At 35.8% G+C, this 68,604-nt stretch overlaps 3 protein-coding genes and 1 long non-coding RNA gene across 6 annotated transcripts in view; all 4 read right to left on the bottom strand.

Annotated features, from left to right (window-relative positions):
• Nucleotides 1–5,351, bottom strand: part of LOC125656204 (heat shock 70 kDa protein 12A-like) — a 19,933-nt gene extending 14,582 nt beyond the window's left edge. For both annotated transcript variants that reach the window (XM_048886798.2, XM_048886800.2), the window contains exons 1-3: nt 5,279–5,351; nt 668–1,010; nt 335–553 (exon numbers count right to left, since the gene is read on the bottom strand). In XM_048886798.2, coding sequence (XP_048742755.2) covers nt 335–553; nt 668–982 — 534 coding nt within the window. In that variant the 5' untranslated portion in view covers nt 983–1,010; nt 5,279–5,351. The remainder of the gene's footprint in view (nt 1–334; nt 554–667; nt 1,011–5,278) is intronic.
• An 11,456-nt stretch (nt 5,352–16,807) lies between these two features.
• LOC125656943 (heat shock 70 kDa protein 12A-like) lies at nt 16,808–26,291 on the bottom strand. Of its 2 annotated transcripts, none has more exons than XM_048887560.2 (5): nt 26,233–26,291; nt 20,837–21,178; nt 20,499–20,717; nt 20,040–20,199; nt 16,808–19,038 (listed from the first exon to the last, which is right to left on the bottom strand). In XM_048887560.2, the coding sequence occupies exons 2-5, from the start codon at nt 21,158–21,160 to the stop codon at nt 17,975–17,977; spliced, it is 1,767 nt and encodes a 588-aa protein (XP_048743517.2). In that variant the 5' UTR covers nt 21,161–21,178; nt 26,233–26,291; the 3' UTR covers nt 16,808–17,974. The 2 variants fall into 2 exon arrangements, with proteins under 2 accessions (XP_048743517.2, XP_048743516.2); XM_048887559.2 differs by having other exon boundaries at nt 20,837–21,219; nt 26,233–26,290.
• A 2,133-nt stretch (nt 26,292–28,424) lies between these two features.
• LOC125656174 (neuronal acetylcholine receptor subunit alpha-7-like) lies at nt 28,425–41,008 on the bottom strand. The gene is made up of 6 exons (XM_056145708.1): nt 40,981–41,008; nt 40,377–40,513; nt 40,018–40,062; nt 39,757–39,863; nt 38,287–38,813; nt 28,425–28,939 (listed from the first exon to the last, which is right to left on the bottom strand). The coding sequence occupies exons 1-6, from the start codon at nt 41,006–41,008 to the stop codon at nt 28,620–28,622; spliced, it is 1,164 nt and encodes a 387-aa protein (XP_056001683.1). The 3' UTR covers nt 28,425–28,619.
• Nucleotides 41,009–44,484: 3,476 nt separating this feature from the next.
• On the bottom strand, nt 44,485–47,068 carry LOC130048181 (uncharacterized). Its single transcript, XR_008797024.1, has 3 exons — nt 46,697–47,068; nt 46,419–46,545; nt 44,485–45,402 (listed from the first exon to the last, which is right to left on the bottom strand). It is a non-coding gene; the product is annotated as an uncharacterized LOC130048181 (long non-coding RNA).
• Nucleotides 47,069–68,604: the final 21,536 nt, after the last annotated feature.

Raw genomic sequence — 68,604 nt, 5'->3', positions numbered from 1 at the left:
CAATTCCCCAAGTGAAAATATATTTCATAATGAAACAGCGAAAAGGTTTTGTTTGTTAATCAATATTAATATGATGATAAAAATGAATTAAATATCATTCATTTGTGCATATCTCTAATATTTTAAACCAATTTTATGGAGTTTGAAAATGCGGCATAAATCGGCCAAAAATGTACTTTGTTGTTATCCGTAGATACACTGTTTTCAAAATCTCTGAAATCGTGTACTGAAACACTGAGAGTATGCATTTTAAAATGAATACACATATCATTTTAAGGACGATTTTCATATTTCTAAATAATTTCATTCATACGGAATACAATGCAAAATATACCTCAGTTGCAGCTAACCGCATGAATGATTTTTCTGGGTCAGACGATATGACAGGAACAGTGATAACCCATTTTACATCATTTAGTTTGACATCTGTGTTCTGTGCCCGACATTCTTCAAGTAGGGAATCCTTCAGATATCTAATTGACTCCGAGAAGACAGTCAGAACTGTCATCGGTTTACCATTTTCATCCTCCATGACCACATCAGCATCGCTGGACTAAAATTTAAGTAGACCAAACAACACTGACTTATCTGCGATCTATAAAGAAACATTGATACATTTTAATATAAAATGTTCATATCTTTTTCAGGTATAACAAATAACACATACCGTGAGGGCGTAGAAACTCGTTTTGAATCTTTTAAAAAGGAACCATTCTTTATGTTCGTTGGTATTCATCAGTTCAGCGTATTTCACTTCGGCTTCGAAACCGAAATGTCTGAATTCCTTTTCTTTAGTAAATAGAATGCATGTAGGCGTCCTCTTGGACATCTTTCCACTGGAATGATTTAACCATTCTTTTGAATAAGCATTTGTTGGATTTCTAACGAAATCGTCTTTGGATGAGAAAGAACATTCAGAGTATGATGTTCCAAATCCTATTGCAGCAACGAAGAGGTAGCTGTCTTTCTCGCTCGATGTCATATTTAAGAGAATGGTCTCATATTCATATCTGCATGGATGAATATAAAGAAATTTACGTCTATGGCACATGTATATGAAAGTTGAAGATAACGAAGTGATCAATGTCATAACTCCTATAAGCAATGGAGTATAGATAGTTGGGCAAACACGGGTCCCTGTGCACACCAGAGGTGACATCAGGTGCCTAGGAGGAGTAAGTATTTCTTGTCGACTGGTCACACCCGGCATGAGCCTTATTTCCTGATCAAGTAAATGGAGTTATCCGCAGTGAAAATCAGTGTGCCAAGAACGGCCTAACAATCGGTATGAAACATGTCAGACAGCATTTGACCCAGTGATAGGTTGTATTGACAAACTAGATCGTTATAACGACCATAGAATTTGCGAAATGCTGACTTCAATCGAGACTGTTGAAACCGCATTATCATCAACTTGTCTCAATTTCAAAACTAACCGTAAGCAGAATAACCGCTAGCGTATCGAATCAGTTGAGAGATATAAACACCATATGCAGGTGATAATGTAATATTGCTACATATCTCTGAAGCCAATAAGCCTGTTTGTAAATGCAATGTACTTGCAATAAGCTTAAACATAAACAGTTTTATTCCAATACAGACGTACAGAACATTGAATAAATCACAATATACCGAAGAGACATTATTTGTCGAAATGCGCATCTGGTGGATCAAAATTGGTACCGTATAAGTTTTACATATAAGGAGATCGGGAGACGATGGTGTACTATTATCTTACATGTATATATAATTCCGGCTTCTCCTTAGATCAATATTGCAAACAGGCGTAATCAAATCGTGAATAAATTGAGAAATTGGAATGGCTGTGTAAGATTAAGACATTTTAGGTAGGCACGTTGCAGGGCGATTATATAGGAGTTGCTTTTATAATGTTGTGGTACTGTTTTGTCAGTAGAGAGCTGAAGGAGGTAAGGAGATGTTGCATCCGATAAAAGTATTTAAAAACAAGAGGCCCATGGGCCACATCGCTCACCTGAGAAAATAGTATTTATGTTTTAAACCCAACATGACAGGTATGACCAGAAAATCAATAGGGGGTCATACACGTTGTAAATATGTGCATTAAGTGTGTAATTATAACAATTGAATGCCCTTCAGTCAAAGATTTTTGGTGCCAAGATTAATGATATTCACCAAGTTGTTCAAAAGGAATCGACGGCGAGTTTTCTTCTTAATTTATAAATGAAGACAAAAATGAAATTATATCACTAGATTTATTTGGATGCAAAATTAACAAGAGCAGAAAAAATTGAAAATTTATCTACATTTACAAACATGTAGGTCAAAATTGTTTTTATAAAGTTATCTGATGGAACAGGTGAGCCTTTGAGTTTACAAGTGTATATAGATAGTTGTGATCAGTCCACAGGCTTACAACTGAAAAAATATTTGTTTTTTAATTTTTGGAAGTTTACCCAGTATATTTGAATGAAAAATGGAGATCAACAAAATTCAGTACATAGATGCTTTGAATAGAAATGATAATCATAAACAAGAAATTGTTTTGAAAATAAAAAATGAGCATAAATGGATTTAAGTGTATTATCCTTAAGTTTGTATCTTAACATAGAGGGTACCTTGGACATTAATATTTTTAATCAAGTGGTTGTGCATGAGCTTACAAGTATTCCAGTAAAAATTACGTGGGTGGGGTATATTGCTGGGTTTTTTTCTGTGGGTGGGGTTTTGTTTATATTTTTGTTGTAGAGGGTGGGGTTAGATGATTTAATGTTTTACTGTTAGTAAAAGGTTCCAGTGTGAAGCCCAAATGAAATTATAATGAAGTTTAATAAAATATGTATCTTCATGAAATAGAGAGTCTGATTTTTAATACTTTGTTGTTTTTCTTCAAAAAACATTAGGTGTTGATGTTATCATGGAAGTGAGAGAGTTATCTTCCAAGAAGCTGTTTAAATTAAATATTTCAATGTCAAACTTTGAACCCCTATTGTGGCCCCTCCTTACCCCCTGGGGGTATGACTTGAACAAACTTGAATTTACACTATCTGAAGATGCTTCCATATAAATATGATTAATCACAGCTTTGCTATTCTTGAGAAGAAGATTTTTAAAGATTTCCCCTATATAATTGTGTGTAAAACTTTGATCCCCACTTGGGGGCCCATCTTATCCCCGGGGGCCATGATTTGAACAAACCTGCATCTGCACTATGTCAGAAAGTTTTCATGTAAAAATCAGCTTTTCTGGATCAGTGGTTCTTGAGAAGAAGATTTTTAAAGATTTTTCCTATATATTTGTATGTAAAACTTTGATCCCCTATTGTGGCCCCATCCAACCCCCGGGACCCATGATTTGAACAAACTTGAATCTGCATTATGTCAAGAAGTTTTCATGTAAATCTCAGCTTTTCTGGCTCAGTGGTTCTTGAGAGGAAGATTTTTAAAGATTTTTCCTATATATTTGTATGTAAAACTTTGACCCCCTATTGTGGCCCCATCCAACCCCCGGAGCCCATGATTTGAACAAACTTGAATTTGCATTATGTCAGGAAGCTTTCATGTAAATCTCAGCTTTTCTGGCTCAATGGTTCTTGAGGAGAAGATTTTTAAAGATTTTTCCTATATATTTGTATGTAAAACTTTGATCCCCTATTGTGGCCCCCATCCAACCCCCGGGGGCCATGATTTGAACAAACTTGAATCTGCATTATGGCAGGAAGCTTTCATGTAAATCTCAGCTTTTCTGGGTTAGTGGTTCTTGAGAAGAAGATTTTTAAAGTTTTTCCCTATATATTTGTATGTAAAACTTTGATCCCCCCTTGTGGCCCCATCCTACCACCGGGGGCCATGATTTGAACAAACTTGAATTTGCAATATGTCAGGAAGCTTTCAGGTAAATTTCAGCTCTTCTGGCTCAGTGGTTCTTGAGAAGAAGATTTTTAAATGACCCCACCCTATTTTTGCATTTTTGTGATTATCTCCCCTTTGAAAGGGACATGGCCCTTCATTTGAACAAACTTGAAAGCCCTTCACCCAAGGATGCTTTTGGCTAAGTTAGGTTGAAATTGGCCCAGTGGTTCTGGAGAAGAAGTCGAAAATGTGAAAAGTTTATGGACAGACAGACAGACAGACGGACGCCGGACAAAATGTGATCAGAATAGCTCACTTGAACCTTCGGTTCAGGTGAGCTAAAAACTCGAAGAAGCGAAACCATAAACTCTCAGATATGTCTGTGAAGTACACGTCACACTGATGTCGTAATTATAGTTTGGGAAATCATAATGTAAATGAAGATAGATAGGTTGGTTGGTTGCATATTGTTAAACGTCCCGTTTTACTGCTGATGACCGTGGTAGTGAGAGGTCTTAACGTACCAACGCCTGTTTACGGTCCGATATATCCGTGACTGTCACTTGTAGATGCTGAGAGTTTGGCAAAGGAGCAATCACTACCTATGTTTACATCTTGGGTTTTACGTAAAACAACAGAAGCAAACCAATTATAAATGGTGAAGTGGATGACTACATGATGGATTGAAAAGATAAGTCTTGATAACATTGCCACTGTCATGAGTCTAAGTCTAGAAGTCGATAGAATAAAAGAGAGGTCGATTTTTCTATCATTGAAAATTGTTGAAAAACGTTTCCATCCATTCTGGTCAGTAATGCTTGAAATAGAAATTTACTATTTTAGACAGGTGCATGCCTCTAAGGCATTTTCAAATATTCCTTTCTATTTAATACATGTACAATGGAATATGTATCTGCATTAATTTAGTCACTTAGAGAGGCAGTGAAAAACACTAATAACATTGAACCACGTATCAAATTTTTGTTGATTTTAAGTTGTATATATACATGTTATCTAGAACAAACATCTGCGCTGACATCTCTCTACCTATCTATAGTTTTCATGATCACAGTTATTTCACAAAACTATTACTGCTCTTTTTCCATCTTGCATTCAGCAATATTCAAATGATTGCAGAATGCTTAAAAGAAATGAAATAAAGTAGGTCACCAAGTTGTCATGAACATTCGAAATCTTTTAAAACAATAAAAATGACTCAACAACAGTGAAGAAATTTAATTACAGTATGGAGATAAATCCAGCTGAATATTTGTTACATGTACAACTGCGGTGTAATATCTCAATTGTTCAGCGTATCTAATTTCTACTTGATTTTTTAAAAGATGTTAACATTGAAATTAAGGAAAAGAAATGGGAAGAAAATAACTTTCAGTTTTAATCTTAGGAATCATTGATCTAATGAAATAATCAATAAATGCTTTACATACCAGTATTAACGTGTCCTTTTTACTGCATAGCAGAAAGGTTTTAAAGAATCGAAAACAATCTAGTCAGTCAATTGAACCCTCTTATCAATTATTATCAGCCCAAAATTATCAACCCAATATTTTATCTACTAATGTTAACTTAATACTTCGTCAATGTCAACTTACAAAGAGAAATATGATACTTTGCACCGGCGAACAATTCGTCATGGCTACAATCTTCCGTCAAAAGTGTTTTTAAATGAAAAAATTCGCCAGATAAACCCAAATACAAATTCTAAAAATACGATAAGATCTTTCGTCCATCCGTCAAATATAAATCTTCCGGAATTATCTAAACTTATTACGTGTTGTTTCTACATCATGAAGCACGTCACATCCATGCCGTCTGTAAATTTAGGTAAACGTTCATGTGAACAAAGATGGGTCGAAAGGAAAACAATAATCAAACGACCGGAAAACACACATTTCTGCGCTTTATGGTGCATATATTGTTAAACACAAACAGTTTAAGATTGTCGTGTATGAAGCAAAGTGTTGTATGAAAAGGCGAATATAATGAACAATGATATATCACATACATTGTAACTCCTATAAGTAATACAAAATATAGAGTTGGGCAAACACGGACCCCTGGATAAATCATAGGTGGGACCAGGTGCCTTGGCAGATAAAACATCCCTGTCGATCGGTGAGACCCTCCATGGGCCCTATATCATGATCAGGTTAACGAGGTAATCAGCAGTCATAATAAGTGTGCCAAGAATGGTCTTACAGTTGAAATGAAACAATTCAGATAACATTGGACCCAATAACAGGTTGTATTGGCAAACAACATCGTTATAACGACCATGGAATTTCCAAAATGCTGCCTTTAAGCGATACTTTTGAAACTCTTGTATCATCAAGTCGTTTGTCAATACCTTTCTTGATTTGAAAACTGATCATAGGCAGAACAAGCTCTTGAAGATTGAATCAGTTGATATATATAAACACCATATGCCGTTGATAATGACACTTTGCTTAATAAATATGGGAAGTTGACAATGGAGAAGCTGAAATCATCCCATTTTTCATAAAGTTGAGTTGTTAGTTTGTCGTTAAAACCTATTTTAAATAAAAATATCTAAGTACGAAATTGATGTGGAACACAGTTTGTAGACAGTTTTCTAAAACACAATGAGGAAATTCTATACACACTGAGGAAATTAAGGAAACTTACCACGATCATAGCGACCAAATGAGTTGGTGTTTGTGATGCTAGGACACAACCGTGGACAGTAAAGCAAAACAGAATGAAAATATATTTTATGAAATTAAGAGCAAAAATACATGAAAATGGATACAAGAAACGGGGAGTGAAGAAGGCGATAAAAATTCATTAAAATGTTAATGGGCATAGGTGGAATAGTCATCTTCAGTTATGAAAGTAAGGTGATTTTCCGACAAGCTACCTGTGTCAGAGTCTGGTGAAAATAAGAGAAGAGTATCTGCAGGTCTGCATTTGGCAGCCATCAAAAGGTAAATATAATAATAAAGCAAAATTATCCGAAGAACCAGATATGTCTGAAACTCACTAGAACCCAAAACTCTTAATGAAGCATTTGGTCAATTGCATGCAAATCAAAACTAATTAAGAGTGTTTTGGCGGTATTAATATCACATGTCATTTAGATTGCGTGGTTAGGCCCGCCTCATTAGGGATGAACCTTTTTCCAGATGAGTCTTGAAATCGTAAGAAATAATTTTGATTACATCTTGATCACTAGTATTCCTCAGATGACTAGTACATTCTTCTTTGATTAAACTCTTGAAAACTGACAGGTTGTGAGGACTCTGTATATGTAGGTATTGGAAGCTGTTAGTAGGCGAATGTTTAATCACTGGCTATCTTTGTGAATAGTAGTGTCCAGGAATTGACACTGGTGTGATATACTTTTATAGACCAATTTCAAATATTTGTGACCAGAGTTCCCTATGTCGAAAAAATCCTTAATTTCATTTCGACTTTCATTAGATAAAATAGCACTGTCATTTATAAATCTGCCGTAATAATTAAAATTGCCGGCATATTGACTCAAAAAGGCTCTAAAACTAGAAATTCTCACATACACTTTGCATGTTTGTAAATGTTCCGGACACTGCTTATGTCATTTAGGCAAAACTTTCTCATAATTCAACTTTCTAATTCATGGGGGTATGGATTGCCTTTCTTAAATACCTTTATAACATTTTAATAGTTAAGCGTAAACAGGATAGTTCCAGATGGAATATGAAGAAACAAACCCTCTCTTGCCCCCACACCACGTTGTTATGCTACGCATTGTATCTATTTCATATTTCAATATATTTTTCTTGATAATGATGGTCGCTTGACGGGTTTTATTCAAATTACTTCAACTTAAACTTAAAACCTCCATCCTACCCTACCGACAATGTTGCATGATTATCACATTGACGATAAAACATAATTGAAATAGTTATGGTTTACATAATTTCCGTACACATGATTAATAATGTATAGATCTAAAACGAAAGACTTGCAGATTATGTGTATATCCAATCTAATTAGAACAAGAGGTATGGTGAGCAATGCTCACTAAGAATACCCCCCGCTTACCCCAATCTCCCAAAGGGTGTTGTTAATAGGTATACATTACCTCTTTCCTGAGTGTAAAAATATGGTAAGCCTTTGTAGAAAAAATGGAAGATATAGTCCGAACACAAATCCATGGTATAAACCTATAATTTTGACCTTGAGATCAAAGGTGAAGATCATAAAGAGGTCATGAATGTACATGACACATAGTCTATGTCTTATGGTATGAATATGTAAAAACCCTATAATCAATTTTGACCTTTAGGTCAAAGTTCAAGGCCATATAGAGGTCATTAAGGTACCCGACACATCGTCGCATGGTGATACACTCATGTGTCAAATATGGTATGCATATGTCAAAGAACAAAGAAGTCATGGCCCTGGCAAGAATCGATTGTAAAAACCTTTAATTTGGACATCGAGGTCAAGGTCATATGGAGCTTTTGATGTCAAAGATCAAGGTCATATAAAGGTCATGAAGGTACTCGGCACATCGTTTCATTGTGATCCACCTGTGTGCCAAATATGGTATGCCTATGTCAAAGAACAAAGAAGTTATGGCCCGGACAAGAATCTGCACAGACGGACAGACAGAGTCATTCCTATATACCCTTATATACCCCCAGAACTTCGTTCGGGGGTATAATTAGACCGGTACATCCTTTCTTCTACGATACGCTTCAATACAAGATCTAACAACTCCCCGTACGAGGTCATCTCAGTATTATCAGAGCGTCGCTTAGAAAAATTTTGGTACGCTCTCGTTCTATCGGAACTAAGCACCTTTCCTGAAGCGTCACGATAAATACGATGAAACAAATAAAACATGGTCAATGGCTATCTAGCCTGCAGTTGATCGAGTAATGATTTACCTAAACCAGTCAGTAACACTGCCATGTAAACCTTACTATCAATGATACTCTGCAAAATGTCCAGCTGTTGAGGCTTCTATTGTATGTTTAGCGAATCCGTAGCCTTCACAATGAGCACAGCCATTTTTGAATGCCGTCCGACAATCAAATATCATACACCTTCTCATTGATCGATCCGTGATGTCATTGGCTAATATATTTCGAGTGAGGGCCATGCTGATATGACCTCATACGGAAAGTTGTTACATGTAGATCGTTTATTGAAGCTTATCGTAGAGGAGCGGATTTACAAGTCTAATTTTAATTAGATAAATATTCACGCCCTTCTACTTTCGACCTGTTCTTAGAGGTTGAAGTTAAGACTGAGCGATACTTTGTATTGGCGAATTTAAAACGGAGCGAAACCGTCTGCAAGTGTAGAAAGGCGAACATAACGTGGAACGGAAATATCCCTGGCTTATGTATCAATAGTCCTAAAACACACACTGTATGGACCGGCTCTAAAAATACCGTAAAGACGTTTTATTACCCAACAATAATGTAATCTCCATTGAGGGAATACTAAATTCACCCTGTTAGATATATGTTTTAAATGTTGAATTGCATAATGCCTAAGGTAGATTATGATCCAAAATTAGTAAAGATTAAATCCATTCTAAATCAATGGGGGAAAAGACATTTGACCCCTATTTGCAAGAGTACAGCTATTAAAATATAAGTTCTATTCCTGTTGAATAATAGCTTGATGTCTATTCCCAACCTGTCTGTGTTAAATTTTAAAGAATTAGAAATACTGTTCTTTTCAATGGTTTGGGATGGTTCAACTCATAGAGTAAAACGGACATCCTTATTAAGAAATATGATAATGGAGGTCTAAAGATGATTAATCTAAAATCTTTCTTAGCATCAATAATATTACTTCGGATACGGCATCTTATTTCTACAAACAGGAGATTGTATAACTTAATACCTGGCTTTGAAGGGAATAGGTTCATATCTTTTGAGATTGACTCTGTCAAATTTCTCTTGAAATCCTTAAAAATAACTTTTGGATAGATGTATTCAAATCCTGGGATGAACTACGAAATGTTTGAACATAATCAAATGCCACTGCATATACACCTTTATTTTATAATCCTATGATTCATATAAATATAGGTGGGTTCCCATGGTTATAATAGGTCCTCAGTACCCCTTGCTTGTCGTAAGAGGCGACTAAATGGGGCGGTTTTTCGGATAAGACCACAAAACCGAGGTCCCGTGTCACAGCAGGTATGACACGATAGAGAACCCTCCCTACTCAATAGCCATAAGCGCCGAGCATAGACCTAACTTTTGCAGCCCTTCACAGGCAGTGGTGACGTTTCCATGTGAATGAAATATTCTCGAGAGGGACGTAAAACAATATTATATCGATCAATCAATCTTCAGATACTGAACGCAAGGCGGTGTATACCTGAACTGCCGCTGTCCTCACAAAAGATGTTGCCGGGTCTGACCATATGGCAGGTTCAGTGGTAATACATTTGGCATCATCTACTTTGATGTATGTGTTCAGTCCCCGACAATCGCAAGTAGAGAATCCTTCAGATATCTAATTGACGCAGAAAAGAGAGCTGGCATCGATTTTCCTGTTTCAACCGCAATGACCAGCTGGACTAAAATATAGCATGGACCATATCTTTCACCTGAGGCATTTTATCCCTGCTCTTCTTTAGCTGTTGTGATCTTTAAAAGAGTGGAGTTTTAATCTTTTTCCTTAGGTAAATTTTGATCCCATGCAGTAGTTTCAATTATGATTAAGGGTTACTCTTATAGGGAATACAAAGTTAAGACTTAGGCTAACACTGACCCCTAGATATACTAGGGGTGGAATCAGTTGCCTGGGAGGAGTAAGCATCATTGTTGATTCCGTAATCAAAATCAGTGTGTAAAGAACGGCCTGTCAATTGATATGAATCACATCAGACACGCTCTCGTATTTCAATTCAGTTGAGAGAAATAAACACTATATGCAAGTGATATGATGCAAGTGATAATGGAATATTGATACATATATATAGGAAGTCGACGATGAAGAAGCTGACATTTTCTTCCCATTTGTCATAAAGTTGAGTTGTTATTTTACCTCTAACATATAGTTTCAAAATTATGTAAGTGTGAAGCAAATGTGGAAAACTTTGTGGTGTCATTATTTCGAATTCACTGGCATATAAATGACAATACATATAGAATTTTGCTTTCTGAGCCTGAAGAGGTTTGGCCCAATCTGACATCATTTTGTATACTGAAATATATAGAGAGAAACAACTTTTTCTGCCTTAGACCATGTACGCTGGCGTGGAGCATCTTAACTTAAATACATGTTTTAAAAATTTCAAATGTATACGTTCAATGTCGTCAAGGTTTTCATGTACCCGTATTTCAAAACCTTATACATGTAGTAAAACTGGTACTACAACTTTATCAAAATGATCAAAATCGCAGTCACCCGGTAACGTAATTTGTCTAATTGGCCTAATGATTCCATACATGGCTTTTTATTTCAGAAAAAGGAATATATGTCAAAAAATACAATGCCTAAATGTTTGAATTCTTTAACATTTTGCTTAACTTATTATTGTTATAAGATTGTGTTTTAACATAGAAACCTAGGGAAATATTGGGATTTTTGTTTTGTCAACATTCACTCTCAATTTCTATTGTGAACAAATATCTGAAATTCACTCAGTGCATGATGTATTTCATCAGCAAATTCAACCATAATAAAAGTATCATCTGCATCAAGAAGAACTAGGAGTACATTAGTAATTCATTCTCAATGGTACTAGTAATACTTTGTAAACCTGCTACATTCTTATCCAATATTTCTTCTAGATCATTTATATATATGGACAATAACAATTTTATGTAACATTTTCTCCCTAACTTACTCCAAAATTACAGCTGACAAGATCTATCGACATGCCATGCATTTTTAACCTTAACTTACTATCTTTGTACTTATCAAAGATGTATCAGTCTCACCACCATTGTCTTTTTCAGAATAAAACACGATGTAAATGTATGGGTTTATTGTATGGAATATATTGGCCACAGTGGTCAAGAAACAACAACTGTGGGGTTGCCGAACAACAGGGATCACCCCAACAACAACATATTATTCGTCGACAGAAAGGGCAAGTAACATGCTGGATTGATCTGAATCATGCTACCGACACATACACCACACAAGTGTTCAACTCTTAATTATTTTCTTAAAATGAAATTAAACTGTCAAATCAACATTCAACCATCATCAACAGTCAACATATATTTTCACAACCAACTTGAAGGTGACGATTTGGCCTCACACCGCTCATTGACGACCACTAAATTCATACCACTATGACTATGTGAAATGCATGGATGCTATCAATAATGCTGTACCTGAAAAGATAAAAGGCTAGCAGCAGAAAACCTGAACTCAAACTCTTTTGAAAAAGGGGAGTGGCTTGGGTGGGTATTTAAAAAAAATATTCCCCAAATTTTGACCGACCGTCTTCGTTGGATGCTGAATGGAGAAGAAAGAATTTGGGATGCGTAATTGTCGAATGATGAGTTATAATTCCGGAACAAAGTTTCCGGATTGAAACATAACAGATATAGGCTTACTATTATTATATATATACAAAAATAAATCATACGTTGATTCAAATACTATCGCAAATAATGCTTAGATAAAGACACATATTTACAGACAAGCTGAAATATGTGTTAATATTTTGAGTAATTGAAAACATTTTCCGCTTATTATATTTTTGTGCAATTCAGTCCATTGACCATTTTGCCATACAGTATGAAATGTTGTTTTTTTTTAAATCAACGAAGGCACATATATGTTTCTTCCTTTGCGGTTCGCCCTGCATGCGGAAGGCCGGGATTCGAATCCCTGCCGCGACAGACCCAAGTCGTTAAAACAGGTAGTGACAGTTCCATCACCAAACGTTCGGTATTAGGTGTGAATGTCACGGGTCCTCGGAAATGACCTTAAAAACGGATGTCCCGTGTCACAGCAGGTGTGGCACGCTAAAGAACCCTCACTGCTCAATGACCGTAAGCGCCGAGCATAGGCCTAGCTTTGAAACCCTTCACCGGTCTTGGTTACGTCTCTATATGAGTTGAAATTTCTCGAGCAAGACATTAAGCAAGATGCAATCAATCAATCAATCAATCCTTTGCATCAGTGCCTTTTATAGAAAATGCAATGTCAGCATGTTATCTAGTTTAGAATATTTTAGCCCGCTTGATTCTATTTAGGTAAATTAATATCATTTGCAAAAGCTTCCAATCTGTTATTTAAAAGGCAATTGAACACTTTCCCTAAACAAACTGGTAGTATTATTGGACAGTAATTCTAGGGCATCATGGCATCGCCTTTATTTTTCTACATGGGATCAACTGAACCAATCAACCATTCTTCAGGGACAAATCAACGTTCATATATAATGTTAATGATTTTAAAAGTAAGCTGACATGGGAAAATATATAACGTTGATAAGATACATGTAGGTTCATTCAGGAAACTATCTTATCTAGGGGATTTGCATTGTTCAATTTTTCTTGCAGCTTTTAAGTATTATATCATGAAAATTGATCACTCTTCGTTATCTTCACATTTTCATCATCCTCACGAATTACATGATTCAAAAACTCGTCAGATATTCTAATGACCTCACTAATGACGGATGCCAAGTAATTATTACTTTGATAGTGTGACTCTACAAGGTCTATGTCATCAATATCGTTAATAAAATTGTAGATACCATAGATATCAATAGCACATTTTTTATCTTTGCTAGAGGCCAAATAGTGTGTACCCATCGTTGCTCAAAGCGTTCCGTTGTCAATCTGAACTGTTGCGTTCTCGCCGAACACGATATGTTCAAACTGTTCAGTGTTCGTTTTCTATAATCAAAACCGCCTGTTTCCAAACCATTTAGGATTATTAGTGTAGTAGTACGTTTCAAGGTCTGTAATTGTACAGGAACATTATAGTGATTACATACCTTCAGAGCATACTAACACATTTGGAATCTTCTGAAAAAGTACCATTCTTTATATTTTTCTGCCTCATCAATTCAAGGTAATTTGCTTCAGCATTTAAGCCAAAGTTGCTAAAACATGTTCCCTCGGTAAAGAGAACGCATGTGGACGTCTTGTTGGACAGCATTAAGATCCCTGGATATACCACAGGTGGGATCAGATGCCTAAGAGGAGTAAGCATCGCCTGTCGACCGGTCACACCTGCCTTGCGTCCTTTATCTTGATCAGGTAAACGGAGTAATCCGTACTCAAAATCAGTGTGTAAAGAACAGTCTAACAATTGGTATAAAACACGTCAGAACATATTTGATCCAATGACAGATTGTATTGGTAAACTAAATCGTTATAACTACCATAGAATTTCCGAAATGGTGATTTTTAACGAGACTGTTGAAGCTCCTGTAACATCAACTTGTTTGTCAGTAACCTGTCTCGATTTTTTAAAAAAACATGATCATACGCAACGTATTGTAAAAATGTAATGTAAAAGTAACGACTCTTCCTTCACAAAGTATAGGTCCTGTATAAGATAAAAACTACGATTTCTCTGAAGATATTGTCATTTATTCAATTCAACAGTCTGTTTTTGGCTATATTTAGATCCAAAACGTCATAGTAATTTCGGATTTCAAACATTTCGGTTGAGCACCACTGAAGAGACATTATTTGTCGAAATGAGCATCTGGTGCATCAAAATTGGTACCGTATAAGTTTTACACGAAGAGGCTTACTTTTACAGTCGCCGGCTGATTTTACAATTTAAACGGATCAACTCCAACTACAGAAATTAGACCGAAATGAATATACAGACTGCTTCAGTAAAAACACAAAAACCGAAAATTATGTTTATTACAAGAGTATTGTAAACTCTTTAGCAACTCTTATTTTTTCTACATTTGTTCGACACTTTCACAATGCACTACTCGTTTTAACATTTCATTAAGTTAAATTCATCGATACTCAAATATACATTTAATTTATTAACTGCGAATGACGAGCTGAGAAATGCATGAAGGGACCCAGAAAATTGCCATAAAAAGAAAGAGTGGTTTTAAGTTGTACTGTATATCATAAGTATTACACAGCGCGCACAATGTAAGTAGACGACCTCAAGTTATCCTGACATTTCTAAATAATGTGTCATCAGCCCTGAAAGATTAAACGTTCTCTATACTTCACATCTTTGGATTCTGGCTCCCACAGGAACAAAGCAACCCCACCCACTCACACATACCTTTGAACGGCAGCTCTATACTTGACCAAACGTTGAGGGGGTAGGCTTGTCGAGAAGAATTTTTTAGCCCACCCTCTCATTTTGAAAAAAATGCTACGTCCTTGTTTCCCTCTCTTTCTTGTGGAACATCTAGGTTTAAATGTGAAGACAACCAATAAATGATGTGTAATTGTATACATGTATACGTATACAGGTATATCAATATACACAGTAGAATCAACAATGTTTGTGGTAATGACTCATGAAAATTGGTCATGAAAATCGATTACTCCCTAGTATACTAGTATACATGTATTCTATAAATCATCGATATAAACATTTGATATGTGCTTGTCCTCTAGAAATGCCGTACCCCGTGGATATCCGGGTTAGAATAGGTTCTCTGCAATACCCCTTGCTTGTCGTAAGAGGCGACTAAATAGGGCGATCCTTCGGATAAGACCGGAAAAACCGAGTTCCCATGTCACAACAGGTGTGACATGATAAAGATCCATTCCTGCTCAAAGACCGTAAGCGCCGAGCATAGGTTTACATTTTGCCGCCCTTCACCAGCAATAGTGGCGTCTCCATATGATTGATTGGTTGCTTTTACGTCCCTTCCTGGATTTTTCACTCATAAAGCACCACAAATGTAGACCCTGCCTATGTTTAGCACTCAGCGCCGGAGTAGTAAGGGATCTTTATCGTGCTAACGCACCCGCTGCACGGGACTTCCATTTTTAAGGTCATACTTGAATGATCCGTAATTCTCACTTGTAAATGCCGAGCGTTTGGCGAAGGAGCAATCACTACCTATTTTAACGCCTTAGGTTTGCCATATGAGTGACAATTATCGAGTGGGACGTTACACAATATATACAACATCTGAATGCGGTAAAGTCTGTGAATTTTGCAAATACCACTCCCAATTTTTTTTTGGATTTCGATTTGGAGTTGGCCCCTTTATATTATAAAAGTCAATCGTCGATTGTAAAAGTAAGGCTCTTCGTAAAACTCCATTTGACTGTGAATTTCAAGAATGGTAATAAATGGATAATGTACATTGTGTACCATATGTGTTGAAAAAGATCTTTAAATACTTACCAGTCACTAGTATGGAAACATATTCTTCTTTAAAGGAAGTTTAAAAGAACCGAAAATAGGTATCCCAGGTAATCAAGATACTACGGAGGCCTAGTGAGGACAAATTGGTGACATTAAAGTCGACATAGTTAGTCGTAATAACAAGGGAACAGAAGTCGGATTTACGACTTCAGAAAGTTGTTAAGCCGTTCTTGGCACACTGATTTTGACTGCGGATAACTCCGTTTACCTGAACAGGATATAGGGCTCACGACAGGTGTGACCGGTCGACAGGGGATGCTTACTCCTTCTAGGCACCTGATCCACCTCTGGTGTGTCTGCCCAACTATCTATTTTGTATTGCGAGTTATGAGATTGATCACTGTTCCTTATCTTCACCTTTTCGTAGAAACGAGATAAAAAGTTGTAATAATGAGAATATCTCGTGATTACATGACATTAGAGTCAATAATCTGACAATTACGACTTCAGAAAGTCGTAATAACGAAATAAAAAAGTCCTGATTATGATTTTCCGTTTATAGTACGGAAGCCCATTTAGAACATATCAACACTATATGTTCAATTTTAAAGATTTCATTAAAAATGATGCAGGTAATGTACAAAGATTTGTTACTTAAGCATGATTTTTAAAATGAGTTAGGCGACATAATCCAGTGGTAAGTTGAGGCAAATCTTTAGTGTCTAGAATTATATAAGTTGCATTACCATCATACATAATATATAGTGACAAAGATGCACAGTCCATTCATATTTATCTTGAGGTCAGAGATAAAAATGTACTACATCTCTAAAGCGCGTAATATATATTGACATGTTACTGCCTGAGGTAAATTAGATTAAGATGATACATATCAATGTGCTTGGTCCTTAAATAAATAAAGATATGTGCTAGCAAAACCTTCAATTAAACTAAAAACAAAAATGTAGTAACTTGAGAAAACAAATATTTTAAAACTATTGTAAATCTCTGTTTACATGGATACAAGATGTTTAATAAAGATTTTTTTTTATGTGCAATTCCTATAAGTACGAAAATACCGGACTATCTAGGTAAAAGCCATGCATTTTTGTCTAGTTATAACATGGGACACATGCATACACATACGTTATCTTGCTTATGACTGTTGTATACTATTATGTGTACCGATGGGATGTTACATTTTGCAAGTGCATTGCCACCGCTCTTAATTCAGGAATCCATAGACACATATCAGATATGAATTGCAGCATACATGTATCTGCCTAATCTTCAACAATTTGCATCAGTACATGTTTCTTATCAGTATATAAAGTATATTATTTGCATTATTTTATATTTAAGGATATTTCCCCATTGTAGTACGATTTAAATGTATGAATATGCGTGTTTAAAAGTATGATGTACTCTAATACGTAATATCCCCTATAGTTGGAGTATGGATTTTCCTTATGGATACAAGTATCTTGTTTTCGGTTGAACTGGTGAACTAGATATATCATCAATGGTAGTTTAGAAACAGGTATCTGGAATGTAAGTATATCTGTGTTCTGATATACAACATCTTATAAAGTGTGAGAATAATACAACATCTTATAAAGTATGATAATATATGTTTATCAATTAATAATATGTTGTATATCAGATAACTCAAACCGCACGTACGTGATGCAGTAAAATATATTACAAATAAATATTATAGATATCAATGATAATTAAAGAGCGAATAATGTATGTACCAAATGTGAGTTTATTCAAGGAAATGAGAGAGAGAGAGAGAGAGAGAGAGAGAGAGAGAGTTAAGTAAATCTTTCGTAAGTTATACTTGTCTGCTCAGCAAAACCGTTTTAGTTTTGATACTCTAAATAATACGTAGCCGTCAATTGACTTTTCGGTTGGTACGCTTCAAATTTGATTTCTGTTTCACCAAAGCACATATTTATTTTAATATCTTCATTGAGAAGAAATTTATGTCCGGGGGATAGAATGTTTCCTATGAAAGAACACCCGTCTTCGTCAATGTATTTCGGATCATCGGAGGTACTGGAATAAAGGCCTATATCACCTCTGGCTCTAATTTTAGGTAAACGATAATTCTTCTCCTTTTGGTATTCACCCACTGTGACCAACTGATCAATCTCTACGAGCTTACTAAAAAGTGAACTACACAACACCTCTCCATCTTCTTCATATTTGTATTTTTCATCGTGCACCGAGGGATCAAAAATATTACGTATACGTATGCCGTATGTAAATTTGCTCAACCTTTGTTTGATAAAACTTGCGTCATGACCGAAAATGACGGCACCACGCAAAACGGACCACGCTGCCTCCTGTGGTATGATAGTACGCATCTGAGGAAATTTTGACTTGATGGCATTGGTGAATACTGGAGACTCTGCATAACCACCGACAAGAATTATAGTGGCTATTCCTTTTCCTGCTTCCTGGTCTAACAGTTTTGATAAATGAATAATTATGTTCGATATTGAGTCAATGAAGAAGCTTGCAGCATCCTTTGATGCCAATCTTATCTTGTCGAGGGTAAATGTGACATCCACTTGTCCTTTGTTTTTCATCGAAACAGTTTTGATAGATTTTAAACATTTTCCAGAATAAACTGATTCAAATATTACACCAAGTCCTGATGGGATTCTAGCTGTAAACTTCGTATCTGAATTCGGTTTGATTGTGCGTTTTGCAATTTCAAAGTCTCTGCAGGTTTCAAAGAAAATGTTAGATTGACTTTGTAGTATTTTTTCGGTGACAGCATCACCAATGATATATTTGATAAACTCTAAGTAGCTTTCGTCGACATTCGTGCCTCCCCAGTCCCCACCAGTGGCTTTTATAAGTTCTTTAACGCGACCGTCTTCCAGAACTTCATGCGCAGTTATGTCAATTGTTCCGCCTACACAGGAATTGAAATGAGAATAATTCATAGCAGTCTGATATATCTTTGGGAGTAATGTTTTATACAAACGATTACATGATATACAATTTAGAATTTATCAATAAAATGTCCAATTTTGATGACAATCATAATAGGTAACACTATGACAAGTTAATGGTGCAGGGGTTTCAACAGTCTCGTTTAACGTCAGTATTTCGCAAATCATATAATCATTATACCGATATAGTTTGCCGTTACAACCTATCTTTGGCTCAAATGCTGTATGACGTGCTTTATACCGATTGCTAGACCGTTCTTGGCACACGGATTTTGACTATGGATGAATCCGTATACCTGATCAAGATATAGGAGTCACGACCGGTGTGACTCTCTATTTTGCATTGTAAGTAATACACAATAGTTTGGCAAACAAGGAACCCTAGATACACCAGAGGTGAAATCAGGTGCCTAGGAGGAGTAAGCATCCCCTGTCAACCGGGCAACATGGGATGCTTACTCCCCATAGGCACCTGATTTCCCTTCTGGTATATCCAGGAATTCGTGTTTCCCCAACTATTTGACTTGTATTCCTTATAGGAGTTATGAGAGGGGCTGCTTACTCCTCCTAGGCAGTTGATGCCACCGGTATTCCCAGGGACTGGTGTTTGCCTAACTTTATTTTGTATTGTTTATATGAATTATGAGATTGATCACTGATCGTTATCTTCACCTTCATTGATCACTGTTCGTTATCTTCTTTCATTGATCATTGTTCGTTATCTTCACCTTTCATTGATCATTGGTTGTTATCTTAACCTTTCATTGATCACTGTTCGTTATCTTCTCCTTTCATTGAGTTTTGTGGATACAGATTAGAGCTGTTACATATATGCTGGTCAAATGATCATTATACAAATGGTACAATGTACAGGAACTACTACATTATACAAACACAACTAACAGAATTTTCTTTATCAAATGATTAAAGTATATGCGAGAGCATTTAATGTTACATGTACCTCCTGCGTCGACAACAATGTACTTGGATCCGGAAACAAATGTTCGAACTCTTTCTTCGTTTTTCCTATCAACTCGTTTATCAACGATTAGGCGTTTGACGAATAATGCGGCTGCTTCTGGTTCCAGAGCAATGGTGAGTTTCTCCGAATTAATCCCAGCCTAATGAAAAGTGAAGCTAGCGAACAATGATCTCATAATGCTGTAATATAAAATTTGAATATATTTTGGAAACGACAGAGGAGCGATCATGTGTATAGGAGGACACGTAATACTATGTTTTATATTATCAAATACTATAAAATCATGCACTAAGAAATTGTGATGATGTATTAATGTATTTTAGCAGTATATCATACTAAAGGCAAAATGTTAATTAATGAAAAGTAGTCGCTTATTTCAAGGATATTTTTCATGGTTGTTCATATTACACCACATGCTCAACATGTTGCAGAATATACCTTAACTGCCGCTGAACGCATAAAAGCTTTTGCCGGATCAGACCATATAGCAGGAACAGTGATGACCCATTTAAAATCATCTAGTTTGATATCCGTATCCTGTAATCGACATTCTTCAAGTAAATGATCTTTTAAATATCTAATTGACTCAGCGAAGATAGTCATAGCTGGCATGGGTTTCCCAGTTTCATCGTAAATGACAACATTGTTGATACTGGACTAAAATGAAAGAAACCAAAACCATTTTATCAACATACAAGTGTGTAACAAAACGTCACTATCTCTTGATGTCCAAATATGTATCAATTTTGACTTGAATTGGTGTTTAGAAAACATACCTTCATAGCATATAAACACATCTTGAATCTTCTGAAAAAGTACCATTCCTTATGATTGTTGTCCTCCATTAGGTCACTGTATTTGTATTCAGCTTCAAAGCCAAAATGGCTAAATTTCCTTTCCTTGGTAAACAGAATGCATGTAGATGTCTTGTTGTACAGCATGTTACTGGATGGGTCGACCCATTCTTTTAGATACGCCTTTGTCGGATCTCTGGTAAAATCATCTCTTGACGAAAAGGTATATCCAGAATATGTTGTTCCAAAGTCTATTGCAGCGACGAATAGTGATGCATCCTTTGGCATCTGTGCCAAGGTTAACATTTTCGATTCTATTCCAGCCTAATATATCACAATACTTGCGTTATAAAATCAATTTAATTCTGTAGTCAGAAATTGTGATGAATTGTTAATGTGTTTGATCAATCAATCATGAAGAGGTGTTACAATGCCAACCCACAGAAATGTACATGTCATTTCAAGAATTATTTTCCAGTTGTTCTGATAGAAGATATATCAAAAGTATTCTGCCAAGCATGCAAGGAGTGGAGTAAGTCAAATTGAAATTTGAAGAAGAATTCTAAAGAAATTCTAGTAAATCTTGAATCATAAAACTTTGCCGAATTCAACAGCAACACTTCACATGATCCACATTCCCCGCGAGCAATAAAAGACTGTTCACTTGGTGAAATGCAAAAAAAACAACCCAGTAATCAATTTCGAAACTCCTATAAGGAATACAACATAGAAAATTGGGCAAACACGGACCCCTGCACACACAAGAGGTGGGATCAGGTGCCTAGGAGGAGTAAGCATCCCCTTTCGACCGGTCGCATCCGCCATGAGCCCTATATCTTGATATCATGGATAGCCGCTACCGCTAATGGAACTTGAAGATATTCATATCTTGTAATTATGCGTTAATAAATTTCTGCCGAAACCTTTCTGATTCTACACACGTAGACTGCTGAAGTTCCATAATGACAATAGTTATGTTCTATTTCAAAAAATCTGTTGGAATTCACATGTACACACATTTTCTTCGCTGACATGTTTTTGGTTTTTCAAGATGGAGGGTTGATACAAAATACTGTATATACGAAGATGAAATTCTTGATGCAGTCTTCAACTCGATATTTAGATACTAGTAAATCAACTATGTTTCATATATTAGCAATATCTATTTTAGTTACAGGATGACTTGATATATTCACTCAATATAAAGGACACCATAGAGTCGTTTTTTTTTATTTGAATATCTTACTGAATACAAACGTTAATGGCAAATTAACAATTTAACATTTTGGCAAACGAAATAGCTCCAGTGCCTCCGTCTTCAAATTTCCTTATCTATGTAGCAATATTCCATTATCACCTGCAAATTGCGTATATATCTTCCAACTAATTCGACACGCGAAAATGTATTCTGCATATTATCAATCTTTAAACTGAGGTTAGCTACTACGAAATACAATCGCGATGTTTCAGGGGTTTCTAATGTTGCGTTTCAAGCCAGCATTTTTCAAATTATTTGTTCGATGTTATTTTATTTGCATGTACAACATGTTATTATATATCATTATATCTTCAGAATTACATATTTTCTTTAGTAGAGTTAAATGGAATGCATACTATTTATCCTTCCGTGTTTAGTAAACCATAGTGACGAAAAACATTATGTTTCATGAAGAATATATACTGGTCAGAGTTAATAAAGCTTTTAACAAGATTGCCTTTGTTGGTGAGGCTCATAAAGATCATTATTGCAACTTCATTATTGAAGAAATTGGCTTTGGTTATCCAGCTTAACCTCACAATTCCCTTTCAAAAGAAGAAATTATTCAAGATCTCTCATCAGTACGTGTAGGGCAAACGCAGAGTCGGGACATACCTAGGTTGGAATGAGGTGTTCAAAGGAGTAAGCATCACATTAAACATGAACCCTATATCTGGGTCAGGTAAACAGAGTGATCTAAAGAACAGCTTAACAATTGCTATGAAACACGTCAGACATTATTTGGCCCAATGACAAGTTGTATTGGTAAATTAGATCGTTGTAACGACAATGTAATTTGCGAAATGCTGACCTTAAATGAGACCGGTTAAACCCCTGTAACATCAACTTATTGGTCAGTAGACTGCCTTGGTGTAAAAACTGATTATACACAGAACATACTTTTGCGTATCGAATCAGTTAAGAGACATAAACACCATATGCAGGTGACGCTAAACATTGCTGCATAAATATGGGAAACTAATGATGGAGAAGCTGAAGATATCCCGTATGCCATAAAAGTAAAATAGCTGAGTATGAAGCAGATGTTGAAGCCTTTGTCAAGTCTTTTTATTTCGAGGTCACTTGGATATATATATATATTAGGGCTGGGACGATTCAGGGTTAGCTCGATTCGGTTCGGTTACGATTCAGAACAGCACGGTTCGGTTATTTTCGATTCGGTTCATGTTAGGTCCAATTTATCTAATGACACCAAAAAAATTAACAATTTTAATGAGTAGCATATTTGATTTGATTTAATTCAAGTTATATAACTATATGTTGTCATTTGTAAACATCATATCTATTCATAATGACATTTTATAACTTTGATAGAAAAAAGAAAACACTGACAGTCTATCAAAATTTGTTATATTAATGTGCTGCATAAGTTTTGGATTATTAAACAAATCTATAGTGAATCTAAAATGTATATGATATTGTTTTCATTGATATGCAAAAATTCAACAATTCTATCAATTGAGAGTCTTTGAATATCTCTCCTTTATTGATTTACTTCTCTCATGTTAACTGTCAAATCTGTGTCATTACCTACGATGTTGATTTCACTCCACCACTGACAGAAATGCTATATGTCATGTAAAGATAAACTGCAATGATCTTACGGACCATATTCTGTTGGTATCTGAGTGGTGAAAATGCTAACTCTTAACACAGTAGTGATTTAAATCTCCGTTGCATAAAAAACCACATGTTTTCAACATCACTCGGACGCCATATTTGTTGTTTTGGTGTAAGTAAAATCTAAACCGAACCGAACCGAAATCCGGAATTTGTAATCGGTGCATCGAATCGAATGGTATGAATCGCGGTGCACCGAAATTTTCGGTGCACCGCACAGCCCTAATATATATATATATATATATATATATATATATATATATATATATGTGTGTGTGTGTGTGTGTGTGTGTGTGTGTGTGTGTGTGTGTGTGTAATGAAAATGACTATTGTTAATATATAAAACGTCGTCCATGTATCTGAATGGTGAGTAGAAGGTCACAGCAAGAGACTACTTCTCAAGTAGAAGCTTTTAAATAAAACCTACCTCTATATAGGTCAGATAATAAAATAGTAGAATTCGTGTCCATGGAAATCCCATTGAATTGATTACCGACGACAACGTAGGTATATGTCAGTGAGGAACTCAAGCATCTTTTTGATATCAATTCAGGGTACTGGGCGTAGAATCAGAATGGTGTTTAAAAAAGTAACGTTCGGGTGACTGATGACAAGATATGAATATTTCCGTGTTTCATTTATTGAAGAAGCAGCTGTTTAGAAATTTTGTTACCATATCAAAAGTTCATAAAAAAAAACCTTACAAAGACCCAGTACGGGGTCACAGATGTGAAGAAGAAACTTCAGATGCAACAGAACTTTCAGTAAATTTGAAGTCACAAAACTTTTTCTTCTAAAATCAACGTCATCGACACCTTACACATCCTTAAGAATAACATATATGTTTTGAGTTATTTTTCGAATCGTGTAAGGGAGTTGCATATTGTAATAATATATTTTGAAAGGGAGATTTTGGGATTCAAACAGACTATCATATCTTGGATGTAGAAATGAAGATATATAAGAGTAATCAATGTAATAAATGTTATACAGAATATAAAAGATTACAGCAAACAAGGATCCTAATATTACAAGATATCATGACCAGGTAAACGTAACAATCGGTTGTCAAAATTGGCATGTAGAGATAGGTCTAACAATTGGTACGGAGTATATCAAACAACTTCATACCGATTGTTAGGCTGTTCTTGGCACACTGATTTTGACTATGGATAACTCCGTTTACCTGATCAGGATATAGGGCTCGCGGCGGGTGTGACCGTCGACAGGGGATGCTTACTCCTCCAATGCACCAGATCCCACCTCTGGTGTGTCCAGGGGTCCGTGTTTGTCCGACTATCTATTTTGTATTGCTTATAGGAATTATAAGATTGATCACTGTTCGTTACCTTCGGCTTTCAACCTAATAATAGTTTGAATTGGAAATGAATTAATTATAACGATAACATATTTTGCTAAGTATTTACTTTAACTAGTCTGTTGAAACCCCTGTGGTATCAACTTATTTGTCAGTAGCCTGTGTCTGTTTAAGAAGTGATGTGTTCATTTTTCACAACAAGCTTTGACACGGCAAAAAACTCTCGCTGTTACGGCCTTGAAAACTATGCGTTTGAGCATCCACATTTCTAGCTGATGAACTCTGATGTTTCAGTTGTCCATTCTCGAATGAGACATGAAACATTAAAGAAACAAAATGAAAATTGTATGACTGATGTATCCACAGTGGATAAAGTATTGTTTATTCCTAACCACTGCCATTTCCATGAGCCTAAGCCTAAGACTGAAATAAAAGAAATGCTAGATTTCATCGATGATTTGAAATTGTTTATAGCTTCCTGGCCATCCATATTGATAAGAAGTAATTCTAGTGCGGAAAAATACAAATTATGATTTGCCCTTTAAGACAAAAAAGTTTGCTACATGGTTGTGTTACTTAAGAGAGACAGTGCAAAACACTCATTGCTTGACCTATTAATCTTGTAATCTTTATAGGACTTGCGATATTGATTCCTGTTCGTCATATATTCACTTTTTTGTTACCCACATCAAGCCATGCAAAACAAACTTTGTTGATTTTAAGATGTATATCCATATTTTCGAGAACCTATATTTACACCTTAATCTCTCGACCTATCAGTGTTTTTTTTTTAGCATCACAATCATTAAATTCTCAAATCTCAAACATTTGTATAATTCAACCTTCAGAGAGCACCATTCACTAAATCAAATAGAGGGCGGAATAATATGAAGAAAGTAAAAGAAATTACTCCTTAATCACGATGTCACATCCCCAAAAACATCCTCAATCGTTAATCTACCAAAATGACTTGCAGTAATCAGAGAATTGACATATTTTTGAATACATTCTACTATATAAATGCTACAACTGCGGAGCAATTCGTCAAGTAATCAAACATCCTCAACCGGTACAATGCTTCAAATGTCTACGTGTAGTTTACTCTTAGATTTTCACATCATTTTACAATTGATTTATTGCGAGAGTTGTACATTTACTCACCAGCTACACCTTCTAATATAGACGTATCCTCCTTAGTATACACCAGGGAAAACCCAAATGTAATCTACCTAACCTTCTTATCAAAACTTGTCGGCTCACAAACAATATTAACCCATTTTTTTTTTATCTACACCAACATATCGTGTTAATCTCAGTTGACGAATAACATTCCATCAGTACTAGATTTGCATTCGATGAATATTATAATGTAGTTAATGGCGATAAAACCCCCAGAAACGCTTGAAATAAAATCTGGCATACCTCAGATTTGTTTACTGGAATGTTGTTTATTTTAAATTACTAACAATTTAATGACATGGTATGGTTTGTTTATTTTGCGTTTGTATCTGCTGACGGTATTTAACGTTCTCTCATCAATGTCGAGTCAAATAGCAATGTAAATTAAAATTAGGATCTATGAAATACTTATGTTTTGTCCTAAGCAAATTGGAATGCTTGTCGGTACCCAGAAAATATTATTATTGATGACCAATACCATTACAATAAGTTGAAGCTCATCAGCTCTAGGGAATGACATTTTCCAATATCTTTTCAAGGCGTTAATTTTGAGAAACTATTTGGTTAATTAAGGATAGCCTTTCACATATGCAGTGGTATGAAAAATATGACATTGATCAATAATCTCGATTTCTTATTAAATCGGAAACACACCTGCTGTAGTAAATCTAGAGTAGATTATTTACAGAAGTTGCAACCTCTCTATGGTTGAAAAAGTTGTAAATAGCAAACAATGATCAATCTCATAAGCGCTATAAAAAAAATACAAAATCGGTAACAGCGCAAACGGGGATACCTGGAAAGATCAGAGGTGGGTTGAAGTGTCTGCATGTAGTAGGAGCAAGCATATCCTATTGTCTCGTCACACCCGCCGAGAGCGGACAATGTATGTTGTGTCTTGCTGCACTCTTTTGATTTTTAAAATTTCACCACTGATTTTAAGCTGAGCATCTCCACACAATAGATATCTCTATGCTAAACAATTTCAATTTAGTGCATGCCTTTTTAATTACCCAATCATGTACATGTATATTAAAATGAGTGTTTTTTTTAAAATAGTCAATGATGCTAATTAAACAACATGCAAAGTTACATGCAGCCCGCAAATGGTGTTCACTATTTGTCCCACAAAAAATATTTTTGGGGAAGTGGTGAAAGGTTGATTTGACACAGTAAAGATCCCTCCGTGCTCAAAGACCGTAAGGTCGAAATTTCTCTTCACCGGTAAAGGTGACGTCTCTATATGAGTGATTAATTCTCGAGAGGAACGTTAAACAATATACAATCAATCAATCATTTTATCTATGAGCAATACATTTATTTGAAAAAGCAAAATAAGTGGGAACAAACATGGTAAAGTATATGTGTATAGATGAAATGTGAAGACAAACAGTGATCAATCTCATAACTCCTATAATTTGCCGACTTTCTATTTTGTATTGCTAATAGGAGTTATGAGATTGAACACTGTTCATTATATTCACCTTTCATAAGCAATACAAAACAGAGTTGCGTAAACACAGACCCCTGGACAAACCAGAGGTGAAATTGGGTGCCTAGGAGGAGTAACACCCCTTGTCGACCGGTCACACCCACCATGAGCCCTATATCTTGATCAAGTAAACGGAGTTATTTGTAGTCAAAATGATTGTGCCAGGAACGGTCTATGAAACACGCCAGACAGCACTTAATCCATTGCCAGTTTGTATTGGCAAATTAGATCGTTATGCCGACCATAAAGAAACTATTGAAACCCTTCGATTTAGAAACTGATCATACGAATAACAATTGCGTATCGAATCGGTTAAGAAATACACACACCATATACAGGTGATAATGGAATATTGTTTCATAAATATGGAAAGTTGACGATGGAGAAGCTGAAATCACCCCGTTTGTCATAAAGCCAAGTTATTAGTTTGCCGTTGATATCTACAATGTAATTTCAATAAAATATCTAAGAATGAATCAGTAGCGGGCGACTTTTTGGTGTCTGTTATTACTGCGAATTCAAAAAGTGAAGATAACAACATGGACCCCTGGAAACACCAGAGGTGCGCTGAGGTGCCTGAAAGGAGCACGAATCCCCTGTTCACCGATAACACATACCCCCAGCCCTCCACGTTGATCAGGTAAACGGAGAATTAAGCAATTATGATATCATTATACAACTATTTATTAAAATACCCTTATAATTTGTATTTGTGCGTACAGTAATTAGCAATTAACATGCTCATCATAAAAATTTATCGATGTTCTTCTCTTCCCTCAATATATCCTATATCGTGTTTTAGCCTTGTCTCATAAAATCGCAAATTCATCAACATATCATAGTCTATAGTGTCATGGGTACAGATTTTCCATGGAGTTCAAATTACACATTTACTCGCTGTCGTCAATAGCATCACTACAGATGATCCGATCAACAACACAGATGCCAGAAAACAAATAAGATCGAATATTTTCAGTCCGTTTCTCTTAAAAAAATTGACCAAGCTTCTTTTTTTGGTACCGCCCTCGGATTGACTGTCGTCCAAATCCTCAAATGCATCCTGTTTCTCGTTGTCTAACTCCATTGGTTCAACTTTCACTACGTCATTGCCCGTCTGCCTGTTAGCAATACACGAGTGAATTACCGTGTTGATGACCATGACGGCACTGCCTATGATGGAATACAAATAGTATTTGCCTACAAAAATAAAACATTAGTTTTATAAATGTATGATAGCATTGAGAGGGATCGTGATTTTAAACATCCAAACGTGTAAGGAAAAGAAATGTTGACAGAAATATGACGTATCCTAAACGTTGAGTCCTTGATTAATAAATTGTACTTATACAAATTAGACGACATGATGGGTTCTGCAATCAATTCAGAAAACAATAACCGCATGTTCAGATATAATGTATGTACAAAGATAGGTTTGCAGTACGACGTACAATTTAATTGTATTAATCTGGACCTAAGATAAATCTATCCACAGGGTATAGCAGTCTTCAAGGAAACTACATTGTATCATTCTCTGACTGTAATTGATTTGGTATTTTTCATCCGCAATATGATAGAAATATTGTATATATGTACGTACATAACCAGAACGCGCATATGGAATTGTTTGGCTGCCTCTATAACTATTTGGAAATCCGTAAAAGATACAATCCACGATATGGAAAGACAGATATATGGCAGAACCGGAAATCAAACACAGAACACCGTGTATAATAAGTCTGATAGTCTAACAACTGAACTACACAGAACACCGTGTATAATTAGTCAGATAGTCTAAACATTGAATTACGCATAGCTCCGTGTATAATTAGTCAGTTAGTCTAACCACTGAACTACACAGAGCGCCGTGTATGATTATTCAGATACTTTAACCACTGAACTACACAGAACGCCGTTTATAATTAGTCAGATAGTCTAACCATTGAACTACACAGAGCGCCGTGTATAATTAGACAGATAGTCTAACCACTGAACTACACAGAACGCCGTGTATAATTAGTCAGATACTTTAACCACTGAACTGCATAGAACGCCGTGTATAATTAGTCAGATACTCTAACCGCTGAACTACACAGAGCGCCGTGTATAATTAGTCAGATACTCTAACCACTGAACTACACAGAGCGCCGTGTATAATTAGTCAGATACTTTAACCACTGAACTACACAGAGCGCCGTGTATAATTAGTCAGATACTTTAACCACAGAACTACACAGAGGGCGGTGGATAATTAGTCAGATACTCTAACCACTGAACTACACAGAGCGCCGTGTATGATTAGTCAGATACTCTAATCACTGATCTGCACAGAACGCGGTGTATAATTAGTCAGATGCTCTAACCACTAAACTACACAGAACGCCGTGTAAAATTAGTCAGATACTTTAACCATTGAACTACACAGAGCGCCGTGTATGATTAGTCAGATACTCTAACCACTGAACTACACAGAGCACCGTTTAAAATTAGTAAGATACTCTAACCACTGAACTACACAGAGCGCCGTGTATAATTAGTCAAATACTTTAACCACTGAACAACCCAGAGTGCCGTGTATAATTAGTGAGATACTCTAACCACTGAACTACACAGAGCGCCGTGTATAATTGGTCAGATACTCTAACCAATAAACTGCACAGAACGCTGTTTATAATTAGTCAGATAGTCTAACCACTGAACTACACAGAGCGCCGTGTATAATTAGTCAGATACTCTAACCACTGAATTACACAGAGCGGGGTATATAATTAGTCAGATAGTCTAACCACTGAACTACACAGAGCGCCGTGTATGATTAGTCAGATACTCTAACCACTGAACTACACAGAGCGCCGTGCATAATTAGTCAGATACTTTAACCACTGAACTACACAGAGCGCCGTGTATAATTAGTCAGATACTTTAACCACTGAACTACACAGAGGGTCGTGTATAATTAGTCAGATACTCTAACCACTGAACTACACAGAGTACCGTGTATGATTAGTCAGATACTTTAATCACTGAACTGCACAGAACGCGGTGTATAATTAGTCAGATGCTCTAACCACTGAACTGCACAGAACGCCGTGTAAAATTTGTCAGATACTCTAACCACTTAACTACACAGAGCACCGTTTATAATTAGTCAGATACTCTAACCACTGAACTACACAGAGCGCCGTGTATAATTAGTCAGATACTTTAACCACTGAACTACACAGAGCTCTGTGTATAATTAGTCAGCTATTCTAACCACTGAACTACACAGAGCGCCGTGTATAATTAGTCAGATACACTAACCACTGAACTGCACAGAACGCCGTTTATAATTAGTCAGATACTCTAACCACTGAACTACACAGAGCGCCGTGTATAATTAGTCAGATAGTCTAACCACTGAACTACACAGAGCGCCGTGTATAATTAGTCAGATACTTTAACCACTGAACTACACAGAGCGCCGTGTATAATTAGTCAGATAGTCTAACCACTGAACCACACAGAGCGCCGTGTATAATTAGTCAGATACTCTAACCAATGAACTGCAAAGAACGACGTGTATAATTAGTCAGATACTCTAACCACTGAACTACACAGAGCGCTGTTTATAATTAATCAGATACTCTAACCACTGAACTACACAGAGCGCCGTGTATAATTAGTCAGATACTCTAACCACTGAACTACACAGGGCGCCGTGTATAATTAGTCAGATACTCTAACCATTTAACTACACAGAGCACCGTGTATGATTAGTCAGATACTCTAATCACTGAACTGCACAGAACGCGGTATATAATTAGTCAGATGCTCTAACCACTGAACTGCACAGAGCACCGTGTATAATTAGTCAGATAGTCTAGCCACTGAACTACACAGAGTGCCGTGTATAATTAGTCAGATACTCTAACCACTGAACTGCACATAACGACGTGTATAATTAATCAGATAATCTAACCACTGAACTACACAGAGCGCCGTTTATAATTAGTCAGATACTCTAACCACTGAACTACACAGAGCGCCGTGTATAATTAGTCAGATACTCTAACCACTGAACTACACAGGGCGCCGTGTATAATTAGTCAAATACTCTAACCACTGAACTACACAGAGCGCCGTGTATAATTAGTCAGATACTCTAACCACTGAACTACACAGGGCGCCGTGTATAATTAGTCAGATACTCTAACCACTGAACTACACAGAGCGCCGTGTATAATTAGTGAGATACTCTAACCACTGAACTACACAGAGCGCCGTGTATAATTAGTCAGATACTCTAACCACTGAACTACACAGAACGCCGTGTATAGTTAGTCAGATACTCAATCACTGAACTACACTGGCAAATAGCTATAGCCCACTGAATCTATTAAAACTAAACTTTTATAATTTATAGTAGTTCTAAATTTTGATACGACAAAAGACAAATCCATGAAGTCCATATGTGTTAAATATACATAGAATATGTCATATAGTTGGTACATTTGTCGTAATTGAACGATTTTTATGTACATGTATTATAAAACTTCACGAAGCACAAGAACGTTAACATTCACACTCAGTTAGGAGGTGTAGAGCGCGTGATGTAAAACTATTCCAAATACTAATGTGATAGGCTCTTAAAGTACTACTAAAGCAAAAATCTTCCAAAGATTCAGGGCTGAGTTTTACTAAACTTCTTATCTTACGCAAGACATTCTGACTTAAGAATTTCGTACGTTTTAATTTAAGATACGATGCTTCTGTTTTATTAACGTGTTCTTAAGGCTTTCAATATTCCATATAGTACATGTAAATTCAATATGGATGTTCAGCAGTTGATGAGGTCCTCATTGGAGATTTAACAATTTTAAAGCAAATAAAGTTCAAAATAAATAATCACTAAAATCTAAGAATATTTTTGTACAAAAACATATTTGTTTTTCTATGATTGCATACGAAATATCAATCGTATTCATATTCTTTTTAAAATACATTTCAAACTATTGTAAAAAGTATACGAAAACGAAAATACATTTCAAACTATTGTAAAAAGTATACGAAAACGAAAATACATTTTAAACTATTGCAACCGTCGCGTTGGCCTAGAGGTAAAGCGTTCGCCCAGTATGCGGAAGTTCGGGGTTCGAATACCGGCCACGACAGATCTAAGTAGTTAAAACAGAGAGTGATAATTCCATCGCCAAACGCTCGGCATCAGGTGTGAATGTAACAGGTCCTCGGAGATGAACTTATTTTTTAAACGGATGTCCAGTGTCACATTAGGGTGGCACGCTAAAGAACCCTCACTGATCAATGGCCGTAAGCACCGAACGTAAGCTTAAATTTGAAGCCATTCACCGGTCTTGGTGACGTCTCCGAAATGAGTAAAACTTTTCGAAAGAGGTGTTAAACAAGATACAATCAATCAACAAACTAAATGGCTACATACACTGTGCAATACACTGGAATTATCCTCTTAATATATATACTTCACATGTAACAAAATATACACAATGAATCGGTATATATAGGAAAAAAATAGTCAAAATCTCTCTGTTTAATAGCAAGCCCGGCTGTGATAATCCTGAAATTTTATCAATGTAAAATAATCCAAGTGTAACGTTGGAGTATTTTTCAAAGAACAAATTAGAACAACACCATAATGTACAGAATCCGAATATCTAATACAATGAATACATTATATTACAGCTTTCGCGTATAATAAACAATTGGCTATATGTAGACCTACCATGTTAGGATCCCTCCCCTCATTTTTATAAGGATACACTGAGACTAATGCAAAAGCCTCAGTAGAATTTGATGACAGAGTTTGTTAGCATGTATAGTAGCATGGCTAATTTTTTGGCGTGCAGGCACACAAATTAGGCCCGGGAGAGGGTCACGTAAATCAATATACATGTATGGCCTATGTTATTTTGTATGTGAAATGTACCAAAATTGACATCGTCACATTAACAAAAGTCAAACAGTAACACACACACACACACACACACACACACAGAGAGAGAGAGAGAGAGAGAGAGAGAGAGAGAGAGAGAGAGAGAGAGAGAGCACCCTGCCCCCGACTGATTGATTCTACGTATTTTTGCTAGATTTAAATAGCATTATTCAAAGCAAATGCCCAATTGGGATCGAAATTGAATACCCCAAGTGAGCGGTTGCTCCTTTGATTTTAGATGTGGTTTGTATTTTATGTTGCACAGAACAGTTTCTTCAATATCAGATCCGCCACTTCATCATTTGCATTATATCAAAACATAGAACATGACGTCACATGTCATTATTTATTGTGTGGAGATTGAATTCGATTTTCAAGAAACTCGTGTCAAAATATGGCTGTGGTATCCTAAAAAGTATTCTTGGAGGTGAAAATTTGGGAAATGTCCACAGTGAACTGATTGCGTGTTTTTGGAAACTTACAGCCTAGCTTTCAACGAGTTCTATATTTGTCACAGTGTGAGAACTTCGCTTCTGTCGCTAAAATTTCAACGAGGACGCAGAGGTTTGTTTTCAAAATGATCTGGAACATCGAACAGTATGAGGGCAGCCATTTTTATTTAGTTGACAAATAACTTACGAAAAAAATATGAACTTAATTAGTCCATAGGCTGCTATAGCTGTCATGGAGTGACGATGGTTTTTTAACGTAACTTACATGTAAGTTATGAAGTTTAATAAGACGTATTTTTATCGTAAATTAAGGTTACGATGAAATCTTGAACTTTAGTAAAATCAGCCCCGATGTTAAAATTACACGCTATACGGAAGCCCTGTTAATAATTACATAATTTAAAGTTGTTAAATCCAGATATTTTGTAAAAACAAGAGGCCCATGGGCCACATCACTCACCTGAGTCACCTTGATCCATATCAGAAGATTTTCCATATCTATTCGCATGTAAAACCGTAGTCCCTATTATGGCCCCAAACCTTCCCCTGGAGGTCATGGTTTTTGCAAACTTGAATCTACACTATGTCAGAAACCTTTCATGTAAATGTGAACTTCTTTGGCCCAATGGTTCTTGAGAAGAATATTTTTAAAGATTTCCCCGTATATATTTGTATGTAAAACTTTGATCCCCTATTGTGGCCCCATCCTACCCCAGGGGGCATGATTTTAACAAACCTGAATTTGCACTATATCAGAAAGCTTTCATATAAATCTCAGCTTTTCTGGCTTTAGTTAGTGATTCTGGGAAGAAGATTTTAAAAGATTTTTCCTATATATTTGTATATAAAACTTTGACCCCCTATTGTGGCCCCATCCGACCCCCGGGGGCCATGATCTTAACAATTTATAATCTGCACTATATCAGGAAGCTTTCATATAAACCTCAGCTTTTCTGGTTCAGTGGTTCTTGAGAAGAAGATTTTAAAATATTTTTCCTATAAATTTGTATGTAAAACTTTGATGCCCCCCTTGAGGCCCCATCCAATCCCCTAGGTCCATGATTTTAACAAACTTGAATCTGCACTATATCAAAAAAACAACAATAACAAACGAAAAAAAAAAAACAACAAAAAACCCCAAAAACTTTGACCCCCTATTGTGGCCCCATCCGATCCCCGGGGGCCATGATTTTAACAATTTAGAATTTGTACTATATCAGGAAGCTTTCATATAAATCTCAGCTTTTCTGGCTTTAGTTAGTGATTCTGGGAAGAAGATTTTAAAAGATTTTTCCTATATATTTGTATGTAAAACTTTGACCCCCTATTGTGGCCCCATCCGACCCCCGGGGGCCATGATCTTAACAATTTATAATCTGCACTATATCAGGAAGCTTTCATATAAACCTCAGCTTTTCTGGTTCAGTGGTTCTTGAGAAGAAGATTTTAAAATATTTTTCCTATAAATTTGTATGTAAAACTTTGATGCCCCCCTTGAGGCCCCATCCAATCCCCTAGGTCCATGATTTTAACAAACTTGAATCTGCACTATATAAAAAAAACAACAACAACAAACGAAAAAAAAACAACAACAAAAAACAAAAAACAAAAAACTTTGACCCCCTATTGTGGCCCCATCAGATCCCCGGGGGCCATGATTTTAACAAATTAGAATTTGTACTATATCAGGAAGCTTTCATATAAATCTCAGCTTTTCTTGCTTAGTGGTTCTTCGGAAAAAGATTTTTAAAGATTTTTCCTATATATTTGTATGTAAAACTTTGACCCCCTATTGTGGCCACATCCGACCCCCGGGGGCCATGATCTTAACAATTTATAATCTGCACTATATCAGGAAGCTTTCATATAAACCTCAGCTTTTCTGGTTCAGTGGTTCTTGAGAAGATTTTAAAATATTGTTCCTATAAATTTGTATGTAAAACTTTGAGGCCCCCCTTGAGGCCCCATCCAATCCCCTAGGTCCATGATTTTAACAAACTTGAATCTGCACTATATAAAAAAAAAAACAACAACAAACGAAAAAAAAAAACAACAACAACAAAAACAAAAAACTTTGACCCCCTATTGTGGCCCCATCCGATCCCCGGGGGCCATGATTTTAACAATTTAGAATTTGTACTATATCAGGAAGCTTTCATATAAATCTCAGCTTTTCTTGCTTAGTGGTTCTTCGGAAAAAGATTTTAAAAGATTTTTCCTATATATTTGTATGTAAAACTTTGATCCCCTATTGTGGCCCCATCCGACCCCCGGGGGCCATGATCTTAACATTTTATAAGCTGGACTATATCAGGAAACTTTCATATAACCCTCAGCTTTTCTGGCTCAGTGGTTCTTGGGAAGATGATTTTTAAAGATTTTTCCTATATATTTGTATATAATAATTTGACCCCCTATTGTGGCCCCCATCCGACCCCCGGGGGCCATGATTTTAACAATTTAGAATCTGTACTATATCAGGAAGCTTTCATATAAATCTCAGCTTTTCTGGCTCAGTGGTTCTTGGGAAGAAGATTTTTAAAGATTTTTCCTATATATTTGTATGTAAAACTTTAACCCCTATTGTGGCCCCATCCGACCCCCGGGGGCCATGATTTTAACAATTTAGAATATGCATTACATAAGGAAGCTTTCATATAAATCTCAGCTTTTCTGGCTCAGTGGTTCTTGAGAAGAAGATTTTGAAAGATTTTCCCGATATATTTGTATGTAAAACTTTGATCCCCTATTGTGGCCTCATCCGACCCCCGGGGGCCATGATTTTAACAATTTAGAATTTGCATTATATAAGGAAGCTTTCATATAAATCTCAGCATTTCTGGCTCAGTGGTTCTTGAGAAGAAGATTTTGAAAGATTTTCCCGATATATTTGTATTTAAAACTTTGATCCCCTATTTTGGCCCCATCCAACCCCCGGGGGCCATGATTTTAACAATTTAAAATCTGCATTATATAAGGAAGCTTTCTTATAAATCTCAGCATTTCTGGCTCAGTGGTTCTTGAGAAGAAGATTTTTAAAGATTGTCCCTATATATTTGTATTTAAAACTTTGATCCCCTATTGTGGCCCCATCCGACCCCTGGGGGCCATGATTTTAACAATTTAGAATCTACATTATATAAGGAAGCTTTCATATAAATTTCATCTTTTCTGGACCAGTGGTTCTTGAGAAGAAAATTTTTTAATGACCCTACCCTATTTTTACCTTTTCTTGATTATCTCCCCTTGAAAGGTGGCCTGGCCCTTTATTTTAACAATTTAGAATTCCCTTTACCTATGGATGTTTTGTGCCAACTTTGGTTGAAATTGGCCCAGTGGTTGTTGAGAAGAAGTTGAAAATGTGAAAAGTTTACAGACGGACAGACGGACGGACGGACGCCGGAATACGGGTGATCAGAAAAGCTCACTTGAGCTTTCAGCTCAGGTGAGCTAAAAAATGTTGAATAAATAAATATGAATATATATATACCAAATCCTTAAATATGATATGAAAGTTATCTAACATAATTTCCTTACAGTTTGACAATATCCAATGCGTAGCATTGAAAGTCGATGTTCAATGATTATGTTATTCGCGGAGCAATGTGGATAACCTTTATATACATTTGTCTTCGATGGAAAATAATATTGAATGAAACGATTGATAACATTGTAAATGTGTTGCACAACATACCATCATGCAGAATCTATACCAAGTCGCTGTAACATTGCGCAGATGGACGCGTACATATACATTGTATACCTGCATGTATGACTTTTCAACATTAGAAAATCACGAGGTTCTTATAACTTGTCATACATATATTTCCTGAATCATTACATTATTTTCATTTGCAAAATTATTTCTTTTCATTCATATGATTTATACATAGTCGTATTTCTCAGGCTTATTATTAATTTAGAGCATGAATCCACCGTATTTACAATTATTTAATTGGGGATGACGTTGAAAAACTGTTTCGTTTTAGGATGTAATTTTGTTATATCCATCAATGCAGGTCCAGTTGTATCAAGTTAATTTGGTTATAGCAAGGTTTAGTCATCGTTTTGACTTGATAGTGAATCTAATACTTTTTTAATACGTCATCACTTGAACATTCTTTTTTCGATCAAAATTCACCCACCTAGTACTGGCACTGCGTTCGAATTTTTAGGAATTATATCTCCAACTTGCACCAGAAACACCACAAAGGCCAGAAATATAGTCATTCCACAGGAAATTTTCTCTCCTTGGTTGTTGGGTATTAGGAAGGCAAATACTGTGAGACAATTCAGGAGAGCTGTGGGACCTAACATGGTAAAACTATAGTACAGTGACTTCCTGTACAGACAGAACTGCACGTAAGCCATCGAGACGTATGGGTTATCTTTGGCCGTGAATCTGGAGATCGTCCAAATAGGGTGGGTTATCCCACTTCCCCCCGATATTGATTTTACGGGTATATCCGAGAATTTCAAACGCACTTCTGAAAAGGAGTGTATCGATAAGCCAAAGAGCATAATGCAGTCTTGTGAATCAAAGGGAAAGTCGGTGGGGTCCAGTGGGCATGAGATGGACAATTCCCCCGAGTGGGTGGTCTTAACTGCTCCAGTGTGTTCTATTCTTAGTAAGTCGTTCTTTAAACCAGTGCTGAGGAAGTTTGATCCCATTCTGAAATCATATATGACAAAACATTGAATGCCATTGCTATTAATAGGTAGTACGTGCATGATTTATTATGATATTTATTTTTAGATGTGTTAACATGTGTTAATCTCTGGTATATCCAGGGTCTTTTTGTCCAACCCTCTATTTTGTTATCTTTATAGAAATGAAATTGATCAACGTTTGTTATCTTCACCTTTTCATTGAACGTATGTGAAGTAACTTCAAAGTAAAAATATCCTAAAGTATACGATACATACACTTTTGACACATGTGTGATCTAACCACTCGCACTTCTACATAAAGAATTGGCATTATATTCCAATGAAACCAGAAACAGAATGAAAGTCTGAAAAAAATATTGAAAATCTACATCGAGGTTTGTTTCCATTTCCAACTTCCAACTATAACACACCGTGTACTTGCCGTCCATATTCACGTTGCCTTATTGATTGAGAAAGGCACAGAGGCCATTATTTCATAAAGGTGAAGATAACGAACAGTGATCAATCTCATAACGCTTTAAGGAATACAAAACAGTGAGTTGGGCAAACATGGATCTCTGCATATACCATAGGTTGGATCAGGTGTCTAGGAGGAGTAAGCACTCCCTGTCGAGCGGTCACATCCACAGTGAGACCTATATCTTAATCAGGTTAACAAAGTAATCCGTAGCCAAAATCAGTGTGCCAACAACGGCCTAACAATTGGTATCAAACATGTCAGGCAGCATTGGACCCAGAGATAGGTTGTATTGGCAAACTAGATCATTATAAAGACAATCGGATTTACGAAACGAGAGTGTTGAAATCCCTGTATATTCAACTGGATTTAAAATCTGATCATACGCAGAAAAAGCACTTCCATATCGTATCAATTGAAAAATATGAACACCTTTATCTTCACATTTTCCTTTAAAAATGATATTAGATACTAAAACATAACATACTTGTTAAGGATTTTAACGGGAGGTGTCCACACTTCTTTGCCAACCACGACAATGGAGCTAACGTTATACTGATTGGTATCCCACGTCATCAACTCGTCTGTCCAGCTCTAGAAGCAAACAAAGAAGACTACATTATGTCAATCGTAGTTAACTCGAACAATTCAAATTATTGTTTTTACCTTTATGAATACTGCTGTACAATTAGACAGAAATTACCTTAAGGGATATTGTGCTACATTAAGTTTAAATATGATTAATTACCATTTCTAAATCTCCCATGAGAGTGAATTTTCCTTCAATTTCATCCTGAAATGTAGATTGAATAAGAACGTCAAGATTAGAAATGCATATTTCAAGTAAACATACAAATTGATTGTTGCCTGTAACTTGACAGACGTGCAATTTGAATTTAGAGTCATGATTTATTTGATATTCGTGTAATACCGTAAATCTGGTTATATTTGCTGTCGATTAATTTTTAGTGTTTTTGCGAGTCAGTTGGAGACTGTAACAAGCGAGTTTATCATCTGAAAATTCTTTATATAGAAGGGTTGTGGTACATAGCTACTTGACATTGGTGAACTAATTACAAACAAATAGAGACGTATCTGTTTACTCACCATTCCCACCACGTATCCGGTTAACCAGGTCAAGGTAATGTCTATCGGTTGAGGCGATGTTCTGGGTAGTACAAGGGGGTTGTGCCTATTAACGTCAAAGAGATCACTCCGCAGTGCATATTCATCACACACTGTATCTGCAAAGACACATTGCTACTGTATACAGGGTTATTTTTGTCCTATGATATTTTCGTTTTTCTACACTTGCTGACTGTTTGGCCCCTTTTAAATTCGCCTAGACACATTTGATAAGAGAAAAACCCAGGTTTGCCCGTCTTAAATTCGCCCACTGATTACAAGGATGAAAGGAGCGAAAATCTAACGGGAGCGAATATTTCCCTGTATACGGTACATGTACGCAAAATTTAGCCATGTAGAGCAGATGTATAAGCGGAGATTTCACAAGTCCATGTATTACAGATCCGTAGCATGACCAGTCAATGTAGACAACAAACAACAACAACAACCAACAACAACAACAACAACCAACAACCTAAACACTCGTAGTTATGTAATACATGATATCTATTTCACAAAGAATTGTATAGAGTAAAGTAATTTAAAACTACGTTTTCATTTGTAAACGCAAACGTGACACACTGACTTTGTCTTGCATTTTGGATCGGATTCATTTTAAACTAGAAATTCTGAATGGTTAAAACATAACTTCATTTCAAATCAAAATGGCGCACTGCATTGTGCAGGAAATCATAAAACAAGGATAATTCACGTAACGTCAAAATCTCAGATCGAGACGTGACATTGCGAGAAAACAGAACGGTGTTTAGGATTATGGGAGGTTTTTTATTACATCGAAAATTCATTCTCATCGTATGTGTAAAATATCTTACTGTCCTAATCTGTAGAGCTTGCCGCACTTGTTACATGTATCATATGCTTCAGAAATGGCGTTCAGTGAAATACTTACATGATACGAAGGCTCGATTTTAACACGACATTTTCGCCATGAACGTTTTGACAATGACAAGAGAGAGGGGGTGGGTTTATAGAAAAGATAGAGAAACCGGGTGCATAGGAAAGAAAGAAAAAGAAAGAAGTTACAGAAAAGAATACGAAGAGAGGGTAATGTCTTCTTACTATGCATCATTCCAAAAAAAGTTGAAAGCATCAGTAGTTCGTCCATCACCACTGAGATAAATTCCGTGCTGATTCTTCTTTAATATTGCAAATGAATATGACTGATTCTTTCGTAACTGACTTGATAATATATCGAATTTATTTCTAAAAATCCATTGATTTAATCATAATTATAAAACCAAATTATACAGCATTAATAACCAACTCCATTAGCGATGAAGTGAAGCAAACACAACCCTTTTCCATCGTAATTAACAATCATACGTGTATTTACTTAGACACTGAAAACATTGTAGACCTGGCTATATAATCCTGTCAGTGGATCAACATACCAAAATTCACACATTGTACTTTGTTTGGAAAGGATGAAATCGCGAACCATGAATACGGACAATACAAATGACAATTGTCAGTTCACTCTACCCAATACATCAACATTAATACCTAAGCGATCGATACATCGTGCTGCAAACGAAAAAAGTCGATCGTCAAAAGGAGTTTTAGCAACAGTGAACTCATCAATGAAAAGAAACGAACAGACACTTTATTTTATTACAATTTGCAATATTTTTGTTTTATATCTTTCATAACTCCATAATAATCCTTATGTTTTATGCATAGGAGAAGATTGTAAATGAATGTGCTACACGGGCAGATGAAAACCAGCGGTATTCTCGCGAGATTATACTTACTTGGGTGAAACGTCACCAATAGATAGTATATTTCCGGAATAATTGTTGGCGTATAATACGCCATATTCAAATTCGAAAAATTAATCTTAATAAAATATTTTCTAATAGATATAAAATACCTTACATATCCAATTACATGACAAATTTGGCTAGGTACATTTGGAATGAAATTACACGGTATTTTTGGTAGGCTTTTTATCAAAGACCAGGGCCGTAAATTAACCTTCAATTTGGAGGAGGCAGGAAATTAGGCGGGGGTCTGGGGGCCCCCAGACGCTGAGCACATTTTGTGCACACTGAACACGTTTCGTGCAAAATCCTTGATTCTAGGGCCTTCTAAGATGTTACTTGACTAACTCATTCTAAAAGAAAGATTTGGAATGCTTTTTAAGGGAGGTATCATGTTCTTAGTTATTGGAAACAACATAAATTCTAATGAACTTTAAATTTTAATTTTTTTTGGCTCAAAAGTTGGAGGAGGCAGCTGCCTCCTCCACCTCCATGTAATTTACGGCCCTGGAGACATATATTATTTTAGGGCTAACATTGACTATAAATCAATTTTATTTTTTTCAATACAATATGCAAGAAAGTTGCCAGAAATTTTACTGAACTTCCATTCTTGTTGCACATAAGAATCTTAAGAGCATCAGACAGACACATTGCGTGGGTTTTTTTCTCTGAAGGGGGGGGGGGGGGGGTAGCAGAGGATAACTCGCGATCGTCTAAAATTCTTGACTATCAAACAAAAATAAAAAAGGGCCCAAAAATCCATAACAGATGTTCTCTATTCCAAACTTCAACACCATACATGTAAAGAATGGGGCGGATTCATCCTACCATGCAATGTAAGGGGGGGGGGGGGGGGGGGGGGGTGTCAGCCGGTATATCATAATTCGCAAGGGATGATAATTTACTATGCATGTGAATATAATGGAAAATTCAACTTTATCAAAGTTAAAAGTATCCCGTCTCTGATTTAAAGCGCATGAGAGTAAAGGATATCAAATTGGAATGGGACGGTGGTAAAACGGATTTCTTTTAGATCCAGTGGTACGGTATGTATCAATATCTCACCAGAGCTCATAGAATATAGAACTGACTTCATAATGACTTATGAAGGTGATCGGTGGGGAAATAACATATTCTGGTGATATTACTGGTTCTACAGGTATATATTTTGTAGACAGTGGAGGGGTGGTGGTGTGTACACAACATCTGTACACGTACACTACCCACTTCACGTGTCTGTGCATTATGCAAGCACTAGTGTTTGCAAACCTTTATAAGACACATGAAAGACTACATTGAAGATAATGGCAGGGATGTCACTTTGGATCAACAAGGTCCACTTTTAATTTGGTGTCTGTGCATCAAATAAAAGTTTTTCTCATCTCCCACAAAATCTTTAAAGAACACTATAACAAGAGATGGGAGAAGTCTCTCATTATTCATGGAAATAATTGTCATTAACACTATATTCTTTTAGCCCCTTAACTGGCCCTGTGAAATGCAGAACTACATGACCTCTATCCTTGCCCTTGGTGACTAGGTATACAGACTGTTGAATAGCAGTTGACCTTTGCTGTTCACTACAACAACCTTTTTCAAGACCACCAATTCTTTTAACACAACTTCCAAGAAATGCGATAAAATGGGAAAGTCTAACAGATTGAAACACTCAAGAGTCAATGTACTATAATCATGATTTTATGTTTGTTTATAAGGAACTCCTTGAGAGAAATTAAAAATATTTTTAACATTTATGATCAAGATTCCTTATAGCCAATATTCTTTCAAGCTTAACAAGGTTATTATGATGTGCATTGAAAATAGTTATTCTTAAAGGGGCATTAGCTGTCATTTTGATACCAAAAAATGAATTAAATGAAATTTGCTCCATATCATACATGTATATTTCAGTGATAACACCAGCATTTAATTATTTCAAACACCTTTTAACCCCAAAACAGGCACATGAATGTGTATGAATATCACATGAATTTTGATAATTAAATGATTATTGTCTTGCAAGACAATAATTTGTCCTTATGTATTTCTATACACTAAAAGTGACAATCTATTGTCGTTTTATTAGGTTTCTCATGTTTTTGTACAAAATAAATATTATTATTAGGCATTAATATATATTATTAAGGAGAGATTTTGAATAAAAAGGTTGCCATCACTTTCACAGCTAATGCCCCTTTGACAAACTATACAGCATATCATAATTAACTTGCTGTTAATGAATATAAATTAGGTTAAGAGAATTTGATAACAAAGTGCAGAATATTATATTGTAAAATGTACAAAGGTGCAGTCTTGAAATTTATTAAACATAACAATAATATGATTTCACAAAGTGTATTAATCAGTAATTGACAGTATCACTTATACCATTCATAAATGTATTTTAACATAATGCATTTAGTACTACTGTGTGCTGGATTATTTTTCAACCCCATGTAAATAATGAATTACATTCAAGGGCAACAACTCTTCTAGACACATATTCTGTTCTGAACACATTCTCTTCCATAGTCATAAGATATACATCATCATTTAAACTAATGTGTTAACATGTGCATACTATAGGAAAAGATTTCACACACATATATCATAACCTATTATCCAATGTGGAGATGTACATGGACTCCAAAGTTTAGATATTGTATATCTAAATATATGTTCATTTGAAATATTAATAAGTACAAATGTATAATGTCAGCTACAATGTGAGTTGAGGATTTTTTTCAAGTTTTTCATAGCAAAATCATGATGGTATGTAAATCTATCCAAATACATAAGGGTCTTAGTACAGTTTCCAGCACATCCATTCATATTCCTGGTCATCCTATCTCCAACAATCTAGACATTACTTAGTTCTCTCAATGCCAAAACACATAGGACCGAGACTCTCTCCAACCCACTCTGTTCTATTGCTACCATCTTGATCTCATTCAAGTTTCTCCATTCTGCAATCTTTCTTTCTGCTTCTACTGTTCCTCTCCAGGTTGTTTTCGGTCTCTTAAATGCCCTCTTCCCTTCTGGTGTCCAACCTAATGCCATCTCACTGTCATTGTCGCCTCCCCTCCATAGTCCTGGCTGCCACTTCCCTGTTTTCCATAATTTTCTGCTACTTTATCCCCAGTATCCACTGCAACCATCTGATAAGGTAAGCATCTTTTGAATTTCCTCCTATTCACCTTCCAAGACATGGACATGCAAAATTTCTGAAAAAATAAATGCAAATATATCCTATAATAAATTTTAAATACATGCGTCTTAAACAGTACAAGAGGCCAAAGAGCCACATCGCTCAATGGAGTCACCTTGGCCCTGCTATTGTACAGCTGTTGTGATTTTAAAAAGATTTCAGTCTTTATTCCTATGAAAAATGTTGATCCCATATTGTGGCCCCAGCCTACATGAGCCCCAAAGGATCACAACATTACTGAAAATGAATTCACATTACACAGAAATGCCTCAACACCAATATGATCGACAAGATCTTGCTGTTCTGGATAAGATCAAGGTCTCAAGGTAATTGATCATGGTACATGCATGATACAAAAGATCTTGCCATAAGAAATCTATATACAAAATATGAAAGCTCTGTCTTAAATAGTTGAGATATTGAATAGGTCAGATTTTTATCAAAAGTAGGTCAAACTTCCAGGTCAAAGTCACAAGATCGAACACCGTTGCATCACATGAAAGAACTTTTCGTAAAAAATGTATATACAAAATATAAAAGCCCTAGCTTAAACAGTTCAAGAGATATTTTTAAAAAAGATTTTTCCTATATACTTGTATGTAAAACCTTTATCCCCTATTGTGGCCCACCCTACCCTTGGGGCCATGATTTTAACAAAATTGAATCTGCACTATGTCAGAGAGCTGTCATGTAAATTTGAACTTTTCTGGCCCAGTGGTTCTTGCAGAGATTTTTAAATGCCCCCCCCCCCACCTATTTTTACATTTTTGTGATTATCATCCCTTTGAAGGGGGCATAGTCTTTCATTTCAACAAACTTGAATCCCTTAAACCCATGAATGATCTATGCCAAGTTTGATTGAATTTGGCCCAGTGGTTCTGGAGAAGATGAAAATGTGAAAAGTCTACAGACAGATGGCAGATACAAAGTGATTAAAATAGCTTACTTGAGCTTTCAGCTCAGGTGAGCTAACAATATATCTTTTAAGATGTTTCAGCATATATATATCTTTTATTAATAATAACTTCTTACCCTGTCCCTTTTCTTTTCAGTGGAATGAAATCTGGGTTGTAAGATGGTAGATACATTTTTATCCTTTCTTCAACTTTCTGGAAATGTCATTTTGGAGTTTCAGACAGGCTTTGTTTCCTGAAATAAACTTTAATTAAAAAAAAATGTTTAGAATTTCTGACTTAATTTTGAACTACATGTATTTGGAATAAGTAAATACTTGTAATGTTCAAGGGACATTATATGGAACGAGCTCATGGGATTTTAATATCATTTATATGTATATACTTAGCTGTTACCTTCCCATTGCATGTGTCATGGAAGGATGGTTGTATAGGACATCATCTGCAGATTCACAATGGCATTTCTTGTTTTTCCTTGATATTTCGAGTTGTACTCCCTTTTCGTCTCAATTACATTGGTTTCCATCTCATGATCTGTCTGAATATTGAAACTGTTATAAGATTTCTCATATGAGTTAAAATGTAGATATTACTGGAGACTATTATTTTCATATAATTTTTCCATTTAACAAGCCTAAAAAATCTTGTATACAGATGCTTTGTGTAACCACCATGGTTTTGACCTTTAATTCTTATTGAATCTAATCTGGGTAGATCTACAGTTCAGCTTGCCTTTTATATTGCATCAAAATTATTTGCCTGCATCATTAAAATTGCATGTGATGCACATTATACATATATATTACACCTTCTTTGAAAAGTAACATAAAATCAAATGCCATAGTAAAAAAAAAAATAATATGGTAGATCCATGAAAGTAGGTTCAAAGTAGCTAATCACCTCCATTATGATAGGATAAACTTCCTGAAGCTGGAATATTACAAAATTTTACTTATTAGATTTAGAGTTTGATACAATCTTTTTAATAGATAAAAAACACCCTAGACATTTGTTCCTTACATTTATATTTACTAGTACCTTAATTTGCTAATTAATACATGCAAAGGTAGCAGTATGTTTACTACATTCTTTGGTTGTGTGGCACTAGCATCTATTGTTTTCAAGATAAAAGATCTCCAACACCAGGGACTGAATCTTCAATTTATGCCATAAAGTAGTAGTTAGGAGAAACAAGTAATGTATAAATTCACTTCATTAAAGAAAAAGTAATTAGTTAGTATGATCTATCTCTGAATACCATAGAGGCATAGCAGGGTTGGGCAGTTAAAACTGCCCCCGGTTTTAACCAGTGGTTTTAACCGTCCCGGTCAATACTCCCCAAGTGGTCAATAATGGTCAATTGTGATTTAAACTGTCCATTTTCCTATTTTTGTACATTTCTTGCAGAGATAAAGATAAATTAAGTCTTTTCATTATATGGATCAATTGTTGATTAATATTTTTCATTAGATAATCAAATGTAATTTCATAAGTTTAATATATTTGGTTTGCTAAAACTGACCGAAATATCTTCAGTACCTACCAGAGGGTCACAGTTCTATAACATAGCTTGATTATTGGAGACAGGCCTCTTAATACATGTACCTGTACAGATTAAGAATAAAAGGTAGCTGGACATTACCTGAGCCCAGGAAGCAGAGTGGACAGGTGTTAATAAGCATAGGCTGGGACCAGAGATGACCAGTGTACCTGTTATTGTTATGAAAACATCACTAACCCACCCTCAAATGTTTATTCAACAGTATTCAACAGTTAAAATGAAGATTGATGAAACAATACTTATACTAAGGTAGTTCTTGTTAAATCAAGGAATTTGAACAATTTTTTTTACATCTTCCCCAATTCAACAAAGTCATTTGTACATTATTTATGTAATATTATGACTTATAAGTATATTATGTATACCAAAAAATTTTCAATCGACCAGTATTAACCAGTTTTAACCAGTATTGACCACCGGTCTCATATCGACCACTTTTTTGCCAACCCTGCCCCGGGCATACAGATATAACAGATATATGTTATTCGTTATATGTCTATGTGAATACATACTGCAACTTTGCATTCTGAACAATTAAACATATACACATTTATATAATTATACAAGTCCACATTGCTCTTTTTCCAGCCAATTGTGCATTTACTAGTTCTGGTATACATGCTATAACTGATGAATTTGATTACATCCCTCGGGCCCCCCATTTTCATCTCAACACTTTAGCCCCCCTTGTTGATGTGCACTCCCCCAAATCAATGTCTACTTTCCGATTTTTTGTTGGGGGTTGGACGAAAATACAATGATCATCTCGATGTAATGGGATTGTGAAACCAGTAGGATAATTTGGTTCAGACAGTGAGTTTTGCATTTCATTCATGCATAGAATAGCCCCATGCCCCACTTACCTGATCTCGCCTCTGATATGTCCAGGGATCTATGTTTGCCCTACTTTCAGTTTTGTATTCTTCACGGGATTTATGCGATTAATCGTTGTTCATTATTTTCACTGGTCTACATAACGGTAAGAAAGAAATAAAGAAGTTTTTCCTTCAACGTATCCGCTTCGTTTGTTTATTGCCGCCATTGCGCACTAGCATTCCGGATAAATACTAACTACTGGATACGTCTCTTTCATTTAGCTCATTTCCGCGCGAGACCATGGGTTGTTTTCATCTGCCCGTGTAGCACATTCATTGTGAATAACGTACAAAGACGCGCACTGATATAAACACACTTATACATGTAAAACACTGAAATGACTCAGCAACATGAGTTTTACTCAACTTCGTACATATGTAAGTTCAAGATTTCGTCGTAACCTTAAGTTATGATAAATACCCGTCTTATTAAACTTCTTAAGGGGATATGATTGTGACGTTTTTGAAGTCACTGCACAACTCGAACTAATGTACTTAGGTCATGATTGTCGTGACATGCATTGGTTATGACTTTGACTAAAGTCATCTTTTCGAAATGCAAAATCATAAATCGTAACAGTTGGGGCCTTGTTTTGATTAAATAATTTTGTATGAATGCCGTTATGACATGTTTTTAACAAATAAGAGGTAACGACATAAGCGTGTGATTTTCGACGCCATGTTTACGTTGACAGCAGACAGAGTTTGACAGATGTCACGGTACCGCATGTTATTATATATTTTTAGACCTGTGTATTCTGTTCAAAATAGAAATGAAAGATGGAGTCACAACACGTTGAACAGAGTCTCTGCACAATTTTAAAAGTACATAGGCCTATAGCCAAATTGAACGACAATAAATTTGGGGTTAAAAAATTCTGCAAAATTTTTATCATGCTGGAGTAATAATGGATATTTGGTATCATATTCCGGGATTTTACGAAAGCCTATTAGTATCATATAAAAGATATATTTACATTCCCCTATCTCGTAATTACGAGAAAAGATCTCGTTATTGCGAGATAGTTATCTCGTAATTACGAGAAAAGATATCATAATTACGAGATAATTATTTCGAAATTACGAGAAAAATATGTAAATATTGGTCACATGATAGTTTTCTTTATATGAACTCTCCTTTCCTCATTCCGTCAGTGTGTTTTGGATGCTGTTTTAAATATAAGAAATCACATTCCATTCAAAGCATACCAAGTAGACCAATATAATTTTTAGAAAGTTAACTTACCGAACGAAAGTTTATTCATGCATTTAAAGTACAATGGAAAGAAAACGACGATTTATTATTGTAGGTTTCTGCACTATCAATTAATTAAATCAATTAAATGTTACGATGATATAAGCTAATAATAAAGTTAAACTATCATAATGCTTAGTGTAACTGTGTATAAATTTGAAAGTTCAAGATTCTTGTAATTCCACCGTTAAGTACACACTATGATGGTACATGTACATATTGTCGTTTGGAACATATCATCCTTGGCGACGATATACACGTACCCTCTAGGTATATATTGTCCGTTGGTACATATACTACATATTGTCGCTGACGATAATACATGTATGCGCTGAGACAAGGCATATTTTTTGCACCATGGTACATACTGTCGTCGGAGACAATAAACATTGGAATATATTGTCGCCGGCCGCGATAGATGGGAAGGGGGGGGGGGGGTAAGATAACTATATGTATCTATGTAGAGAATATTTAGCTGTGGTTAAATGCTGAATCGTTTAATGCGAATGAATATTTGGAATTCTTGTACGATTCCAATACCATTTTCAATGGAGGCCGTGATCGCCTTTTTCTTAATCTCATTAAATGATTACATGTTTGACTTGTTTCATTTTATATATTGATAAATTTCAATTTAAAATATCTATAATATGAAAATATCATTATTGTAACAAACCACTATCTAGCGCTTTAAGTGTATGCATCTTTTGTTTTTACTTTCTTAGTAACATGCATATAGAGGGACTAGTGCCATCTCAATCTCTCTCTCTCTCTCTCTCTCTCTCTCTCTCTCTCTCTCTCTCTCTCTCTCTCTCTCTCTCTCTCGCGTACTCAATATCTTAAGTAACCAGTACGAAATTATGTGATCATTAAAGATATATCATGGCATTGATCAATAAAAAAGAAAAATATTGCATACATTTGAGTATATATATAATCTAGATTTGTAAAAATATAATAGATAAATAAAAATCCAAACTTAGTTCAAGAAGTCTCATTCCTACATGTAGATCAGTACCTGTTGCTACATGTACATGTACATCTAATAATGGTGAGGGTTTGTGTCGGTACATATTGTAGAAGGAGTCATGTAACAACTCTATCTACATATATACAGGTTTCACACCTCCAGTTCACAATCCTTTGGATTGGAGATCAAACCTCCGTAATAAAACAAAAATAAACACCTGTTGATCTGACAAATTTTGAAAGCACAAAAATAGACGTACAAATATTCCGGTTCTAGTGATATTAGTCTTTGCAATTGATTATTGTATAACTCGATAAAAGAAATAAAACCCACAAGAAATGTGCGTAAATATATGCATTTCATGTTTCTAAAATTGTGATTATGACCGCAATTAAGCTTACGTGGACCGGAACGTAAATGATAACCCGGAACGAAAATTATAGATATAGCGTTCCTAAATCAGTCGACACTGGACGACAATATGTACCGTCACACACACTTTGAATGAGATCATTTCGATTTCCTGACCAATCAACAAAGAGGGAAATAGTATCAAATGTTTCCAAAAGATTATCTATAAGTTGTGCAACTCGGCTTTATATCAATATTTTCTCGTAATTACGAGATCTTTTCTCATAATTAGGATATCTTTTCTCGTAATTACGAGATGATTATCTCGTAACTACGAGATCTTTTTACTCGTAATACGAGACCTTTTCTCGTAATTACGAGATCATTATCTCGTAATTACAAGATCTTTTCTCGTAATAACGAGATCCTTTCTCGTAATTACGAGATAATGGAATGTGAATTCATTTTTTTATATGATACTAATAGGCTTTCGTAAATAATAAAATATATGAAAAATATCTTTACCCGAGGACTACACATTAGGCTGTATATATATATATATATATATATATATATATATATATATATATATATATATATACACAGCTTAATGTGTAGTCCTCGGGTAAAGATATTTTTCATATATTTTATTATATATATATATATATATATATATATATATATATATATATATATATATACTGTCTGCGTCTTGTGAATTATTTATGAATTATTCATTGGTTCATCTATGATACATGTAACATCAAGTAACATGATAAGTAGAGAAATACAAAGCACGCTACGAATTATTTAGCAATGAGTTCTGCATATGCATGGCGGAATTTATCATCGATCGATTTACTCATCAGAGAAAATGGCTCCAAATGAGGTGTGCATGCATGTATTTTTTGCAAAAATAATTGAAATGTAGGCCTACGTAAATTTAATTGCTTATTTGAATCAAAATTATATATTATTAGATGTTTGGATTTGAAATTAGATCGGCCGATACGTGTCAAAATTCCTATGTCATAAAACGGAGGAATTGCGGAATAGGCAAAGTCAAAACTTACTTATCATCCTGTAGATGCTCTCATCAAATGATGATTGTATGCTTTAAATCTAACATAGTGCATGTATTTAAGCCATCTAATTTTCATTTGCAGATCAGCGGTGGGGGTGGGGGGGGGGGGGGTGGGGGGTGGGGGTGGGGGTTGACTTGAACGCGTGTTCTAGACTGTCTATCTTGTACTTTAAAACAGGCACATTTGTTACCCATAGAAAGAAAACCTAACCTAATATTTGATTGTGATTCCTGTGTAAATCTTTAAAACAATAAAGTAGGGGATCTTGAGGAGATGAAGCACTAACCCAACCCAACCCCCATCCTCCTCTAGGCATCTGATCCCATGCAAATCTGGTATGTCCAGGGATCCGTGTTTACCCAACTCTTTATTTTGTATTCCTTATAGGAGTTATGAGATTGATCACTGTTCCTTTTCTTCAACTCTCATTAAAAGTTTTATGAAAATGTTTGATGCACCCATCTTGTTACACCCCCTCCCTTTTCGAAACATTTTTGCTTTCTCCAGAACATCAGCATCTTCGCTAGCCAAGGGTGACGATCCACGGTGTTTCTCTATTAATAGAGAAACACCGTGGGTCGTCACCCTTGGCTAGCGAAGATGGAACATCAGTTGAAACTTTAAAATAGTTAGAATCAATAGCAATCAAATAATATACACATGCATCTCAAACAATATTTGCAGTTTAGAGGGGTACATAATTATGTAGATCTGCGATACGTATTATCTTTACATTGAATATCTAGTTAAACCATTAATGATCTAATTAGAATATGTCCATCATCCATTAACTCGTGTCAATTTTATTAGTATTTTACACAATCAGAAATCAAACAATAATTAACATAATAATTTCTAAAACTTGTAACTTATTGAAATAATTTATGTAATCAATTTATGATAACTCTATATTTATAACAGAAATTATTCATTGAGTCAATGACACACACACACACACACACACACACACACACACACACACACAGAGAGAGAGAGAGAGAGAGAGAGAGAGAGAGAGAGAGAGAGAGAGAGGAATGTATGTCAGCTACCCTTAGGAATACAAACATTATTCAAACACTATGACCACAGAAACTCTGCAGAGGTCCCTGAGAGAGGTCCTATGTATATCAAGACTATAGAAAAGCGTGGACAGGTAGATTTCTACCATCTCTGTGTATTTCTTTGAGTGCCATGGGATATAGCAATTAACACCTTGGTAGACCCTGGTCACTCCAGGTAAATAACACCTGTTTAGATTAGGCTCCGCCTACATTTTCACTGATCGTACGGCCCTGTGATGTACATATTCCAAAACTGCTCAGAAAGTTTTATCTAGTTTGAATTATTTTTTCTGGAAGGCACACCAGAGTTGTCTGTGTGTCTCGTCCATAACGCATGGCCTACAAAAACAGTCAGGACATTAGGATTTTCCGACAGTTCCTTCGATAACTAGTCCAGACGAAGAATTTGTTTTTCCTCTGGATCCCAATTCCAACCATTATATGCAAGAAAGAACCCTTATAGCGGCAAACTTCTCTTCCGATAAGTTGACAGTTACATCAATCTAATTAAAATAAGATGTTAGATCCGCTCACGTATTCGCATACATATCGAGAGGAGTTAACGTCTAATTTTAATAAGATTGCAGTTACATACCCGTTTGTCGCCATGTTTCGAGGGAAAATTACGCTTATAAATTTTTTAATGAGTGTAAACAAAATTTCATTAACGTACAATGTATTAACTCATAATTAATCTGTTTAGCATACAATCGATGTCTGTGTAAATTATATTCTAACAATCCATAATAATTATTATCAATCGTACCCATTCCTAAGGGTATCAGGACAACTCGCCCCCAAGACAACTCGCCCTCAAGACAACTCGCCCACTCATCGGGACAACTCGCCCCTAAGACAACTCGCCCCCTCTTCGGGACAGCTCGCCCCCTCTTCGGGACAACTCGCCCCCTTCATATCATACATGTTTACAATTATTATTTTTGGTCTAAGTCCAAGAAGTGTTTTAGCAAAAATTAATGAATTTCTTATAGATAGTATATACATCACAGACAATAAGACGTGTTCACATAAACACTGAACTTCGTGTCTTTTTATGCAAGACGAAAGATTTTAGTGAAAATCCAGTGTTTGGGTTCAGTAAATTCATCATCACTTTTATGTACATGTAAAATATATAATTTCAGCGGAAACAAGTTAGCGTTTGGTATAGGGAGAGTATTGGCTTGGTCTACAGCTGACGTAGTATAATTATCAATAATCTGCGTCTGTTGTTAAATATAATTGTTTGATTTCACCCAAGCTGTTATAAATTTACTTCAAACGTTATGAGGTACTCATTATCAGAGTTCTTTACACTTTGAAATCGCCGCGTAAAAAGAATCACCCCGGGTAAAAAGAATCCGTAAAGCAAAGCCGTTATAAAATTTCTAAAATGGGAATTTCATTATTTTTCAACGGGAATTAGGTGAGAAACGCATTAAAATATAATTACATATATCAGAATATTCATGCTTCACCTTCACACTTATGTATACTATATCGATAACCCCCCCCCCCCCAAAAAAAAAACCCACTCAACCCCCCCAACCCCCCCCCCCCAAAAAAATTCTCAGTATTTGGAGACATTTAATCAATTACCTGAAGATCAGTAAATATAATTTTCCTTGCCAATTGATTTATGAAAAATATAACTTTTTCTGAAATGCAATAATTCAAATCTGTGTATAATTCTATTAGAATTTACCATTCGTGTTAAAGTATGAAATAAAAAGACGTATCTTTATAGGGTTAAAAGTGTAAATAACACACACACACACACACACACACACACACACACACACACACACACACACACACACACACACAATAAAAATAAAATGTGATAATTATGTATATATAATATTGGGGGCGAGTTGGCTCAAGAGAAGGGGCGACTTGTCCTGAGAGAGGGCGAGTTGTCCTAAACGTGGGCGAGTTGTCTTGAGGGCGAGTTGTCCAGCATTCTTCCTAAGCATACCCTACTATATTCTATTATAATTGATGTAATTGTATGCAACATTTTCTACTATTAATGTATGACTATCTCTACATGAAAATTCCCTCTCCAGTTAAATTACGCGGTAAGCATCAAAAGATTGCACGGGCGCCTCGATCGCCTGATAGGATAGATAAGGTATACACACAGACTAGTAACTAAATGTCCATCAATTTCTAGCATCCAATGTGAAGCTCAATTTCTCCTGATTGACAAGGGTTCACAGGCCAGGTAAATTTGAAGGCGGTGCTTATTTTCTCGGTCTTTAAGAACACGTTAGTAAAACAGAAGCATCGTATCTTTCAAAGTTAAAACTTGAGAAATTCTTAGGTCAGAATTGTTTTTACGTCAGATAAGAAGTTTAGTAAAATCAATCCAAGAACAATGAAAATTTTGGAAGAAATATCCTCTCTCCCTAAGAACAAAGAAGTTTATTATACTAGCAGGTGCACTAAGCATATGAAAGTGTTGATTTTGACATAGAAGGTGTAAATTATTGACCAACAAGCTGAGAACCCTCTGTATAAACCAACATTTCGAGGTAGACGGTTTTAAATAGGTTTTTAGTCCATAACAATCAATTCTAGAGAAGGTGTTAAATATTCTATGGGGAGAGTGCAGTAAATAAGGGAAATGGTGATGATGATGCTGATGCAGAAAGGTGATGCTAATTAAGCTGTTTTACGAATGAAACATAATAGTAAATATCTACCTTCTGACCAGGGATGTTAGCATATCCCTGATCCTGTGACCGAAGTGCTGATTTCCAGTCGTGTTCGGCAATGTGTGTCTTTTAGGCGTCACTTGGGCCCGACCTCATAATTATTCAGGAAGTAAAAATGGCTATCTGCAGATTAGATAGTGCAGATATATAAAACGCCTGATAGGGATTATCTCCGATATTTAACTTCACCAAGAGAGTTAAATGTAAGTTTTTGATATTTGTAGGTCTTGCCTGTCTTATTCATATTTCATAATAAAACGTTAAGTACCGAGCTAAGCCGAGATGATATTACAGATACCACAGCGACCAAATGAGGTAAGCCTCCCTCAGGAAGAACCTCTGTGTTGTTTAATTGATATCTGCATAAAACCAATATCGGCTCCCAACATGGGGTCTGGGGTTTTGGCGGGGAGCTGTCAATGTTTTTGCACGTTCGAATCGCGATCGCAGTTTTGGTCTCCTGTAGCAACGCGTGCTCGTGTTTAACTTTACACCGTAATTTACGTATTTCTGAATCAGATTGTAATCTGGTTTTCGTTTTATCAGATTTTCTGTGATTTTTCTCGTTGCTTTTTATAATTTGTATTAATATGGGTTGGTCCATTTGCGAGACAGTTTCAGTTCTTGATCTGGGTGACAACCCAGACATTAGCCTTACCCCGGATAATCTGACAATCCTGGGAGGTGATGGGACTTACCCTTTGGTATTGAAATGGGGGAAGGGGAATTACCAACCTAGAACGTAGCGTGGTACCGGCGAACAGCCATCTATTTACACAGATACCCCAATACCATAGTGTAGATCCGAGGATGCAGCGGCTTAAAGAGCGCATGCTACTTCTACACATTCAAGCCTTTGGGGGGGGGGGGGGGGGGGGGGTATGCTGTTAAGTTTCATAGAGACGTCCGTTTCAATGAGTTTCTGGTTAGGTCACAGGGCAAGGTGGTGGATGAGTATTGGGGTTATGTGGACTCGCACTACCGGAGTAGTTCGCCTATTGAGTCATGGAGGGTTTTTCCACCGGGGGGATACATCGAAATTCCCACAAGGGGGTCGATTCTAAAATACCCCTTTCATATCTGTGAGGGATGGAGTGAATATGCATAAGACTTTGGGGGAACATTCATTAGGACTGAGGAACCTGCCTCCTCAGCTAGCATTGAACTCGAGTCAATGGGATGTAATTTTTCTACACCCCAGGGTCTACCCATGGCTTGGGGGGGGGGGGGGGGGGGTTCCAATGTTACAAATGTAATACCCACTGGGGATGGTGAGTACTAGTCTACTCGTGTTTTGTCAGGTTTCAGGTAGCAAATGAGGGAGTAGAGCACGGTTTTCCGTGCCAATGCATTACGTAGGTTTGTTTGATGCCGCGACACCTATGTATTGGGACGCTGGAGGTCTGCCCCCTGCAACCGCGACTGGGCCATTCCCATGAGGGAGCAAGTCCAACCCTGATGTAGCTAGAGCAACCGTCCACCCGTTCATCACCCAAGCACCAAAACACAGCCAGGTTCCTTGATGCTGTGTCAACAATGCTGGGTACTGGGAACCTCGCCCGTAGCGTCCCAACTCAAAGGTATGCTGGGATATCAATATAAACAGCAACCCTGACCCAGTGCCATGATTGACCTCAGATGCCGCATGTGTCGCCCCAAGTCAAAGGTAGTGTGGTGGACCATCGATACTAACGGCACCCTCAATCCAGTGCCATCCCGTGGGGATCCGGGTTAGAATATGTCCTCAGTACCCCCTTGCTTGTCGTAAGAGGCGACTAAATGGGGCTGTCCTTCGGATGAGACCACAAAAACCGAGGTCCCGTGTCACAGCAGGTGTGGCACGATAAAGATCCCTCCCTGCTCAATGACCATAAGCGCCGAGTATAGGCCTAAATTTTGCAGCCCTTCACCGGCAGTGGTAACGTCTCCGTATGAGTGAAATATTCTCGAGAAGGACGTTAAACAATATTCATTCAATCAATCCAGTGCCACGGTGGACCCAATATATCGCAAGCGATGGCCCCGTCACCTCAGTACACTTAACCAGTTCAACCTGGAAGGGATGAGGCAAGCGCAATCCCTGCCCAGAGGGCAACAGCACCCGAGCAGCAGCTGTCGTCTACCCATATCCCCCACCAGATCTCGTTCACCCCACACATAAAGCGTCACCAGACAACGTCCATGTCCCTCAGACCCGCAATAAGGCTAGATATAAGGACTCAAGGCGAGTTAGAAATCTTTCCTGAATGTTGTGGTGCAGTGAACAGCGGACAGAAGATGCGCAGCATAATCACTTCTGCTTTTCTCTAAAGGTAGCCGGTAGTGAATACTACACTCTACTAATGGATAACTCACCGTTAATTTGATAATACATAAACAACTGTGAAAAGGTGCTTTTGTGTTTGCCTCATCGGCAAGTGTTTCCTAAATGATTAACAGCACAGTGGGAATCCAACTTTTAAAGTAAATATGAACTATATAATTAAAAAGAGAATACTGCAATTCATGAAACACACCTTACATGACATACTTCAGCATCCATGACGTTGTCTTCGGTTGTTGTCGGCAGTCATCGGAGGCGTCATCAAAATCTGGGTACATGTATAATTAATCAGACCCTCTGATCAGACCAATGTCACCAAAATGACAATTTGTTTCCAATTAAGTATTTTTTTTTACCCTTTCTTACTCTATCTAACGTCAATATGCATTGGTTTTCAATGATGAAAAAATACATGTACGAATATGTTGGATAATACGCCTTTAAGACTTTTATGGAGTGTTGATTATCATCATGGGGATGGATATGTATTCAATAATTTTTTAATCATCTAGAGGGAAACAATGTCGAATCTAAAGATTTTATTTTCCTACCAAACCATGACAAATGGTACTACTTGCTATGTGTTTCACTCTGTGTGCTCATGTGTATCTGTATGCGTATTTGCGCGCTCAAACTTATTAGGATGTATGGCACGCCATATTTATATTCATTACTCTATCAAGATATCTTTCGTAATTTATGAAATATTCTTCTATTTTTGAGAAGATATCTAATAAATTTTATAAGATATTTCATATAATTCACAGTTTATAAGATGTCTCATTAACAATATAAGATATCTCATAAAGTATATAAGATATCTTGCTTATCAAACAAGATTACAGTTATCTTATAAACGATAGAAGATTTCTCATAAATTTATTTTATAAGATATCTTATGAAAGACGAAGATAACGAACAGTGATCAAATTCCTATAAGCAATACGAAACAGAGAGTTCAGCAAACATGAACCCTGGATATACCAGAGGTAGGATCAGGTGCCTAGAAGGAGTAAGATATCTCATAAACTCTATAAGATGCATTGTATATTAAACAAGATTAGAGTTAGTTTATAAGATATCGCATAAATATATTTTTATCAGATATCTTATAAAACGTGTAAGATATCTTATATGTTGTCGAATATATCTCATAAACTTTATGATAATTATATCAAATGTATTCTACGCGATATATCAAAGTTAAGTTTTACAAGCTATCTCACAAACTTTATGAGATATCTTATAAAACATACAAGATATGTAATGTATTTTATAAGATAACTCATTAAAGTAAATACATATGATAATTTATAAAGTTTATAAGATATCTTATGCAAATTCATTGATGAGATATCTATAAAACATACAATGTACAAGATGTCTTATATGATTTATAAGACATCTTATAAAATATATGAAATATATTTCTTTTATACCATATTTTATAAATTTTATAAGATATCTTAATATCAAAAACGTTCATAAGATTCTTTTTAAGATGGATGAGATATCTTATAAAGTTTATGAGATATTTTATATACTATATACATGTAAGATATTTCATATATTCAATGAGATATCCTATAAAGGAAAAAGCATATTAAGCTATCCCATATCTTTTATTACATATTTAATAAAGGACATAAGATATCTCACAAACTTCAGAGTATTTATTATAACTGTTATATATTGTAAAATCTATGAAATATCTTTAAAGAGGAATGAATGTAAAATCGGCGAGCCATAAAGATGGTGGTATGCAATATCATTGTGTTGTTAGAATGTTGCAACTCGTGTGTTTGCAAAATAAAATTTACTCACATTAAATTCTATCCAGAAATACCCAGGCTTTTGTTTGCTTGCTTTGTGCTGTGCTTGACTTGTATGCACGTGTGTGTGCGTTATACAAAACAAGATATGATCAAATTTCTATAAGCAATACGAAACAGAGAGTTCAGCAAACATGAACACAAACATGCACGTATATGCACACACATGCACGCGCACACACACTCAAATCGTCACTCAAATACACAGACACCCACGGACGAACTCTCAACACATACACATGCGCACAGACACTTTTGTGCAAAACAAAAGCAAATTAGAGGTTTGGGACAGGGGACTTGGGTAGCAGCCATTCGTGCTCGGGTATTGCCTAAAATTGACGACAATTCGTGTTCATCCAAACGGCACATTCGGTCGCCTGACAACGATACGTGCGTCACGAATGGTCGTCAGCGACCAGGCATTCCGCATGTATCGTCGCCGGGCGACCAAGCGTGCCGAGGTGATCAAACCTACCGTTTCGAGATACAAACTCTTCTGTGTAGGAGGTGCATTTAGTGGAACTTTGAATGACTAAGTGGGACAGAATGCACCTAGAGTCAGCGAGGAAGACGATGCAATGTATTTAAAGCGGCTTCTCTTTTAATATGTAAATGTGGGAAATACAAAATACTATCGAAAGAAATGTTTTACTAAAGTGGAAACATAAAAACAATGTCATATTTGCAAGTAATGTCTTTGATGTGGTACTTATGACCAACGAAATAACGTGATATGATAAGAATTCTATGTATTTAATTACTCCCTAAATACTTAGATCTTACTTAGTTTGTGTATCAGTCGAATTCGGGTGATCTAACAGGGTATGAGAAACTTACTGAGTACATTCACTTACGCAATGATGAATATTAGTCCCACTCCCGCGTGTAAACAAATTGTTTCGCGCCTCACTATATACGAGAGTTCTCCAAAGGGAAATAACTCGGGTGTATCTCGAAACTGGCGTATTAACACCGTTTCTGCTTTATTTACACTCAGATGTAATGGTTATTTTCTAGCATCCGAGTAATATTCACATTATCTAATAGATCAATGGGCACGAGTGCGAGGAGCCCACGCGAAAGAGAAGGACCGCCCATCTCTTAGATGATGTGAATTTTACGAGGATGCTAGAAGATGACCGACTTGTCAAATATTGCTTCTCATTTTACCTTTATTAAACCATACATTCAATATAAGGGTAGATTGTCATATACAGTCGTCGAAGATGCCTGTGCATATATATATATATATATAGTACGCTTTACCCGCAAAACAGCAAAAGTAACTGATTATCCCTGTCAGAATCAATCACATATTGGTGGCTTCATCAATTATTTTTCAGGAATTAAATTCCATACATGTATTTGTACAAATATTTAAAAAAAAAAAAAACATGTACATGCAACACAAATATTAAAGTAGGAAAAGGATCAAAGCCTTGCATTAGCGAGAGAGAGAGAGAGAGAGAGAGAGAGAGAGAGAGAGAGAGAGAGAGAGAGAGAGAGAGAGAGAGAGAATATTATCTAACATTACTGACTGTGAAAAAATAAAATAGTCTCAGGTACATGTATGTGTATATTTGTTACATAACACTTCCCGTCTGCTTCAACGCCCCAGACATCGATCAGCACATGCTTTACCCGTGAAACAACAACATTGAACGTAACGTCACGAAAACTTATTATCCCTGCAGTATTAATCACAAATTACATATTTTCTTTGTAAGTTAATTTTCTGAACTCTTTGAAATTGGGTAAGAAATGCACTTATCAAAATTTGAAATATAAAGTTTGGTTTCTATTGTGTATTTCCAATGTAGTTCCGACCATGCGATAACAAGGTGGTATGAGCTCTAATTATCGCATATGTGATAACAAGATTCTTTTGAAAATAACCAGATACAATTCCCGAACATCAAAAGAAAATCACTGCAAATATATATGTGACAATATCCAGGTAAACTCTACCTGCGTTCCCTTTCGAGGGCCCTTTAATCCCCATTTATAACGAGATATTTTGCCGAGTGACGTTCAGGGAACAAACCTTAAATATTGCTTTAATCTTTCAGTTCTGTAAATAGTTTGTCTGTTTGTATGGACAAATGAATACTGATTATTTCCCCAAAACAATTCTTATATATAGTATAAAATACTATAGACACATAATATATATTGAAAGTATGTGTACTGGATATATAAATGGACAAAATTTGACGAAAGAGTATATACATATGTAGAACTACTGAATAAAATTCATGAACTATAGAAAATACTGCGAACTTTCAATACACTTTGAAAGAAAATTAGGGTTCAGAGTTTTATGCAGTGCTGATTATCATAAAGGGGATGGATATGTATTCAATATCGTTTTAATTCATTTTGAAGGAAACATGTGGCCGATTTTTTTTTTTTAATTATTTCTATTAACTGACTGATCTGGAAGAAAACAAATATTTTTTATACATGATGTAAAGACACTATACACAAATGTACATGCAGGGGGTCATTTGTATCAGGAAGTAAAGGTGATTGTGCTAGTTAGGCATTATTTTGTATCCCTAATCCCTTGTTGACAGGTGTTGTACATTTTCTATTAAAATCGACATTTTGTGGATCTATTTTTTTCCCAGATTCTACAAACAATTGGCCATTATTGATATTAGAGATTGCATTTGTAATGAAATTTCTAGTAAGCTGATGTCATGTATTTGTGTTGAACAGCAGTTAAAATTTTATTCCACAATTCAAATTAATATTTCTTGGATTTCTTTGCTAGAGATTGCAGTGATTTGCCGTTCGAATCTGGAAAATTTATCCTTATTTTTTAGAATTTATCTGAGATTTATGTTTATTTACGAACATTAGTAGCTTCATTATCAACTTAAGAAATTCAGCACGATTGTCTTAAATATACCAAAGATGCAAAATATGCAAGCAACGCGATTTCTTTATCCCCCTTTTACTTGGTGAATTGCGTAAATGCCGTAAATCTATTTCAGTGATGAGAATAAATCCGATTATGGGATGAACATATACACATATCTATTGGTAAACGTCCTATCAGAAGCACCGGATCACATTAACATTGTTCCTGTGGGGATCCGGGTTAGAATACAATGTAGATCCTCAGTACTTAACCCTTGCGTGTCGCAAGAGGCGACTAAATGGGGTTGTCTTTCGGATGAAACTGCACAAATCGAAGCCCCGTGCCACAGCAGGTGGGGCACGATAAAGATCCCTCCCTGCTCAAAGGCCGTAAGCGACGAGCATGGGCATAAATTGTTCAGCCCTTCACTTGTCCATGTGAGTGATTCTCGAACGGGACGTTAAACAATATACAATCAATCAATTGAATTGGCATTGGTGTGTTAGTTCTAGGAGGACAGACTGCATCATAAATTTTAGATGGGAAGAAACAGAAACGATTTAAAACTTGTGTTTGACATAATCTCAGTAAACTTCAGTATAATCAGCTTATTACAAAATCTGGGATATAAAAACTTTTTACTGATACTAGCTAATAATTCCTTGTCTCTGATTGGTCAAATTCCAATTGAGGAACACAGGTTATTTTTGTATAACCTGGTTTGTTCAGCTGGTTTGGTATGGGGACACACCCCCTTGACAAACAGATGTCGGAACTATTTTTTTTCTCTCTCTAAACTTCTATGGAATAGAAAGTCAACGTGCCTATTTTTTTTCTCTCTCTAAACTTCTATGGAATAGAAAGTCAACGTGCACAGTACGGTTTGATACACATGTTGTTTTCTCGTTGTCAATATTAGCATCTAGGCCTACTTGTACGCAAATCACTTTTATTAAACACCTTTCTCTGTATGTATGGTCGAATAATACTATTGATAGATTAAAACAAATATATTATATTCGAATTAATGATTTTCCAAGTAAGCATTACCCTGTTCATTTTGAAATACATCTATCACTGGGGAAAAGAAGAGGGGTGCGTTGTTTCATTCCTTGATCCGTCTTTCAACAATTAAAGCAAGCAAAAATTCATACGTCACATTTTATCACATGACGTCAGACACATTGACATGTGGATGCTATTGGTTACTTGCTTACATATTTTCTTATGTCGGATTTACTATTAGCGATAACATTGCATACAAGGGTAAGTTTTCATTTAGTAGAAGTTTTCACAGAGTTGAAAGCCGTAAATTAGTGCATTTTCTGATATTTGAAGATTTATTTTGGGTAGGCCTAAACAATGCAATTTCCCGTATTTTCTCAATCTGTCGGAGATGAGCGACTTCAAAGTCGATCTCTATCTCTAAAGGGCAGCGAAATACTCATTACATGGATAGTCTACACATATTTTCTATTATGATAAACTTCACTTTCGATACAATATTTTGATAAATGGCTAGGCTCCGTAGAACTAAGATTAAAGATGGCGACCTTTGACTTCGCAGCTAGGTCTAGACGCTTCGTGTCGGTGTTGCTAAGTAAATCATTGCGCGGTTTGGTTGACTTGTATTTTTCCAAGTGTATGTACATTTTGATAAACGAAGGTTAGTATCTTTGTCTCTTGCATTAAATTATAAGGAATGACTTTAATTCTGGGGCAAGTTATACGAGTATAACCTGGTTTGGGTCAGTTTACGCTTTTTTATAATCCGCTTTGCAGATTATAAAACGTAAACTGACCCAAACCAGGTTATACTCGTATAACTTGCCCCAGAATTAAAGACATTCCTTAGGTGATATAAACAATTTACTCAAAAGTATTTCATAGAAAAATTTACATTTTAAATGGTTTGCATTCTAATATAAAATGAAACTCGTCTGCTATTTTACCCGAGTTACGTAATGTACAAAGTCTTTCGTCAAGTAGAATATTTGACCATCTGCCAATCTCAACAGGAAGTTGGTGGTTTGTAGTTCTAAATTTTACCAGTATTTTCCTAAATTTATTTGGTAAAATGCTCATACATTTTTCACATCCAAAATTAGGCCTAAAGGTTTTATGAATTTGACCTTTTGATGAGCTGTTTATATCATTGCCACTTTTGGATGAATTGATCACTTAATCTTTGTTTCAGAGCTGCAAAAACCCACTTCCTATCAGTGAAAATTTGCTAATACCAGATGTTTGAAAATCCGCAAGATGTTAAAATTTTGTATATAATATAAAATCTACCCATCGTTTTTAAGAGCAATTCTCTGTAAGGACCAAAATATTGCGGCACGCACTGAAAAATTTTCCACTATAAATGTCGTCATTCAATTGAAAAACATAAACTCTTTAAAAAATATTGTTACACTTATTCTGAAAAGTGACTCGTTTCCATAGCAACGGGCTGTTTATATAGAAAAAACAGGAAAATTGGAGTTTTGGAATTTTTCACTTCAATTTATTATATCACGAATAATTGACAAGGAATTTTATGCTACATGCAGAGACAAAGTAGTAACAATTTTTATCAGTATGTAAATTTATCTGGAAATGGTATCATTATTGTAGCACAGTTCATAATTCAGACTCAAATGACCAAAATTTTGCAGTTTTACTGTGTACTTTGACCAACTCCTGAGCAAAAAGCCAGCCATATGAAAGATAATAAAATATATTTACATTTGCAACTGTTTTCTCCTACATAACACTATTACGAGCAATACGTATTTATTTCTGGATAAATCTACTACGGGGTCAACAGAGGTCACGGCTGTGCGTATGAACATTTGTTAAAAGTAGGTAACAGGTACTACCTTTACTAAGGCAATACACATCTAGCAATCGCTCTCACTTACTGGTACAGAAATCTTTCAATAGATGAAATCAACATCACAAAATGTATTTACGGTTTTATTTGTATTCCAAGCAGTGGACTTTCATCAATAATTGATAAAAGCATTTCTGTAAACAATGTCTTTAGTTACTAGCCTACTAGGCCTTTCGTCTGCTACAACTTCACCCTGGTCATCGGTGATGCGGAATTGTACTACTGCTAGACGATGACATTAAGCTTTAGCAAAAAGGTCATTCACAGGATGTATGGCCGATAAGTCGTCAAAGTGCATTAAGAGTTTAAGACCTACACACCACACTGCTTCCGTGCCACAGCAGCCATAGGTGCTTGATGTCGTCGGTTTCCAAGTTTATGTCGGGACATCGAAGCGAGGCGTCGTTCAAAACCTATTACAAAAAATTATAGAGTCAAAAGAAGCGTTCAGTGAGCTCATGTTTATCAACAATTACATATCCAAATCCAAATCGTCCCTTACCTTCGTGCAGTTCCACATTCTCTGCGATGGTCAGTTCATTCCGGAGATTCATCTGAGCTGCGTCCTCTGTCCTGTCTATAAATGATTTGCCTACACCTGACGACTGCCGCCCTGTTCTTCATGTTCCTCCATCTCAGTCTTCTGTTAACTCCGTAATATCCACAGAATATCTTTCAAAAGTCGGTCTTCAACGTCTTCACTTTTCAAAAGTCAAAGCGCATCACAACTCTAGTGTAACACTGCGCATCCCCGTTTAAATCATAATTCCCCCACCCCCTAAATTAGACATATGGAAGAGTTTTCCATTATATACTCCCGAGTTAATGTATAAGTATATGTTGATATACTTGCTTTCTAGCGTCTTAATAATTAAAACAGTTCTTCATTTTATAGAACTTTGTTTTGTGTTGTCGTCATTTGAACATCTATGACGCTTCGTTGTGGACGTCAACAATTTGAAATGTATGGAAACGTGTTGTTAACACAATTCAGTAATGTTACCGACCAAAAATGTAAATATAAGTAATAAGGTATCATTTAAAATATTTATCGGGATATAAATACGGGTTGGTACATGATCAAATTTTCCATAAAGCCCTTCGGGCTTTATGGAATTTGATCACGTGACAAACCCGTATTTATATCCCGATAAATATTTTAAAATGATACCTTATTTCTTAAATAAATTTAAGAAGAAGGTAAATAAGTTATATAATGCAGATAAAAAAATCAATGGGCAAATGACAATTTATAATAGAAATTTGGCATGGAAAATATGAATTTGTTGAATTTTGCACATTGAGTTATCTCCCTTTGCGGAATTTCTAATGTAGGAGATAATAAGTAGTGGTATTGTTAACAGGAGGGAAAGGAAAGAAATGCAGAAAACATGTGTTTTTAGGGTATTTTAAACATCTTTGACCATTACTATATATGCACTGGATGTATTCAAGTGTGAAGGAGTTGATAAATACACACTGCGTGTAGTGAAGAGGGTTTCTATGAAAAATTAACTTCATTGAATATGAATTCAAAGCTCAGCTTGTGTCTACATGTGTGTGTATATATATATATATATATATATATATATATATATATATATATTGCAACCGACATGTTTATTCAACAAACACTGCTACTACGAAAAAAGTGTATTCATGCCAGTTGGAGAACACAAGTTTACGTAAGTAGTGCTTGTAGATACATTGATAATATAACATTACCTCACAATGACAAGTTCTGTTTCTCAGTAAATTGGTGATCATGCAAATGCATGCAAAATTCATGTTATTTCACTGGGCCAGGGTGAAAATATAATAAATATTTTCTAAAGGGGATAATGCTTTTGAGACAGAAGGAGGGGGGGGGGTTAAAAGAAGGGGAGGGGGTTCATGGTATTGTAATCTTTAAAAAAGTACTATATCTGACTGGTTTATTTAACATTAACAATGTTAATTTCACCTACTTTTCAATATTTAAGGTTAAGATAAATGTTATATTTATTCTAATAGTGTTCAAAACATTTGCTCATCATGTACATTAAAAACAGATTGTTCTATTCATGTGAATTATGAAAAGGAAACGTTCAGTTTCTCTCTCTCAACCCCCCCCCCCCCCCCCCTCTCGTGATGATAATGTTTTTAACAACGTGTGTAAATTATTTCAATGACCACATGCCTTTATAGTTTGTGATGAATTTCATTAAATTTTGACAAATTGTGCGTTTCTTTTCTAGGATCCGTGTTGGAAAATGGAGATTCTAGAGAATTTATGGAATTCAAGTGACAACAATGATAAGGTACATGTATATGTTATTGTATTACTTGAAATGTTTGGTGCACCTGTATAATATGTGTACAGTTGTTCTATTGACAATGCATATCTATATAAATAATAAACTATCCCTTCCAATAATTATTTACCATATACCTAAATTTCAAAATAATTTGCTCAAGGTCACACTTTTTGAATTAGTCAATGTCAAGGTTTCAAAATATTTAGAGCTGTAGCTTTGTATCAGGGAGG

This window comes from Ostrea edulis, chromosome 7, assembly GCF_947568905.1.
Source record: "Ostrea edulis chromosome 7, xbOstEdul1.1, whole genome shotgun sequence".
In the NCBI taxonomy this organism is placed as follows: Eukaryota; Metazoa; Mollusca; class Bivalvia; order Ostreida; family Ostreidae; genus Ostrea; species Ostrea edulis.
The sequence above is the reverse complement of the archived record's forward strand: the minus strand, read 5'-3'. Positions and strand labels throughout refer to the sequence as shown.

Excerpts from the sequence above, each read along its gene's own strand:
- LOC125656943 (XM_048887560.2), bottom strand. The coding sequence starts at position 21,160 with ATGTTAACCTTGGCACAGATGCCAAAGGATGCATCACTATTCGTCGCT. Across the intron at positions 20,200-20,498 it reads TGCGTTCAGCGGCAGTTAAG|GCTGGGATTAATTCGGAGAA; the intron begins GTATATTCTGCA and ends ACTTTTCATTAG. Across the intron at positions 19,039-20,039 it reads CATTGTTGTCGACGCAGGAG|GCGGAACAATTGACATAACT; the intron begins GTACATGTAACA and ends ATTCCTGTGTAG.
- LOC125656174 (XM_056145708.1), bottom strand. The coding sequence starts at position 41,008 with ATGAATCCGATCCAAAATGCAAGACAAA. Across the intron at positions 40,063-40,376 it reads CCGGATACGTGGTGGGAATG|GATGAAATTGAAGGAAAATT; the intron begins GTGAGTAAACAG and ends TCTACATTTCAG. Across the intron at positions 28,940-38,286 it reads GAACGCAGTGCCAGTACTAG|GCAAATACTATTTGTATTCC; the intron begins GTGGGTGAATTT and ends TTATTTTTGTAG.